At 44.7% G+C, this 67,645-nt stretch overlaps 3 protein-coding genes across 9 annotated transcripts in view; 2 read left to right on the top strand and 1 right to left on the bottom strand.

Annotated features, from left to right (window-relative positions):
* Positions 1-7,832: 7,832 nt before the first annotated feature.
* Positions 7,833-16,819, bottom strand: LOC121581970 (NACHT, LRR and PYD domains-containing protein 3). The gene is made up of 8 exons (XM_041897420.2): positions 16,458-16,819; positions 14,589-14,624; positions 11,931-13,668; positions 10,037-10,210; positions 9,773-9,952; positions 9,440-9,592; positions 9,323-9,360; positions 7,833-8,469 (listed from the first exon to the last, which is right to left on the bottom strand). The coding sequence occupies exons 1-8, from the start codon at positions 16,726-16,728 to the stop codon at positions 7,919-7,921; spliced, it is 3,141 nt and encodes a 1,046-aa protein (XP_041753354.1). The 5' UTR covers positions 16,729-16,819; the 3' UTR covers positions 7,833-7,918.
* Positions 16,820-23,199: 6,380 nt separating this feature from the next.
* Positions 23,200-32,811, top strand: hmgcs1 (3-hydroxy-3-methylglutaryl-CoA synthase 1 (soluble)). Of its 4 annotated transcripts, none has more exons than XM_041897417.2 (10): positions 23,200-23,329; positions 27,063-27,520; positions 27,820-27,945; positions 28,491-28,655; positions 29,627-29,795; positions 30,221-30,391; positions 30,781-30,887; positions 31,257-31,382; positions 31,808-31,965; positions 32,293-32,811. In XM_041897417.2, the coding sequence occupies exons 1-10, from the start codon at positions 23,292-23,294 to the stop codon at positions 32,380-32,382; spliced, it is 1,608 nt and encodes a 535-aa protein (XP_041753351.1). In that variant the 5' UTR covers positions 23,200-23,291; the 3' UTR covers positions 32,383-32,811. The 4 variants fall into 4 exon arrangements, with proteins under 4 accessions (XP_041753351.1, XP_041753350.1, XP_041753353.1 ...); XM_041897416.2 differs by having other exon boundaries at positions 23,202-23,329; positions 32,290-32,811; XM_041897419.2 differs by lacking the exon at positions 23,200-23,329 and adding an exon at positions 23,350-23,464 and having other exon boundaries at positions 32,290-32,811.
* Positions 32,812-54,256: 21,445 nt separating this feature from the next.
* The window catches only part of tln1 (talin 1), a 164,483-nt gene continuing 151,094 nt past the window's right edge, over positions 54,257-67,645 (top strand). For all 4 annotated transcript variants that reach the window (XM_041897415.2, XM_041897414.2, XM_041897413.2 and 1 more), the window contains exon 1: positions 54,257-54,415. The gene's annotated coding sequence lies outside the window, so the exon portion shown is untranslated. The remainder of the gene's footprint in view (positions 54,416-67,645) is intronic.

Here is a 67,645-nt window from a genome sequence, read left to right as displayed (position 1 = left end):
CGGGATTTCTTGTATGCATCCATATCCGTGTCCCGTTCCTTGTAAGCGGTAGCTCAAGCCTTTTGCCTAGCACGGATATTGCCTGTAATCCATGGTTTTTGGTTTGGATACGTTTGTATAGTCGACATCATCTATGCACTTGTTAATGAAGCCTGTGACTGTTGTGGTAAACTCCTCAATGCCATCTGATGAATCCCGGAACATATCCCAGTCTGTACTAGCAAAACAGTCTTGTAGCCTCGCGTCTGCTTCATCCGACCACTTCCGTATTGAGCGCATCACTGGTATTTCCTGTTGGTGCTTTTGTTTGTAAATAGGAAGCAGGAGAATGGAGTCGTGGTCAGATTTAGTGAAGGGAGGGCCTCGTATGCCTTTTTCTGTTGGTAGAAAAAAAGTGGCGCAGGAGACGTGATGGTAGAAGTGAAGTAGGACGGTTTTAAGTCTCCGCGTGATTCTGCGTGAGCAGTTTCTTGTTTGTTTATGGCCCTATCCAGTTTGTTGAGTACCAGATTGGTGTTGCCTTGTGTAGACATTTGTGATCATTACAGATGAGAACTCTTGGTAGATAAAAGGGTCTGCAGCTTACCATGAGGTATTCTATATAAGGTGAGCAAAAGCTAGAGAATTCCTTCACACTGGAAGCAGCTGTTATTTATGAAAAAATAAACCTCCTTTAGACTTGCCAGATGCCCCTGTCCGGTCGTGCTGCTGTGAACAGGGTGTTTTAAATCTTACAATATAATGACAGTGGTTTCCTATTAATCATTTGCTTACTTTAGCAATGTCATCGTAGTGTAGACAAAATCATCATTAGCCCCTGTTTAGAATGAATGGACACCACTTCTAAATTGGGGTGTCAGTCCCCAAGAGAATGTTCATGACATTGGAGTCAAGATTGCTCATCTTAAAAAATAAAACCCAAAACAGTGGCACAGACAGGTGCAAACCATGGCTGGAATAAAAAAAGCCCCCTCTGAAAATCTATATTCCTGGCTATGATCAAAACAACAAAGTTGGAATAGCAAATAAAATTAACAACCGGTTTTCTCAGCCAATCACTAACCCCCCTGGACACAACAACCCTCCCAGCCTTCCTACCTTGTGCACAGCCTCTCCCGGAAATCAAACGCTGGGAGGTGTATGACAAGCTGTGTGTGATCATAACCAACAAAGCCCCCGGCCCGACGGTGTGTCACAGCGGATCCTACGAGAATCTGCCTGTGAGTTGAGTCAACCCATCTGTGACGTCGTCAATACTTCATTCCAGCAAGGTGAATTCACCTCCCAGTGGATAGAAGCCACCCGACCGGCTACAGCCAATATCCCTGACACCACAACATAGACCCCAGACAGTTTGGAAGCAGACCAGAAAGATAATCTACCCATTGTTAGCCTCCTGGACTGTTTGTACAAGCAATCAGACATCCCATCCACCATAACCACCCTCATCACCACTGACTTCTCCAAGGTCTTAACAAAATCGAACACACCATCGCCATTGAACGCCTTATCCAACTGGGTGTCAGACCTGCCCTCACAGCATGGCTCTGCAGTTTTGTGAACGGCCGCAAACAACAGGTACGCTACCAAGACAGCCTCTCAGAATGGTGGGAGGTGTGGCTCAAGGAACTCTTCTCTGCCCTCTCATCTTCCTTGCAGTCATAGACAGTGCAGCCAGGGATGTCGACAATAGGTGGAAATATGTTGACAATCTAAATCTTGTCCACACGTGTACAACAGGAAACATCAGCACACCACACAAGTCCATTAACAACTTCGACACTTGGGTTCATGCAAGCGGAATGTCACTGAACCCTGCAAGGTCCTATTAGTGACCTTCACAAGAAATCCACCTGTCCCATGCCCTCTCTGGATCGAGGGCCAGGATCTCAAAGTGTGTGAAGATTTTAGGGGTAATGGTACAGAAGGACAAAGAGCAACAGAAAAACGTTTTCTCCTTCGCTGCCTTTAAAGGTTCCATGTTGCACAGGAAGACCTGGCGAGCATTTACACCGGCTACATACCCCCCACCCTGGAGTATGCCGCTCCTGCTTGGCACAGCTCACTAACCCAGGGCCAGTCTGATGACCTGGAGCGTATTCAGAAGAGAGCATGCCTCACCATCCTAGGAGGATACTCCAGTTATACTCAGGCCCTTCAGACCCTGTCCCTAGGGCACCCCAGTTATACTGAGGCCCTTTAAACCCTGTCCCTAGGGCACCCCAGTTATACTGAGGCCCTTTAAACCCTGTCCCTAGGGCACCCCAGTTATACTGAGGCCCTTCAGACCCTGTCCCTAGGGCACCCCAGTTATACTGAGGCCCTTTAAACCCTGTCCCTAGGGCACCCCAGTTATACTGAGGCCCTTCAGACCCTGTCCCTAGGGCACCCCAGTTATACTGAGGCCCTTTAAACCCTGTCCCTAGGGCACCCCAGTTATACTGAAGCCCTTTAAACCCTGTCCCTAGGGCACCCCAGTTATACTGAGGCCCTTTAAACCCTGTCCCTAGGGCACCCCAGTTATACTGAGGCCCTTTAAACCCTGTCCCTAGGGCACCCCAGTTATACTGAGGCCCTTTAAACCCTGTCCCTAGGGCACCCCAGTTATACTGAGGCCCTTTAAACCCTGTCCCTAGGGCACCCCAGTTATACTGAGGCCCTTTAGACCCTGTCCCTAGGGCACCCCAGTTATACTGAGGCCCTTTAAACCCTGTCCCTAGGGCACCCCAGTTATACTGAGGCCCTTTAAACCCTGTCCCTAGGGGCACCCCAGTTATACTGAGGCCCTTTAAACCCTGTCCCTAGGGCACCCCAGTTATACTGAGGCCCTTTAAACCCTGTCCCTAGGGCACCCCAGTTATACTGAGGCCCTTTAAACCCTGTCCCTAGGGCACCCCAGTTATACTGAGGCCCTTTAAACCCTGTCCCTAGGGCACCCCAGTTATACTGAGGCCCTTTAAACCCTGTCCCTAGGGCACCCCAGTTATACTGAAGCCCTTTAAACCCTGTCCCTAGGGCACCCCAGTTATACTGAGGCCCTTTAAACCCTGTCCCTAGGGCACCCCAGTTATACTGAGGCCCTTTAAACCCTGTCCCTAGGGCACCCCAGTTATACTGAGGCCCTTTAAACCCTGTCCCTAGGGCACCCCAGTTATACTGAGGCCCTTTAGACCCTGTCCCTAGGGCACCCCAGTTATACTGAGGCCCTTCAGACCCTGTCCCTAGGGCACCCCAGTTATACTGAGGCCCTTCAGACCCTGTCCCTAGGGCACCCCAGTTATACTGAGGCCCTTCAGACCCTGTCCCTAGGGCACCCCAGTTATACTGAGGCCCTTTAAACCCTGTCCCTAGGGCACCCCAGTTATACTGAGGCCCTTCAGACCCTGTCCCTAGGGCACCCCAGTTATACTGAGGCCCTTTAGACCCTGTCCCTAGGGCACCCCAGTTATACTGAGGCCCTTTAAACCCTGTCCCTAGGGCACCCCAGTTATACTGAGGCCCTTCAGACCCTGTCCCTAGGGCACCCCAGTTATACTGAGGCCCTTCAGACCCTGTCCCTAGGGCACCCCAGTTATACTGAGGCCCTTTAAACCCTGTCCCTACCCCGGCTTCATGGAAGACGGACACAACTCTGTACTGACTGTTGTCAGCCTCCTAAAATCTCAATTCAGAGACTGGCAACCCCTTGACCGAATCACAGTGACAGGCAAGAACTCACGCAGGACATTATTGATTACATTTTTTTTACTCTTTTTATTTTGTTTTTATCCATGAATATGTTGTATGCTCATGGATTTCAATGTGTATTGACTACTATATGATATGAGTGTAATAAATAAAACTAAAAAACTTGAAATATTATCTCAGGAGCACAGAATGAAAGAATGCCATGTCCCATGTGGCTCAGTTGGTACAGTATGGTGCTTGCAACGCCTGGATTGTGGGTTCGATTCCCACGGGGACCAGTACAAAAAAAGTATGAAAATGTATGCATTCACTACTGTAAGTCGCTCTGGATAAGAGCGTACGCTAAATTACATTCAAAATGTGGAATCCCCGGAACCTCCTAATTTGTTATGACATAAGTAATAATCTATCAAAATTAAATGATTTATTACATCAGTCATTTGATGTAATAAAGTAACTATCACATTTAATAAATGCCGTAAAGAGGTCAATGGAACTTGACAAAAACAATGGAAATGCCATGGAAATGTGTGGGGGAAAGATGTCGTACATTAATACATCAATCATGACATATTTGACAAATATCTACTTTGTTAGATCAGATTTGTTGAGTGTGCGCCAATCCGGCATCCGTCCTCTATCCCCCACAGTCTGCGTTCCATTGACCTCGTGACCGCAGCTATAGGCCTTCATTTTCTTTCAGTAGAAAAATCACTACTCGAGACTTGATTACATTGTTAATTATGTTTATTTCAGACAAACCTAACAATAGACATACAGCAGGTGCGTTTTTTTATAGATTGTTTTGTCCGCTGTGACATCACATCAAGTGTCATGTAATACAAAAAAAGTGTTCCCATTGCTAATCTATTTAAGTATCCCTGGATAGTTCAACGCTTCCATTTGGTCAGCCATTTTTATTCACAACAAACAGGTAATCAACTTGCACTCACCAGATAGCATCTGAGATGTATACATTTACATGGACACAGTCCTGTTACATTAATTCATCCCTAACCCAGAGTAAAAATCTTGCACAATTGTAGAGATGGAATGTCTGTTCACGAGAGATGAATTAATCCCCAGAAGAGAAATGGGATTTGTTACCAGCAAAGAAAACAACCAGAGTACTAGTGACTGATGAAACAAGTACAACTTCATGATGTTCATAGGATACTCTGTATTATACAGTCTATAAGAGCCAATAGATTCACTGGAATAGACTAAATCCAATAGAAGTCAATAGAAAAGCTATACATAAAAACAAAGTGATTGTACAACATCAGCTAATCATGGAGGACCCCTGTTCCAGCTTAAGTACCAAGTACAGGTGCAAAGTGCAAGTGCCATACATAACTTCAGAAGGACCAATTGAATAATATGCATATAAAGCAAGGGGACTATGATACAGCATACATATAATAAAGAGCAAGAAACTATATAAAACATTACACAATCATGGAGGTCCCCAGCCCACCTTAGGTAGGCCACACCTTAAATATGGTTGTTAAATAAAATAAAAAACGCAGTTTAAAATAGATAAATAAAAACAGGGTAAAGCGTCATCAACCCCTATCTTTTCCCTCGAGGCATATTGCAGAGGGGCCTGAAAAGCACAGACTTGCTCCAGAACAACCTTCTCAAAGCACTTCATGATCTGTGACTGTGAGGTCAGTGCTATGGGCCTGAATTGCTGCCCTGCATTTGCCTTTTTTACGGACAGACACTTTACATGACTATGCAAGCCGTTTTCCACCCATTGGGATATTTGCCATAAAGAGAGACATTGAAAACGCGTAATGAAGTACCTCACAAAGCAGCTGTGGTTTAAACCCATCAGGACCAGCTGCTGTATTTGGTTTAAAGCACCTAGCTTGGTGAGTTTCCTCAACACTGACAGCTCTCGGTGGGCTGGGATTAACATTATCATTCATCATATAGAGAGTAGTATGCACATGTTCATGTTCTGATGACAAGTCCTGCTCATCAAACCTAGCAAAAAAAAAATGTATTGGCCTCATTGGCACTGAGAACCCTATCAAGCAGACTTGTATTAGATCCCATAGCCTGTGATCAGCTCCATTCCATTCCACAAGCCCCTAGTTTTGATATCCTGCAGCTGACATTCCACATAGAGGAGAGGGAACCTCTTTAGGCCTAAATCCAACAGATAGTCCTCCTCCACCCAGCCGCCTCTCAAAATAGGACTTGAAAGGAGCCTCTGGCCCCCTCCGCCGGGCAAAGCGGAATAGGAACGTCCAATCTCCATGGTAATCTCCATGGTAATCTCCATGGTAATCAATGCAGATTCCTGCTTTTTGGAACATTTCTGGCACATGTGTCTGAATGCAGGATTTCTAAGTATGAAACTTAGAAATCGTTTTCACTTATAAAACTTTATACGCACAAACTCAGAATCAAATTGGGCTTACCAAAAATAATATGGTCGCTGTGATAGGACTTTTTCCAAAATAATGTTCTATCTAAACCGCTGTAGCAGGGTCTCTCGCTCTCCCACCTCGATATTAAGCAGCGCCCCTTTCAAGTCCCACTCTGTTGCATAGTGTTTCAAGCTCTGGCCTACAGTGGGGAAAAAAAGTATTTAGTCAACCACCAATTGTGCAAGTTCTCCCACTTAAAAAGATGAGAGAGGCCTGTAATTTTCATCATAGGTACACGTCAACTATGACAGACAAATTGAGAAAAAAAAAATCCAGAAAATCACATTGTAGGATTTTTTATGAATTTATTTGCAAATTATGGTGGAAAATAAGTATTTGGTCACCTACAAACAAGCAAGATTTCTGGCTCTCACAGACCTGTAACTTCTTTAAGAGGCTCCTCTGTCCTCCACTAGTTACCTGTATTAATGGCACCTGTTTGAACTTGTTATCAGTATAAAAAAGACACCTGTCCACAACCTCAAACAGTCACACTCCAAACTCCACTATGGCCAAGACCAAAGAGCTGTCAAAGGACACCAGAAACAAAATTGTAGACCTGCACCAGGCTGGGAAGACTGAATCTGCAATAGGTAAGCAGCTTGGTTTGAAGAAATCAACTGTGGGAGCAATTATTAGGAAATGGAAGACATACAAGACCACTGATAATCTCCCTCGATCTGAGGCTCCACGCAAGATCTCACCCCGTGGGGTCAAAATGATCACAAGAACGGTGAGCAAAAATCCCAGAACCACACGGGGGGCCTAGTGAATGACCTGCAGAGAGCTGGGACCAAAGTAACAAAGCCTACCATCAGTAACACACTACGCCGCCAGGGACTCAAATCCTGCAGTGCCAGACGTGTCCCCCTGCTTAAGCCAGTACATGTCCAGGCCCGTCTGAAGTTTGCTAGAGTGCATTTGGATGATCCAGAAGAGGATTGGGAGAATGTCATATGGTCAGATGAAACCAAAATAGAACTTTTTGGTAAAAACTCAACTCGTCGTGTTTGGAGGACAAAGAATGCTGAGTTGCATCCAAAGAACACCATACCTACTGTGAAGCATGGGGGTGGAAACATCATGCTTTGGGGCTGTTTTTCTGCAAAGGGACCAGGACGACTGATCCGTGTAAAGGAAATAATGAATGGGGCCATGTATCGTGAGATTTTGAGTGAAAACCTCCTTCCATCAGCAAGGGCATTGAAGATGAAACGTGGCTGGGTCTTTCAGCATGACAATGATCCCAAACACACCGCCCGGGCAACGAAGGAGTGGCTTCGTAAGAAGCATTTCAAGGTCCTGGAGTGGCCTAGCCAGTCTCCAGATCTCAACCCCATAGAAAATCTTTGGAGGGAGTTGAAAGTCTGTGTTGCCCAGCGACAGCCCCAAAACATCACTGCTCTAGAGGAGATCTGCATGGAGGAATGGGCTAAAATACCAGCAACAGTGTGTGAAAACCTTGTGAAGACTTACAGAAAACGTTTGACCTGTGTCATTGCCAACAAAGGGTATATAACAAAGTATTGAGAAACTTTTGTTATTGACCAAATACTTATTTTCCACCATAATTTGCTACAATGTGATTTTCTGGGAATTTTTTTTCTCATTTTGTCTGTCATAGTTGACGTGTACCTATGATGAAAATTACAGGCCTCTCATCTTTTTAAGTGGGAGAACTTGCACAATTGGTGGCTGACTAAATACTTTTTTCCCCCACTGTATATACGGTAGAAATTGAGCCTGGGGACGAGGTGACTCCTCATTCTAGTGGAAAATAATATATCATACTATTGGGATCTCTTTTGGTATCTATGACACAAGGTCACAGAAGAGTCGTATGTAATAAGAAACCCTGGGTAGAGGGGCTCAGTGAATTTGGTATGGAATGTGTGCAGGTGTGTCAGTGTGTTAGAAGAGGAGATGCTATAGAAGGACAGCCTGCCGTCCGACCAAATCAGAGACACTCCTACTCTGTTGGAGCGAGAGGAGACAGATATGGCAGTATCCTTATTATTGTGCCAGGCAGTGTACTGGTTACTAGTACAATCAAGACACCAGGATTTGTCATTGTGTCCAAAAACACAGTCATCTACCTGTCCTCTTCTGCCGATTCCTTTATATGTCATACCTATTTCAACCCTATTCCCACTCCACTCCACCTCCCAGAAGCAGCGGCCATTCAGACCCTCTCTACACAGCACCTGTGTAAAGTAGTCAAATCTCTCAAGGTGATCAGGGTATAGCTGCTTCCTGGTCGCCCATGTCACCTTCCTGTTCTCCTCAGACAGAGAGAGATCTCTGCATGTTGTGTTTTGGTCCAGTGTGAGGTCACAGGCATCTGATGAGGGAATGAAGAGAAAAAAAGGATCAATATTTACATAATTATGTAAAGTGTAAGCAAGTCATTTAAACTGTGTTCTATTAAATGCATACTGATACAGTACACATTCATTATTAGTCTTGAAGGGGCAATCCGGAATTGGTAAATTTTTGGACTTTTTAAATTAATCATAGCCATTGATTCTTAAAGAGTATATCTTATAAATGCCTCATGAGCTTACTTCAACTGTCTTATCCAATCTGAAGTCAAAATATACTGCCAAATTATCTAAAATGACGGAGGCGGCTTATTGTAAAGAAATGAACATTCAATTCTCTGGCAACAGTTCTGGTGGACATTCCTGCAGTCAGCATGCCAATTTTACTCTCCCTCAAAACTTGAGACATCTGTGGCATTGTGTTTTGTGACAAAATTGCACATTTTAGAGTGGCCTTTTATTGTCCCCAGCACAAGGTGCACCTGTGTAATGATCATGCTGTTTAATCAGCTTCTTGATATGCCACACCTGTCAGGTGGATGGATTATCTTGGCAAAGGAGAAATGCTCACTAACAGGGATGTAAACAAATTTGTGCACAGAATTTGAAAGTAAAGCTTTTTGTGCATATGGAATATGTCTGGGATCTTTTATTTCAGCTCAAGAAACATGGTACCGACACTTTACATGTTGCGTTTATTTTTGTTCACCGAATATACAAAACATTAAAGGACACCTGCTATTAGGTGTTCCTAATGTTTGTGTGGCTTTTTCGATGTAATCAAGCACGGAACTCTGAGTAATCTCTTTTTTTAGTATCAATTTAATCCAGCGCTAACATGCAGACTGAGCGCAAAGTAGCCAACACACTTACATCTGCTGCAGAACCAGTATTTTCCCCCAGGGAGAAGACTAGTAAGAGAAGAGCACAGAATTAGTATTTTGTAGCATTAGTGTTGATCACCCCACAGTATGTATCGTTATTACCCACCTGACTGTATGTGGTCCAGCAGAGAGCAGCTTCACTCCTGAATCTCCTGGGTGATTGTAGCTCAGGTCCAGCTCTTTCAGGTGGGAGGGGTTTGACCTCAGAGCTGAAGCCAGATAAGCACAGCCTTCCTCTGTGACGCCGCAGAAAGACAACCTGTGGGAACAGTGGCCATCTTCAGCCTCCTCTTCTTCAGTTCACAGGTATAAACCAAAGGCTAGATCAAGTTTTATTCAAGCTTACATTGAACACACTCATACTGATACATTATGATAGCTACAGACATTTTATACAAAGGTCCTAGAAAATTGCCCCATTTAACCCAAAGCAACTGACCCCAGTGTCTCCAGTTTACATTGTGGATTCTTCAGTCTATCAGAAAGCTTCTGGACCCCTGAGTCTTCTAGATTGTTGTCACTCAGGTCCAGCTTCCTTATGTGTGAGGGGTTTGACCTCAGAGTCAGAGCTGAGGCCAATGCTGCACAGCAGTTATTTGTGAGGTTACATCTATTCAGTCTGGTGGGGAAAAAAGTATATGAACAAAGAAAGTGTAATTGAACAAATAAACTGATAGACCAATTCAAGTCCAGAATTGTTCACCTTAGTGTCTCCAGTTTACAGAGTGGACTCCTCAGTCCAGCAGAGAGCAGCATCACTCCTGAATCCTGTAGGTCATTGTCACTCAGGTCCAGCTCGCTCATGTAAGAGTAGTTTGAGCCGATAGCTTTGGCCAACACTTCACAGCATCTTGCTGTAAGGTTACAGCCATCTAGTCTGGAGAATAATGTTTTTCACAGAATCACACACATGTTAAATTGCATAGCCTTTCCTCATAGTGTATTCATTAAAAAGGTCCAATGCAGCAGTTTTTATCTGAATATCAAATCATTTCTGGGTAACAATTGAGTACCTTACTGTGATTGTTTTCAAATCGAAATGGTCAAAAAGAAACCACAATAGCTTCTTAGCAAGAGCAATTTCTCAAGCAAGAATTTTTCTAGGTCTGAGTGTATCTATGAGTCTATGTGCCGGGGGGCTAGGGTCAGTCTGTTATATCTGGTGTTATTCTCCTGTCTTATCCGGTGTCCTGTGTGAATTTAATTATGCTCCCTCTAATTTCTCCCTCCCTCCCTCCCCTCCCGGAGGACCTGAGCCCTAGGACCATGCCTCAGGACTACCTGGCCTAATTACTCCTGGCTGTCCCCAGTCCACCTGGTCGTGCTGCTGCTCCAGTTTCCACTCTTCTGCCTGCAGCTATGGAACCCTGACCTGTTCACCGGACGTGCTACCTTGTCCCAGACCTGCTGTTTTCAACTCTCTCCCTCTACCGTACCTGCTATTTCAACCTGTTCACCGCATAAGCTGTTTTCTAGTGACATTTATTTGGATACATCAATAAGAATGAGCTAATGATGCGTGATTTCACCTTGCATAGAAAATGTGTGCTCTCATCAGGACACTGTTGTTCAGAGGAGCTGGTCAACAACACAGCGAACACAATCACTTCAAACTGGAAAGACATTTAGTTTCACCTGTTTTCTATTGACATTTCTTTGTATATGTCCATAAAAATGATGGCGATTCATGATTTCGACTGGCTGAGAAACGCTTCCCGCCTGTCTGTCTCGTCCCGACTCCCAACACATTAATTACTATGGGACAGCTGGAGATCAAATTTCAATATTGAAACAATGTTGCAAATATCAGAGAGACAGACCACAAGTTTTCTACAAATCTCTGCTACTGAAAACCAAGAAATGTGAGATAATGTCTAGATGTTTTTTATAGTGGAGATCAAGTTTATAAATTGCCTGGCTGGGCTGATGAGACAGTGGATTGCACAGTCAGATGGAACAGAGTAAATAGGCATTTTAATGTCATAAATTTAGCCGGTGGAAACTTGAGGAACAGACACCGGCTGGAATGTGGTTTTAACTAAATCAGTGTCCAGGATTAGACAAACCGTTGTATAAAGTAGTAGTATCCTTCTCTAATCTCTCTCTCGCTGATGGAGGTGTCTGCATTAGATTTTTAAATTTTGTATGGCACATCCATTTCATTACTCGTCTGGTGTCAAGCGCTTGTAATTAGCTAGGATGGTGCAATTAATTTAACTGTTCTCAATTCGACAATGACAATTATGTTTTCAATTCTACTTTGGAAAGAGCAGATCAAAAACGTAGAACATGTGGAAATGTTTGACAACACTTACGGTTTTGCCACTTGGCAACATTGTATAAATTCTATCTACAGACAGAAGCAGAACACTATATAGAGAATTAATACATGTCAGTATTGTGTATTGATAATAAGGTCAAACTTAATAAAATGTTCTGAATATTTGTTGTTGTAGTTCACTGTGATCGATAAGATAATGGACACTTTTAGGAGGTTATGTATAAAGGAGAGAAGGCATTTTAGGGAGACCGATAAATATATAACATCTGTCCCTGGGATATACAAAGACCAACTGTACATTTAGTAGCCTACTTACAGAGCATGCCTGCAGGAGGTGATGACTGCCAAGAGCTTCAGGAGGCCCTCCTCTGATCTGACGTATTTCTTCAGGTCAAACGTCTCTTGTGTTTCCTCAGATGTCATTAACACAAAGGTGAGTGCTGACCACTGTGCAGGTGACAGGGCCATCACTGACAGACTCCCTGATCTCAGATAGCTCTGGATCTCCAGAACCAGAGACTCATCCTTCAGCTCACTCAGGCAGTGAAACAGGTTGATGCTCTTCTCTGGAGAAAGGTCCTCCCTGATTTTCACCTTGATGTAGCTGACTGTTTTCTCAACGTCCTCTCTGTCCTTTGTCTCTGGTAGGATTCCACTCAGGAGTCTCTGATTGGTCTCAAGTGAAAGACCAAGCAGGAAGCGGAGGAAAAGGTCCAAGTGTCCATTCTGGCTCTCTAAGGCTTTGTCAATTGCCGTCTTATGCAAGTCAAACACAGATGTTGAAGACTGTGGAATACATGCAAAACAAAATATTGAATGTTTCCTTGTTGGCTTTGGGAGAAGAACATTGTTGTGGTCTATTGTGTGACAGTGGTAAGCATATACAGCTGCAAGGAACTCCTGAACACTCAGATGCACAAAGCTAAACACTTTCTCCTCCTCCACAAATATTTCAGTGCACACACCTGAGTACACTATAGCCACCTCAACGTCAATACCACTCTCTCGCAGGTCTTTCTCATAGAAGATCAATTGTCCTTTCTGCAGTTGACAGAATGCCAGTTTTGCTAGTTGAAGGACAACGTTTTTACTACCTGTGGGATACTTCTGTTCTGTCATTTTATCAGTCTGGCAGAGCAGGAAGTGTTCGTACATTTTAGTAAGAGTCTTTGGCATCTCTCCACTCTTTGTTTTACTCAGGATAGCATTCAGAACAGTGGCTGAAATCCAACAAAACACTGGTATGTGACACATAATGTGGAGGCTCCTTGAAGCCTTTATATGGTTGATGATTCTGTAGGCCTGGTCATCATCACTGAATCTCTTCTTGAAGTACTCCTCCTTCTGAGGGTCATTGAACCCTCGTATCTCTGTCCACTGGTGGATATAGTTTCGATCAATCTGATTGGCTGCAGCAGGTCGGGAGGTTATCCAGATGAGTGCAGAAGGGAGGAGCTGTCCTGTGATGAGGTTTGTTATCAGGACGTCCAGCGGAGCGGTCTTTGTGTCTTTAGCCACATCTTTATTATGATTAAGGGCCAGAGGGAGTCGACTCTCGTCCAGACCATCAAAGATGAACAGAACCTTAAAACCTTCCGCCAGAGTATCGATTGGTTCCATGAAGGGAAAGAACTGATGAAGCAGGTCAATCAAACTGCAGTCTTCTTCTCTTATTTTATTGATTTGGCGAAAAGGAAGTGGAATGATGAAATCAATGTCCTGGTTCTCCTTTCCTTCTGCCCAGTCTAGAATAAACTTCTGAACAGAGACAGTTTTCCCCACGCCAGCGATGCCCAGTGAAAGCACTGTTCTGATACGTTTCTTCTGATCAGGCTGGGGTTTGAATATTTCACTGAGCTTAATAACGGTCTCTCCTGTGGCTGGTGTTCTGGATTCCAGACATCTGACCTCGTGATCACCACTGACCCCTCCCATGGCCCCATCAATCACATAAAGCTCAGTGTAGATCTTGTTTAGATAGACGAAATCCCCTTTCTTTGACGTCCCCTCATATATTTGGTCATATTTCTTCTTTAGGTACGATTTCAGTTCATCTTCGATTGCAAGGAAAAACAAAGATGGATTCAGTTTATTCTTTACAACTTTAGCCTATAATAAAAACACATGCACCTTTGATCACATTTGCAGACCAACGCAAAATAAATTCCAGACAGTAGGCTAGATTTGGTATCCAAAACTGATAAGCCTGTAGTGTAGCCTATATGTTCTAGTCCAATATGGGAAAAGGCCCAGGTAAAAGGGAGACTCATCAACATAACCTGTGGTAACTCCCATGTGCCTTTCAAACGACGCCCAAAGATCCGATTTCACGACTTTACAGAGCTAACGCAACTCGGCACAAGAAAAGCGCTCTTTCGCTACTTCAGAACCAGCACACCAGCAGATTCTACACACCCGTGCGAACTTGCTGTGGTATGGGTAAAACATTTTTTTTTGTATTATGCTGAAGGGCCTTTATGATGTATGGGAGGCAGTAGCTTTTGCAATCAAATGGTTTTACTGTGCCAGGTCTCACACAGACTTTTGGTAACAAGGTGGCCACCTGAGGATTTCAAATGAGTAGCCTAACAATTCTTTACATGGCCACAGTTGCATTTGCAACAAAATCATTTTTCTATGAGAATTGAATAGCTCAACACATAGGGTGACAGTGAGAAATTGACAGTGATCATAAGCAAAATAATCATAACATTTCAAATAGACAGGAAGTTGACCATAGTTTATTAGTAGAGGGGTTATTGAGTTAAAGATTGTGGTAATTTCAGCCATATTTTTACAATATTTTTCTATGGTTACAGTCATCAGATTACATTGCATGGAATTGCATTAATCTTAGGATGTTTTGATTTTGTCATGGATTGTTTTGATTTTCTCAACCAGAAAACCAGATTACAAACAGAATATGACGTGCCCCGTATCAAATGTAGCGGTTGTGTTCATTTGTATTACTTACCTTTGACTTTTTGAACCACTGCTGGAGCACTCCGGGCTGAGAAAGAGAGGGAGGGGGGGGTATGATTCATGGTGGTTTTAGCATGGCTTTAAGCACGTGCTGAGGTCATATACAGTGGGGAGAACAAGTATGATACACTGCCGATTTTGCAGGTTTTCCTACTTACAAAGCATGTAGAGGTCTGTAATTTTTATCATAGGTACACGTCAACTGTGAGAGACGGAATCTAAAACAAAAATTCAGAAAATCACATTGTATGATTTTTAAGTAATTCATTTGCATTTTATTGCATGACATAAGTATTTGATCACCTACCAACCAGTAAGAATTCCGGCTCTCCCAGACCTGTTAGTTTTTCTTTAAGAAGCCCTCCTGTTCTCCACTCATTACCTGTATTAACTGCACCTGTTTGAACTCGTTACCTGTATAAAAAGACACCTGTCCACACACTCAATCAAACAGACTCCAACCTCTCCACAATGGCCAAGACCAGAGAGCTGTGTAAGGACATCAGGGATAAAATTGTAGACCTGCACAAGGCTGGGATGGGCTACAGGACAATAGGCAAGCAGCTTGGTGAGAAGGCAACAACTGTTGGCGCAATTATTAGAAAATGGAAGAAGTTCAAGATGACGGTCAATCACCCTCGGTCTGGGGCTCCATGCAAGATCTCACCTCGTGGGGCATCAATGATCATGAGGAAGGTGAGGGATCAGCCCAGAACTACACGGCAGGATGATCCAGAGGAGGAATGGGAGAAGGTCATGTGGTCTGATGAGACAAAAATAGAGCTTTTTGGTCTAAACTCCACTCGCCGTGTTTGGAGGAAGAAGAAGGATGAGTACAACCCCAAGAACACCATCCCAACCGTGAAGCATGGAGGTGGAAACATCATTCTTTGGGGATGCTTTTCTGCAAAGGGGACAGGACAACTGCACCGTATTGAGGGGAGGATGGATGGGGCCATGTATCGCGAGATCTGTGCCAACAACCTCCTTCCCTCAGTAAGAGCATTGAAGATGGGTCGTGGTTGGGTCTTCAAGCATGACAACGACCCGAAACACACAGCTAGGGCAACTAAGGAGTGGCTCCGTAAGAAGCATCTCAAGGTCCTGAAGTGGCCTAGCCAGTCTCCAGACCTGAACCCAATAGAAAATCTTTGGAGGGAGCTGAAAGTCCGTATTGCCCAGCGACAGCCCCGAAACCTGAAGGATCTGGAGAAGGGTCTGTATGGAGGAGTGGGCCAAAATCCCTGCTGCAGTGTGTGCAAACCTGGTCAAGACCTACAGGAAACGTATGATCTCTGTAATTGCAAACAAAGGTTTCTGTACCAAATATTAAGTTCTGCTTTTCTGATGTATCAAATACTTATGTCATGCAGTAAAATGCAAATTAATTACTTAAAAATCATACAATGTGATTTTCTGGATTTTTGTTTTAGATTCCGTCTCTCACTTGAAGTGTACCTATGATAGAAATTACAGACCTTTACATGCTTTGTAAGTAGGAAAACCTGCAAAATCGGCAGTGTATCAAATACTTGTTCTCCCCACTGTATAAGGAGCTATCCGAGTAGTACCATCGACCATCACAGCCGTGCTAAAACTACAATGGAGCACAAACCCAAACCTTTATTTACATTGATTACAGTTTTACATTGATACCATGAATTTTGGCAATACATTCTGAAACACATCAACTGTACATCATCACAGCATCATAATATTGTCATGAACATACCATACCCTAATGGGTATAACTTGTAGTCCTTGAACAGGCCAGAGCCAGACCATTGCCATTTCAATACGAACACAATATGACTATCATGATGATGAATATTATCCCTTTAATGTTTTAAAATCATCTCACCTGCTGGTTCTGTCCACTTATTAGTGCGATCAATCAGCTTCATCTTCCCCAGGATCTCCAGTGTGATCTTCTTTGCGCCCTCAAGGCCGTAAGTCGCCACCATCCTATCCACAGTGTCCTGGTGGTCGGCTTTGTCCAGCCAGGCCTTTGGGATGTGTTGAGGGAAGCCTTTTATGCCCTGGACCAGGTGCCATTTGAATTTCTTCAGTTTTATTTCACACAGGTTCTCCTCTAGAATGGCCAGCAGCTGCTCAGGGACAGGTGTCTCCATTGTTGATCAGTGATGAGTAAAAGACATGACCCACTGGGCAAAAACTGGTTGAATCAACATTGTCTGTGTGTTTGTTTCCACGTCATTTCAATCAAAGAAAAGCTATGTGATGACGTTGAATCAATGTGAAAAACGGATTGGATTTGCAAAAAGTAATCAACGTAAGTGCATTTAGTATTTTTTTCATCCAACTTTTAACCTAAATCCAATGACATGGTGTCATTTGTTGTTGATTTCACGTTGAATTCACGCTTCGTTGACAACTCAATCTAATGTTAATCCAAAGTAGACGTAGAACTGACCTCTGTGCCTAGTGGGGATGTAGTTCGGTAGGAAATGGTGAAAGATTCTTATCGTTAAGCCAAGATAGTTCAGATGTTGTTTTTTTTTTTTACAATGGGTATCGTTGTAACGCTCTGTTCAGAGCAAGCGAGATCCTATTATCATGTTTTAGCATGTAATTGGATATTTCACTTACGGAACATCCACTCTGAAGGTCGAGTGCGCAAGAACTTGAATTTTCCGGTTTGATCTTTACTGTGGTCTTTTCTGCTGACACGGTGAACTCGTCTGGAAAGTTATCTTCTGTCTCACGCGTAACTCAGGTCTGCTGCTCCTGTCTGGAGGTGATGTCCTTCTCATACTGGTTTACTAGAATAGAGTATGATATTGCAATAACTAGACGTTAGTTACTAATTAACATGGGCATTTATGCAAGTTCACTTGCTCACATGAGCATACATTATTTAACAGCGCGTCCTCTTACTTCCTTATCTTTATACAAGACACAGGCTCCTCCTAGCTCCTGCAACACCACTATAATACGACATCACAAGAGCCAATTACGTTTCCAATGAGAAAACTGCAACCGGAAATGTTGCTGGAGTCAGAACTCAATCCCTTATAGGCACTTGTAGAGATCAAAGAGGAACAAGAAACTTCTCCCCAATTTTAAAAGCCAAAATAAAAGCCAAAATGTTTTTATTTACCAAAATAAAAGCCATAAAAGTTATATGGTGGAAATGCCTCAAACGTAGTTTTAGCTGTTTTAGCCACTCATGGTTGATAAATATTTTAAATGTTTATAAAATGTAATTTCATGGTTTAATTGCGGACACCTATCCAATCGATAGGTGTCCGCAATTAAACCATGAAATTACATTTTATAAACATTTAAAATATTTATGGCTTTTAAAATTGGGGAGAAGTTTCTTGTTCCTCCTGTGATTTGGTCAATGTACTGACTGAACAGAATAAATTGTAACATTTTCATTCATCAGTATTATTCACTTTACTATGAACTACTGGAGCAACTTGCCTTCAGACTGATGTTCCTATTCAATCAAGCCTAGTCAACGGAGTTTCCATGAAAAGTAAAAAAAAAAAACGTGTTATTTGTGCAATACAAATATGGACATAACAATGTACGTAAACTCTGGCTTCTCAAAACCATTTGAAACCTGCGAGTCCGGACACTGCGGCGCGGTCGGAATGAGAAGACTGGGGTGAAAATATTTTTGTTGTCTCGCAGATTTTCTGATTTGTGTGCGTTAGCCTACCTAATGTATTAAAATATTTGTCGCATTATTCACACACTCAGAATTCGCTGCTTCAACTTCAGTAGCCTACTCTCCTGGCTGGCGCGCGAGATCAAGTGCGCCTAGTAGCCTATATGTGTGATCTCAAATAAATAGTCTGCCTATGCATGTGGGGAATAACTTGGCAGTTACCTTTCCAATTAAATTAATTTAAATATGATTAGATTATAGTTTACAACAGTGTCTGTAAATAAATATTGATAATGGAAAAAAGTGGATGGGGCTCAACCAACGTGAGTCGAGGTGCAATCAAAAAATGTGATAATCCTCCGTTTTTCTCCGTCTGAAAATCGTCCCACCCCTAAAGGGTAGGCTATAAAACGTAGTAGCAAAAGAGAACGTGCATTGCTTGCTGTTTGGGGTTTTAGGCTGGGTTTCTGCATAGCACTTTGTGACATCTGCTTATGTAAAAAGGGTTTTATAAATAAATGGTAACCTATTTCTTAGGTTATTTTTGTGCATTTTGATATTGCCTATAGGGCGCACAATTGCTGGGACCATGGCTGGCAAGTGAGCTGTGTCACATACATATGTCTAAAAACATTGCGGGACTGTGGTTGGGTTTGGGACCACTTACTTCTTCTTCTTCTTCTTCTTCTTCTGTGGGTTTTATGGCAGACTACATCCAAAAATTGTATTTCTGCCAACAACTGGAAGGTTTGAAACAAAAAAACAACACAAAAATCCATACTTAAGTGATTCTAACAATACTACCCTAATAAATCAACTTCCCACGAAATGCCAGATATAACCCCCTTAAGGGGTGCCCTGTTCCGAAGCGAAACACACAACACTTCAAACTTATCAAATCGTTTAAGTGCTGGGTAAAGTGAAGGATGTGAGAATCACGAGAGGCAGGCTTGTTTAGATTTTTTGTGATTCTGCAGTTAGATTTTTTGTGATTCTGATCCGCAGAATCACAAAAAATCTAAACAAGCCTGCCTCTCGTGATTCTCACATCCTTCACTTTACCCAGCACTCTCTCCACCAGTTTGGATAACTCAAATGGTTTCTTCAAGATTGGTACTCTGCTCAGCTGCTCCTTATTAACAAACCATACTCCTACTAGATACGAAGGGTCATTCCCATCACTGTACCCTACTTTGCTCAGTTTTCCATTCTTTTGAACAATACTCAAATTCTCCTTGATTCTACCGCCATTGAATTCAGATTCCACTTCATCATCCGCCATCTTCCGTGAAGCTGTTTCGTCTCTTGCGACGACCACCAACAGCACCGCCCAAATTGTATCCTTTCGTTTTGTGATTATAAGAAGGCTGGTGTTGTACTACACAGTTTCTATCTGGTTTTAGTCATTCAAGTATTATAATTTTTTACCAAGACAACATGGCATTTTTTCAGCATTGTGGACAACCAGCGATCGGATTGAATTCCTCCATAGTTCTATGCAGTAACTATAGTAGAATCAGGAAGTAGGTTATCGCTGCAGACTCACAGCACATCAGAACAGAATTTATACTTTCTTTGAATGGAGAAGTAGTCACAATTCAGATGTAAATAACAAAATATGGCCATATGGGAACACTAAACCAAACCCTATAAAGGTGTGTATCAATTTAACCTTTTAGTTGTTTTATGATTATTATTTCTCGCTGATATGAAAGCTTCCAAAACCTTACCGAAAGCGACGCGTGTTAATGTGTAGATTGAGCATCAGGGCTCTTTACACGTCCAATCACTCTTATGTGTAATGTAATGGAACTGAGAGTCATGATCAAGGGCTATGTACAGACCTGATTGTATAGCTGCATTACCAGTGTTAATATGCATGTTTATTTCCTTTCTTTTATAAAACCACGAAGAGTATGTTTTTTGTGGTGGTGACCAAGAGCCAATAAAATTCTGGATATGGACACACCTGACTTGTTCTTGCCAGATAGTCTGTAGTGAGTCAGAATCTTAACTATCAGCATTGAGTACAGTCTGTAGTGAGTCAGAATCTTAACTATCAGCATTGATTACAGTCTGTAGTGAGTCAGAATCTTAACTATCAGCATTGATTACAGTCTGTAGTGAGTCAGAATCTTAACTATCAGCATTGATTACAGTCTGTAGTGAGTCAGAATCTTAACTATCAGCATTGAGTAGCGGGTGAGGGCAATCATAGCCAACCACTCAGACGAGCTCCAGCTAGCCGTTTTTACAATGAGGGAGAGTGACTAACAAAATCAATGAGGCCCCCCCGGTCGTTAATTCGATCATTACTACAATTTTAGATAGCTGGCTAGACTAATTTACCTATCTAAAAACTGTTTGCTGACATGGGCTAATTGAGTGTCCTGTCGGTGACTGACATAACATGAGAAAAATTGCTGATGCACAACCAAATTTCGAAATGGAAAAACTGGGCCCTGGGACCAAAATCCAGATTTGCATGAAATTACAATCAAGATTTGGATAGGTCTCTATATAACTGGGAGAGTTATGTAAAAACATTTCGTTTTTCAAAACTTTGTATAATATACTATGCCATTTAGCAGACGCTTTTATCCAAAGCGATTTACAGTCATGTGTGCATACATTTTTACATATGGGTGGTCCCGGGGATCGAACCCACTACCCTGGCATTACAAGCGCCATGCTCTACCAATTGAGCTACAGAGGATTCTGTAATCCTCTTCTTTGCTATCCAGGATCAGATCAATCTGTCTGTGTTTGAGATGGTTTAAAGAAAATAATAGGTTAGGATTATTCTGATCCAGATACCACAAAATCAAGATCACAGAATCCGGATGTTCAGTGCTTTGAACAGGCCTACACCTCGCCTTCTACTGGACAGGCTGTGGTACTAATTCTACACTGTCATAGAGAAACAGAGTAAACTACTGTACATTAATAAAGATACCTTGATAAAAAAATAATAGAGCCTGCATATCACTTATAAGTAAGTAGATGCATTTATTTGACACTTCTCAATAACAATTTACCACATACCTATACTGCGGTCAATTTAATGTAATGAACCTTTGGTTTTCAGATGCTCACCTTAGTTACATAGATATTTCTTGGTTGTAGTGCCACCCTGAATCCACCCTTCCGGTGGGATCAAGATAATCCAGATTTTTGGGATCAAAACTATCCTAATAACTACCTTTTTGAGTAAAAAAAGAAAGAAGCAAAAACAAGATTTAATCCTGATTTAAAGGTGAGATTGGATGACCAAATCCTTATCCCAATCCGGAGAATCATAATCACATTTTTTAGTTTTGAAAACCCCAATTCTAACATTAAATCCTATCATATTGGGGAAATCCTAGCACAGGGTTCTTCAATTCCGGTCCTGGAGGGCCAAAACACCTCTGTTTTTCATCCTCTCCTTCTAATCAGGGGCTAATTCAGACCTGGGACACCAGGTGAGTGCAATGAACTACCAGGTAGAAATAAAAAACAGAAGTGTTTCGGCCCTCCAGGACCGGAATTGAAGAACCCTGTCCTAGCAGGTACCTTTTGAAAAACTGGGCCCTGGAGATTGCAAAGACCAGGATGTAACCACAGAACTGCAGTATCACATTATACCAATAGAGGTCACTCTTAACACATGAACAAGATGAAAAACAATTAATTTTGTGTGATTCACTCAACAGGGACATTTTCTAACCCTGTTACATATAGATACTTAAACAATATGAACATTAAAGGGAGTGTCGTTACTCGTTGGCTATTCTTTGATACATTTCTAAACATGTAAACATTAAATATGACAAAATGCGTCCTTGAAAAAGTACGAAAAGATCCAATCAGACATAAAAACGAAGATGTAACTACAATGTAACTCACTACCATCTAAAAGCCTAACACTTATTGTTATGTGCAACCAACATTTACTGAAATGCATCAAGCTTTATTGGTTTTAGTTTTAGCACGATTAATAGGCTACTAAACCATACAATCAGAGCTTTTCTTTATCCACAAAAACCTAGCTCTCTTATTGCAGTAAAGCATATGCGTGACACCACTTGGTAAAATGTCACCGGTTTGGTTTCAGAGAAAATGATGATCAAGTACACTGGGTTCACTTACAGTGTTACAGTATGTTACTATTTCCCATTGTGATAGCAATGGCAACCACACAGCAACCATACAGTAACCATACAACCATACAGCAAGCAAGCCATACTATAGAATCGTTTTCAAAGACATGCATCCTAAACTGTAATCTTAAAATGCACCATGCAGTCAGAACACTGTCCCAACATACAAGAAACACTTCAAGCTATTACATATTTTATGCACCGGTTGCTTGAGTACCTTACATGGGAAACAAAGTTGTTTGTCGGGTCAGGACATTTAACACTTACTGGGCGAGATAGGACCTACAAATATGACCTATAAATATATACTGCCCTTTGGCCTAGGCCTAAATAAGGACGCAGTTTTGACCGAATTCGGAAGCAATTTTTACCAACAAAATCTCCCAGATAGGCTGAAGTCCCCTTTAGGAAAAATAAAGTTGGACTATTCTTCCAACATATTGAATAGAATATAATTATTATATTATATTCTGACTGTTGTGTTTCTTGTAGGAAAAATCTCAGTAGCCTAGCCACCAAGCACATATATTTTTATTTCATTGTTTCAAAAGAATCGGTTATATAAGTATTCCTTTTCACCAAGAAAGAAAAAAGAGGAAAGTTCATGATCAATGGCAAGATGAAGAGATATACCCATACCATGCATGTGAATACCCAGCCCCTGGTCGTCAAGGAGACTCTTCAGCTTCCTCGCGGATTCGAGCTTGGAGGTCTCTGACTACCTCGCCAGCAGTCAGACGTGCTCCCTGATTGGTCCGTACTCTCTCACCATACACCGTCATTCACTCACCCCATTGAACCGCTTCGACTGCTGCGGCGCGTGGTCTGTCTTTACCTCTCGTGGATTGGTCAGAAACGTAAAGGGGTGGGCAAGCCGAAACTTCAGAACCTTGGATCTCAGTTATGATTGGACATGTATTCGGCACTTGGAAAACGGGGTGTCGTTCACAGGTACAGGACACTCGTCATATATAAATGGATTGATGTTTTGCATGTTAAAGTCAGTAGTTACTACCAAGAAAGTGTGAAGGGACTAAAGTTTGCCTGGTTATATAATTTAAGTGATAGACCACTTACTTTTTCAAGGTGAGTACACGGTTTTGAATACGGGATTGCCTTTCTCCAATCCTCACGAAGGTATACCAAGCTATAGCAGTATAGCCTACTATAAAAGTAATTATACCAATTGAATAGGCTACACCAATCTTTGGTTTTATGGAATATCTTATTTTAAACTAGGCAAAATGACGATAAAAGTTAGGCTTCTGTACACATGGGACAAGATTGTCAACTGAGAGTGTTCTGTCTGTGATGGATAAATCATCAGTATTCTGTTATTTACTTTGCTATCAAAGTTGATAAAGTAATCTAAATTGATACAGGCTAAGAAACTTTGCTCCAAATTAGTAGCCTAAACGACTATTAATTTAGGTGCGTATCAACTTTGCTCCAAGTTAGATAATGTACTAGTTAGATTGTTGTGGGTGCTGAATTAAATTGATTTGATGGAATTAGTAGAATAGATCCTAAATCTAATCTGGGATGCATATCGTGCTGCCAGGGTTTGCCCTGTTACAGAGTACCACTGTTATTACAAAGTAACAAACGTGGTACACAAGAGGAACTAGCGCGCTACATTGCAACATTCTACGCCGAACGGTTGTTCAAATAATTCGAAGCGGAAGCTGGTCCGTCGGCTCTTTCGTCCGACTGTGGTCACATCGAGTTCTGACCTTATGATCTGGTTAGCTAGCCTCTAAGGACAGCAAACTGTCATCTTGTCATTACCCTATGATTGTAAGGTAAGATGATACCTATCGTCGATAGTTTTGTGAATGTTCTCGGTGACTGATTATGTGAACGGACAGATTTTTTCCATAGCTAGTCATCGAATTTCCTAAGTAGCTAGCTAGCTGTCATCTACTAGAATTGGATGACATGGCTTGTAGAGACTGTAGCTGTAGTTAGCCTTGTTATGGCTATCATTTTCACTATATTGTCTTCTGACACAAGTTGCTAAGTTACACTCGATGGCAGACCAACCATGGGCTTGCAGATATGGTTACCTAGCTTCGAATCCAACTCTCTTTCTTGGATTTTTATTAGCCAGCTGACGTTAGCTAGCTAGTGTAGAAAAAATCATGAAAAAAGGCGACGATAGAGGAAATAGTAACGCGTAAAGCATGCTAGCGCAATTACTCACTACTGCAAGACATTTCTCTGTTGATCACATTGTTTGCTTCCCTGATGATCAACACTTCCCCATTCCCTTTTTTCCTGCGTTAAAGTTTCTCAGTTTTCACCCCACCCAGTAGGTGGCGTCAATACAACTTTTTGGATGTAGTCCACCAATAAAAATTATAGGAAGAAGAAGGCTGGTATGTTTTTCAGACTTCCCCTACAAACCAATGTAATCCTACAGTCAGTTTTAAAATGTCTACTCAGATCCCTACACAGGCTCTAGAGCCTGAGAGAGGGGAGTATCTTCCGCAGTGGTGGAAAAAGTACCCAATTGTCATACTTGAGTAAAAGTAAAGATACCTTAATAGAAAATGACTCAAGTAAAAGTGAAATTCACCCAGTAAAATACTACTTGAGCAAAATTCTAAAAGTATTTGGTTTTAAATATACTTAAGTATCAAAAGTAAATGTAATAGCTAAAATATACTTAAGTATCAAAAGTAAAAGTATAAATCCTTTTATATTCCTTATATTAAGCAAACCAGATGGCAAGATTATTATATATTTTTTTAAATTTACGGATAGCCACTCCAACACTCAGACATAATTTACAAATGAAGCGTTTGTGTTTAGTGAGTCCACCAGATCAGAGGAAGTGGGGATGACCAGGGATGTTCTCTTGATAAGTGAGTGAATGGGACCATTTTCATGTCCTGCTAAACATTCAAAATGTAACGAGTACTTTTGGGTGTCAGGGAAAATGTATGGAGTAAAAAGTACATTATTTTCTTTAGGAATGTAGTAGAGTAAAAGTAAAAGTTGTAAAAAATATAAGTAGTAAAGTACAGATACCGAAAAAAATGACTTAAGTAGTACTTTAAAGTATTTCTACTTAAGTACTTTACACCACTGATCTTCCGACAGTATTCCCTGCAATGTTTCTGCTGTGAAGTACTGAAGTTCCAATAATATGTTTGCCACTTTCACAATGATATCTAGTCTCTTTGATTTTGTTGGAAAATTAGTTTGTCCTGTACAATTAATCACCTGCGCAATGAACGCAACAAAATCCACCTTCACCATTCGTATTTCAGAATCTTTTATCTGATGAACGACATCAACAGGCTGCTGGTTATCCACTGCCATAGCTTCATAATCTCTACTCTCTCAACAATTTTCACAGCCTCCGCATAGGAGACCTGCTCGACAGCCTTGATCCTCGCTACTTTGACCTCCTTCACCCTAACAGGGCACTCAGTGAACTCTGGAACGTGATTCCCATCACAATTGCAGCATTCTGCATCCTCAGACTCTTCAACACTGATATTCCGTCTGCAAATACTTGACCGGTGGCCAAAGATTTTACATTTATAACATTGTAGTAGTTTTTGTACATATGCTCACAGTACGGGTTAATTGACATGCCCCAACTATTCTCGGCATGTTGTCCCTAAACCATGAAGCCTCGATATCCAGCGAGACGCCAGAGATGACACCTTTATTCGGCGCCTTACTCTGAAAATTATCATTCTCCACTTTGTACATTGAAAGTTTATAGAGCCACAGAGCTTTCTCCTTTCGCTCTTTCGAATCACATGTAATCACCGTGAAACCACTCCTGGTCACTCTGACCGACTCCACCTTTCCCAATTCGTCAGTCACCATCTTAGTAACCGCAAACGGGTCTCCCAAATGAACATCCTTATTCATGAAACGTACTCCAACCAGAAGCTGCTGTTCATTTCCAACTTGTGCTTTTTTTTTAGCTCCATTCTTGTTTATTACCGTCGTCCAGTCATTCTTACCGACTTCACTCACGCCAACAGAATCAAACATTGCATGGCGCTTCCGCCATTACACGACCTGCCACCACCGGGCCAGATTCAAGTTGGTCCATCCCCCTTCCCTATTCCTCCTAACCCTTTCTCCGTCTCTCCTTGTAGCTAGCTAGCATATCCATTCCGTCCAACATCGTTCCCGCTTATCAAAGTACTACCACTTACCAGCCTCCCATGCCCTTTACCCTGTCCCTACTTAACATTTCATCTAATTAGAGATGAGCAGGCCGTGCGTGTGTTGCCAGTGGGCTTGTGTTTTCATTTAGCAAGGAAGCCAATATTAGCTAGAAAGCTTCAACACACTGGGAGAACACTCAGAACAGGTGTTATGCAAGCTGTCATTTTACCAGTTGATTTACATTCACCAAAAGTATGTATGTTTGAAATATTATGCAACCAATAGCAAATACCTTTGGATACCAGCTTCAGAATGAAAATCTGATTGGTTTTGTTGGAGCAATTGGTTAGAATGCTAAATGTCTTTGTGCAGAAGGTCCCTTGTTCACACCCTGGTCTGGATAACGACGTGAACTACTCTGTTGCACTTAATTCTCAGCCCATATCAACCTATTGACCTCACATTCCACCTTGAATAAAAATCTCCCCATATTGACATCTCTCCAAAACCTCTCTCCAACCTTGTCCTCTCTCTCTCTCCCAACCAGCTCATACAGAATGCCTGGATCAGCCCCAGCCAACGGCGAGGCCACGTGGCCCAAAGATGTGGGTGTCATCGCCCTGGAGATCTACTTCCCCTCACAGTACGTGGACCAGGCCGAGCTGGAGCAGTTTGACGGCGTGTCCGCTGGTAAATACACGGTGGGCCTGGGCCAGGCGCGAATGGGCTTCTGCTCGGACCGCGAGGACATCAACTCCCTCTGCCTGACGGTGGTCCAGCGGCTGATGCAAAGGAATGGCCTCTCCTACGACCAGGTGGGCCGTCTGGAGGTGGGCACGGAGACCATCATCGACAAGTCCAAGTCGGTGAAGACGGTTGTGATGCAGCTTTTCGAGGAGTCGGGCAACGCGGACGTGGAGGGGATTGACACGACCAACGCTTGCTATGGGGGCACCGCCGCCCTCTTCAACGCCGTCAACTGGGTGGAGTCCAGCTCCTGGGACGGTGAGAGGCGTTGTTTTAACGTTGTGTTGACATCGTGTCAATGTTTTGTTGACCCTCCCAAGTGTGGTGTGTTTGACTGTGTGTGACTGTCTATTTTAGTCAAATTTTGGACTGAAGAACACACAAGGCGTAAGTCTGACACACTGCCTCTAAATGGACCTACCTTAGACTTAGTATGCTGACAATAGAATAACCTTAAATCAAATGTATCAGTCCATAATGAGAGAAGAAATCCTCTGTTATTCATAAATAATATTCTGTATTTGTGTTACTTACTGACATCTCTTTCTGTCCTGTAGGTCGTTATGCCCTGGTGGTGGCAGGAGACATTGCAGTTTATGCCACAGGAAGTGCCCGGCCAACAGGGGGCGCCGGTGCGATAGCCATGTTGGTAGGGCCCAACGCCCCACTGGCTTTTGACAGAGGTAGGTCAATATCCTACTGTGTGGAAATAGTTGATGTTGACACGCTGACTGAATCATGACTCCCCCAGCCTGTTTATTATAGACACAGTTCCTCTGTTGTTGTTTGTTAATGTCGTTCAGGTCAATGTCAGTTCAACAGTTGACACACAAGCGTGTACACACACACACACACACACACACACACACACACACAATATCACTCACTGCTCATCTTACTGACGAATACACAGCTTTGTTTACATTTCAACAAGCCATGCGTCAAAGACACCGCCAGTATGTTTCCGTCTCATGGATAGCCAGCCATTCATCCACTGTCTGTCTGCATATATTTGATGCTGTACAACAGGGTTGGGGTCAATTCCATTTCAATTCCAGTCAATTCAGGAAGTACACTGAAATTCCAATTCTCTTCAATGCATTTCAATGAGGAAAATGTGGAATTGGAATTTGGTGTACTTTCTGAATTTGACTGGAATTAAAATGGAATTGACCCCAACCCTGGTGTACTATGGGTGTAAAATGGTGCATCATGGTTGACCTTACAGGTGTGAGGGGTACACACATGCAGCACGCCTACGACTTCTACAAGCCAGATATGGCGTCAGAGTATCCTGTGGTGGACGGAAAGCTCTCTATCGAGTGCTACCTCAGCGCGTTAGATCGCTGTTACTCTGTCTATCGCAACAAGATCCACGCACAGTGGCAAAGAGGTGAGAGAAATTATATCATTTGTACATTTTATAAGATGCACTTTGCTTGTTTGATCATTGATTAAAAAAAAAATTTGTTCACTTCAATGCATCCACCATACCCATTCAACAGGCCTGGGTCAATTCAAACACTCAGGTTAATTCAAAACACTTTAGGCTAAATCCTAAGTAGGTCAAGTGGGCTTAAGCCAGGCCCATAGATCCCTTTATAGTCTAAGAAGTTAACTAAGGTTTACTAAGGTTCATTTCCACCGGGGCCTGAAATTGGTTTAGTGAAAGTAGCCTGGTGCCAATGTCATCGCAGAGAGTAGTTAGGTTAGGTACCAGATTGGACAGTGATCCTGAATACTTTGTCCTTGTGTCACCCACCTCTCTGTAGTATCAGAGACCATTTTAACAAAAGCCTGTATTTTCCCAGTATCTATATCAATGTGGAACTTACCCAACCATGATCTTGATTGAATTCTTGTACGGCCCTTCTAGCAGACCTGGGTCAAATACATTTAGCCAAATACTTTCAAATACTTCAAATATGTGTATTTCAGGTGTGCTTGAGTTCGCTTATGTTGTTCCTGGCAACTGAAATTGAGGCAGCTCAGGTATTTGAAAGTATTTGGTACTGTAGTGTTTGACCCTGGTTTTATCATTGACCATCTGAGTAAAACGGTGTATTTTGTTTTTATATTAGATGAGTTTTATTAGTTACATGCACAGGGTCGCGGGGGTCAGGAGGGGGACAGGGGGAGCAGGTAGCTGCCTAGTGGTGGCGATTCAGCAGCCTGATGGTCTGGGGGTAGAAGCTATTGGCCAGTCTGACAGTTTTTGCCATGATACTCAAATACTGCCCGCGTCTGAGTGATTGAAGTGGGGAGAACAGGCCGTGGCTCGGGTGGCTGAGGTCCTTGATGATTGTCTTGGCCTTCCTGCGACACCTGTCAGTGTGGCTGAAACATGTCCTATGTTCTTCCCAGAGGGTGTGGACAAGCGTTTCAGCCTGGAGGACTTTGGCTACATGGTGTTCCACTCTCCCTACTGCAAGCTGGTGCAGAAGTCCTTAGCCCGTCTGGTGCTCAACGACTTCCTCAGCCACCCCAGCCCCAACACAGAGACTGGACCATTCAGTGGCCTGGAGGCTTTCAGGTTAGAACCTTCAGACAACGTATTATCAATGTAGTGCGCTACTTTTGATTGGTCAGAAATTACGATAGATATATTCTCACACACATCTACAATGGCACATTTATTCAAGTAACTTTGATCCTCCAATCATAATCCAACCAAGATTACCCTAACTCCTGGTTGGAATACTTATATACAAAATTATTGAACCTTTATTTCCATAGGGAAGTCCCAGGGAGCCCTGCTTCACAAAAATGCAGCAAAAATACCAATTACATAATAAGGAAGTTACAATTACAACAACAAAGATGAGAGCATGAGAAATTAGAAAAAGCTCAAATGCGATATTGTTCCAGTTTGTCCCCAGAATAGCATTGAAAACGGCTCTATATATACTGTATATATGACTCTAAATGGCTCCATCCTTCTCTCTGTGTGCTGAGCAGGGAGGTGAAGCCGGAGGAGACCTACTTCAACAGGGATGTGGAGAAGGCCTTCATGAAGGCCAGCACGGAGATGTTTGACCAGAAGACCAAGGCCTCCCTCCTCGTCTCCAACCAGAACGGCAACATGTACACCCCCTCCGTCTACGGCTGCCTTGCTTCTGTTATCGCACAGTAAGTCTCCTATGAATCAGAGTAAACTAATTGTACATAAAGGTACTACTTGAAAGACTACTTGAATTACTACTTGAATTAGTCATTAGAAAGAAGAAATGCACATAACATTAGTGTCATTATTACTGTGTAATTATGCCTGAAAGGACAGTGTAACAACGTTTGTAATTACTCTTTGTTACATTGTCCTTACTGACCTATGCCTAAGCACAGTGTAAATACAGTATAACTGTGTTATTACAGTAGTTGTTATACAATACTTGCAGAAATAATGACTCAGTACTGTAACAATAAGGACACTGTAATTAAGTGTTGCTGAAATTATAATTATGGAGAGGCACACGTAGGGAGTGTTTGCGTGTGTGTGTAACACGTTTTTTCCTGGACAGACACACACCTCAGCACCTGGCAGGCCAGAGAATCGGCCTGTTCTCCTACGGCTCAGGGTTTGCCGCCACACTCTACTCCCTCCGAGTCTCCCAGGACGCCACGCCTGGTAGGTTCACCTCACACTGGGGTCCGTCACCTGTATGGGACGGGGGAAACGCCTTGTCAACAGAGAAAGGGTTCCACTGACATTTACCCTCCAGGGGACTAGAAATGAACCTGTTGCCCCCTCCCTCTAGTCTTGACACTTCTTGTAGATCACTAAGGATTAGATGGGTGGGCAAATGAGGCAATAGAGCCACCTACCTTCTGGGAAAGAGAATTGTCTAGTACTAGGGGTAATGGATTGAGCTGGTTGTTTTTGGACTGAGCATTGGTTATTTAGTTGAAATATGAATGAGTAGGTATTGGGAAAGTCATGTGGTCTTTCCTTGGGTCTGTATTTATCGTCTGTTGGTTGGCCGTCTCCCTCCCTCAGGCTCTGGATTGGATAAGCTCTGTGCCAGCCTGTGTGACCTCAAGGCCAGACTGGACTCTAGGAGGAAGGTGTCACCTGCCATGTTCGCAGACAACATGCAGCTGAGGGAAGATACTCACCACCTAGGTATGTCTGCACACACACACACACACACACATACTCACACACACACACACACACATACTCACACACACACACACACACACACACACACACACACACACACATACTCACACACACACACACATACTCACACACACACACACACACACACACACATACTCACACACACACACACACACACACATACTCACACACACACACACATACACACACACACACACACACATACTCACACACACACACACACACACACACACATACTCACACACACACACACACACACACACATACTCACACACACACACACACACACACACACATACTCACACACACACACACACACACACACACACACACACACACACACACACACACACACACACACACACCCTTTCATTTGAAACCATGTCCGTCCCTTTCCCATCCAGCACCTTACGTGCCCCAGGGTTCTGTGGAGGAGCTGTTCCCTGGGACGTGGTACCTGACCCGGGTGGACGAGAAGCACCGCCGGGAGTACGCCAGACGCTCCCTGAATGACGACCTGCCCCTGGAGGCTGGCCTGGTCAACTCCACCACAGCCACTGAGGTACAATACAATTGTATTGTTCAACGTAAATCGGAAATTAAATAATTGATAAATTAAATAATATTCCCAACCCCTGCAGTCACTACTCATACATATTAGAGGCTGGAAGCAGCACATTGTATGGAGGCTAGGTCACTGAGAGACATTTAGTTTGCATGCAGGCACCACACGTAAAAAGAACTAAATGCACACAGAGACAGGGAAAAAAAACTAGCTTCAATGTAACATTCACCATTGTTCCATATTCAATCATTATATTAGCTACATAAAAAGTGACATTAAAAAGCATGGACTGATTTTTCCATGTTGCTTCCTTGTTCCCAGCAGCACATCCCAAGCCCAGTGAAGAAGATGCCCCGCCTTCCCGCCTCCACAGCTGGTCCCGAGGCGGTCACCGTTAGCAACGGGGATCATTAAGCTAAGCTTACCTCTGTGAGGTACAGGTAGACATGGAGGACGACCAACAAAGGACATCGGAAACACAATTGTAATGCTAGCAGAGAGGACCCCCGTGCACCATCTTCTCAGATATGTTTTCTAACTTATTGCCGAATGCTGCGTAACACTAAGCTATTTAACTATCACATCATGCATTTATCTTCAACCATCATTGCTCTCAAATATGTAACGGGGAGTAATATTATATGAAATGTGCATGTTCCATTGGAGGCATGGAAAGGAAAGGTGTTTATCAAGGTAGCAGACATTCCTGGAACTAAAGTCCTCAAGATTCCACATAATTCAGGGTGAAAATGTTGATCCGATTTCGGCTATTAAGATTATTTTACATAAGTTTGCATTTCCCTTTTTCAAAAAGAATAAAAGAAAGTATTTATAGCCCAACAACTTCAACAAGCTCTTTTGATTTAATTTGGACCCATTCTTTTATTTAAATTATTTTTTATCTGGGGGGGACCCCGAGTGGCGCAGCAGTCTAAGGCACTGCATCGCAGTGCTAGAGGCGTCACTACAGACCAGGGTTTGATCCGAGGCTGTGTTGCAGCCGGCTTCGACCAGGAGACCCATGAGACTGTAACTAATTGGATATCACGAAATTGGGGAGAAAAGGGGGGGATAAAAAGTATCTTACTTATCATGGTGCAAACTTAACAGTGGAACAAAAAACATAGTACATTTATTTGATCCAGTTGTTGACATTCTGAGAAGAAAAGTAGAAGGGATGAAAAGTAGAAGCTCCATCTTAAATAAACTGTTATCTTCACTCTTGGCACCAAGAGGAAATGGAAATGGAAGCTTGAGATACATGACTGCCTGCAGGCCTTTGGGGATAAAAAGGGAAGTGGAGCCTCTTAACTCTGTTTATCAAATGCTGCTACTACCATTGCAACTTGCTGTAATGACTTGAGCTACACCCCTACTATACGTTAAGCTTGACCGCTTTCAGAATACCTCCATTTGCTGTATAGAGGAAATATAATCATTAGGTGGGTGCTTATATTTGTCATATTTCACACGTGTGAATTGGAAATGAGTTTTTTGCATATCTTAACACCCCCTGAAAAACGCTCGGGAGAGTGGGGTCACGGCCAGGGATCAGCCATTATTGACGGCGACCCTGGAGCAATTAGGGTTAAGTACCTTGCTCAAGGGCACATCAACAGATGTTTCACCTACTCGGCTGGGGGATTCGAACCAGTGACCTTTCAGTTACTCGCCCAATGCTCTTAACCGCTAGACTACTAAGAGTCTGATTACTTTCTCTTAGGACTCTTTGTTATACCACCATGAACAAATATCAGGGAAGAGGGACTGAACGGTCTGAGTTACATTTACAGTCATTTAGCAGGCGCTCTTATCCAGAGCCACTTATAGTAGTGAGTGCGTACATTTTCATATTTTTTTGTACTGGTCCCCCGTTGGAATCAAAACCCACAACCCTGGTGTTGCAAGCTCTATGCTCTACCAACTGAGCCACAATTCAACAACACGTTTAAATAATGTGATCAATGTTTTCTGCGGCGGTGAATGCACTATAGACTAAAACGGTGAAATGCCTCAATTGAGCATGACGTTTTATCAGAGCTTTTATTCTCGCCAGGCTCTGAAAATCTATACAATATGTAAAATAACATTTTGTTTGAGTTCGTGTTTGTCCTTAAATATCTTTTTAGAAAACATTTCAGCAGATACATCTATTTCATGGAATTACGTAAATTGACATGGTCAATTTAGTCTCAGTGCTGAAACTTTGAAATCAGTTTTAAATGACATATGTCCTACAAATGGTTGGAATATTTCTAACTCTATACATTTTTGAATAAGTACCTTAGAAAAGGCTTTGAATGGGGAAAATGTTGGCTGCTCATCGCTCCTATGTGAGACCCATTCAGGTTTCCCGGTACCATCATACGCATACAATAGTGATGAACCGATATGTAATTTTTGTGCTTGATTTCTTTGCAAAGTTGCAAACTTAAGATGAGTTAACTCAGCTTGTCTTTAGGAGTTATTATCTGTTCTGTCATCACCCTTTTCACATTATCGTGCCGACCCAAACGGTGCTGGCATCCGAATTGTTATTTTCACATTGTTCTTTCTAGTGCAGTTCTATCAACTGTGGTGGATTTGTCACCAGGCCACATCGGTACTGCTTGGTTCAGCTTGGCTCGGCTCAGTAGTGCGAAAAGGGTATTAGTGTTGCACTCCCCTTCGGTTGTGTCAAACTACTAATTCTGGAAGCAGCACATTTCTAGGGATTGGTCACAACTGCAAATTACCTTGGGGAGGTTAAGACACGCTGAGTGTGCCTCAGTCACAATGTTAACTGCAGAATTCCAAAATACACAGTGGGTTGCCTTTCTACGTCAGCTTGAGTGGACGACACGTGAGGGCGAAAGGGCAACTATCATATTTGAGGTCTGGCATATTTAAATACTTAGTTAGGGCCTTCGTGTCAGAAGGGCAACAACAACTAACAGTGTGTGTATGAGAAGTTCTCGTGAAATGTAAGTTATCTTTCTATGTAGTGTGCAGAAGAAAGTCATGTTCTGTGTCTCTACGATGTGTCTTTCCTTACTAGACTTAAGGGAACAGATGCTGTCCTGAAAGGGTCGTGTTTCCTCTAAGGTCTCAAATGTTTTTTTTTTACACTGACAGGGATGGGACTAGTTATAGACTGTAAAGAAACCCAAATCTTGACACAGGCAGAAAATGCTCAGGCAGAAATACCTGCAAACATCAGCCTTCAAGGGAACAGTGTTGGAGGCATACTTATTTTTCTTTCACATAAATGTTTTGCATTTCCTCTGCAACGTTGGGCGACAGAGATGCACACGGGGCTCACTTATTGTCAATATCCAATCTCTCAAGTTTGAGAAGCCTTACAATAAGCATGTACTAAATGTAGAAAATAGCTGTTCTCATAATAATGTACAGATATTTTAACTTTTAACAGCCAAGATAAGTTGCCTCTATGGTTATATTTGTGTACGGCTGATGTTTACAAGTTTCTCTGAGATCAGATAATTAAAAATAATAATTGGTGAGTAATGTATAGTACTAACTGTAAGATTATTTATATTTGTAGATATAAATAAATTGGTGTCTGATCAAGTGTCTCTTTTATAGAAACGATCTGTATAGAGATTATGTAATAACAATGTATGTAGAGATGTATTAAGAGATGAACTGAATAATAAATATCTGTTCATTTAAAGTGACTGGTTCCTGCTCATTATATGGAAATAGGTTGGGGGGGTATCCAGATTTCCATACATTTATAGATGAGGTAAAGAGGTCAATGGAACTCGACCAAAACAATGGAAATGCCATGGAAATGTGTTGGGGAAAGATGCCTTAGGGGAAAGATCCCGAATCTCCTTATTGTCCCCCAGCAAACTTATCCTACATTTAGGGTATTATTTATATGTGTATTTCCCACTATGTTGAGGTAAAAATAGGAGTATAATGCTTGTATGGATGTTAACCCCAATACATGTTCATGTCATCGTCACCAATCAAGTGCATTACAGTTAAAAACAACTTTGACTACCACCACCGATTTCTCTATGCTAGCTATGCTACCAGTTTATACTGTACGAACACGAGTTAGCATTTAGCAGTCACTTCTTCTAAACCTGAAAAGGGACAACTTCTCATTGTTATGCAGCGAAAACAGCCAAATATATCAAAATCGGACTTTAGAAACCACATTGTAGGCCTGTTACAATACATCAATAATGACGGATTGAATATCCATCCACTTTGCTAGTTCAGATTTGTTGATTTTGCGCTAATCCAGCATCCTTCTATCCCCCATGGTCTGCGTTCCATTCCGCATCTATACCTTCCTGATGTGCTACCACAGTATTCAGTATTTTATACAATGGGTGGGTCTAATCTTGAATGCTAATTGGTTAAAACCACATTCCAGCCGGTGTCTATTCCACAAGTTACCACCAGCTAAATGTATGACATTAAAATGCCTATTTTCTCTGTTCCATCTGCGCAATCCACTGTCTCATCAGCCCAGCCAGGTACTTTATGAACTTCATCTCCACTATAAAAAGCCTCTACACATTATCTCACATTTCTTTTAGACTAACATTTAGTAGTCCGGGTAGCCATGATTAGCTGTTCAGGAGTCTTATGGCTTGGGGATTGAAACTGTTAAGAAGCCTTTTGGACCTAGACTTGGCGCTCCGGTACCGATTGCCGTGCGGTAGCAGAGAGAACAGTCTATGACTAGGGTGGCTGGAGTCTTTGACAATATTTAGGGCCTTCCTCTGACACCGCCTGGTATAGAGGTCCTGGATGGCAGGAAGCTTGGGCCATACGTACTACCCTTTGTAGTGCCTTGCGGTCGGAGGCCGAGCAGTTGCCAGACCAGGCGGTGATGCAACCAGTCAGGATGCTCTCGATGGTGCAGCTGTAGAACTTTTTGAGGATCTGAGGACCCATGCCAAATCTTTTCAGTCTCCTGAGGGGGAATAGGCTTTGTTGTGCCCTCTTCACGACTGTCTTGGTGTGTTTGGACCATGATAGTTTGTTAGGTGATGTGGACACCAAAGAACTTGAAGCTCTCAACCTGTTCCACTACAGCCCCGTCAATGAAAATGGGGCGTGCTCAGTCCTCCTTTTTTTCCTGTAGTCCACAATCATCTCCTTTGTCTTGATCACGTTGAGGGAGAGGTTGTTATCCTGGCACCACATGGCCAGGTCTCTTACCTTCTCCCTATAGGCTGTCTCATCGTTGTCGGTGATCAGGCCTACCACTGTTGTGTTGTCGGAAAACTTAATGATGGTGTTGGAGTCGTGCCTGGCCATGCAGTCATGGGTGAACAGGGAGTACAGGAGGGGACTGAGCATGCACCCCTGAGGGGCCCCCGTGTTGAGGATCAGCGTGGCAGATGTGTTGTTACCTACCCTTACCACCTGGGGGCGGCCCGTCAGGAAGTCCAGGATCCAGTTGCAGAGGGAGGTGTTTAGTCCCAGGGTCCTTAGCTTAGTGATGAGCTTTGAGGGCACTATGGTGTTGAACGCTGAGCTGTAGTCAATGAATAGCATTCTCACATAGGTGTTCCTCTTATCCAGGTGGGAAAGGGCAGTGTGGAGTGCAATAGAGATTGCATCATCTGTGGATCTGTTGGGCGGTATGCAAATTGGAGTGGTCTAGGGTTTCTGGGATAATGGTGTTGATGTGAGCCATGACCAGCCTTTCAAAGCACTTCATGGCTACAGACATGAGTGCTACGGGTCGGTAGTCATTTAGGCAGGTTATGTTAGTGTTCTTGGTCACAGGGACTATGGTGGTCTGCTTGAAACATGTTGGTATTACAGACTCAGTCAGGGACATGTTGAAAATGTCAGTGAAGACACTTGCCAGTTGGTCAGCGCATGCTCGGAGTACACGTCCTGGTAATCCGTCTGGCCCTGCAGCCTTGTGAATGTTGACCTGCTTAAAAGTCTTACTCACATTGGCTACGGAGAGCGTGATCACATAGTTGTCCGGAACAGCTGATGCTCTCATGCATGCTTCAGTGTTGTTTGCCTCGAAGCGAGCATAGAAGTGATTCAGCTCGTCTGGTAGGCTTGTGTCACTGGGCAGCTCGCGGCTGTGCTTCCCTTTGTAGTCTGTAATAGTTTTCAAGCCCTGCCACATCCAATGAGCGTCGGAGCCTGTGTAGTACGATTCAATCTTAGTCCTGTATTGACTCTTTGCCTGTTTGATGGTTCGTCGGAGGGCATAGCGGGATTTCTTATAAGCGTCCGTGTTAAAGTCCCGCTCCTTGAAAGCGGTAGCTCTACCCTTTAGCTCAGTGCGGATGTTGCCTGTAATCCATAGCTTCTGGTTGGGGTATGTACGTACGGTCACTGTGGGGACGACGTCATCGATGCACTTATTGATGAAGCCATTGACTGATGTGGTGTACTCCTCAATGTTATCGGAAGAATCCCGGAACATATTCCAGTCTGTGCTAGCAAAACAGTCCTGTAGCTTAGCATCTGCGTAATCTGACCACTTCCTTATTAACCGAGTCACTGGTGCTTCCTGCTTTAGTTTTTGCTTATAAGCAGGAATCAGGAGGATAGAGTTATGGTCAGATTTGCCAAATGGACGGCGAGGGAGAACTTTGTACGCATATCTGTGTGTGGAGTAAAGGTGGTCTAGAGTTTATTTTCCTCTGGTTGCACATTTAACATGCTGGTTGAAGTTAGGTAGAACAGATTTAAGTTTCCCTGCATTAAAGTCCCCGGCCACTAGGAGCTCTGCCTCTGGATGAGCGTTTTCCTGTTTGCTTATGGCCTTATACAGCTCATTGAGTGCGGTCTTAGTGCCAGCATTGGTTAGTGGTGGTAAATAGACAGCTGTGATAAATATAGAAGAAAACTCTCTTGGTAAATAGTGTGGTCTACAGCTTATCATGAGATACTCTACCTCAGGTAAGCAAAACCTAGAGGCTTCCTTAGTATTAGATTTTATGCACCAGCTGTTGTTTACAAATATACACAGACCGCCACCCCTTGTCTTACCGGAGTCAGCCGTTCTATCCTGCCGATGTAGCGTATATCCCGCCAGCTGTATGTTATCCATGTTGTCGTTCAGCCACGACAGTGAAACATAAGATATTACCGTTTTTAATGTCCCGTTGGTAGGATAACATTGATCTTAGGTCGTTCAATTCATTTTCAAATGATTTAACATTGGCTAATAGGATTGATGGAAGAGACAGTTTACTCGCTCGCCGTCGGATCCTTACAAGGCACCCCGACCTACGTCCACGATATCTCTGTCTCTTTCTCATGCGAATGACAGGGATTTGGGCCTTGTCGGGTGTCTGTAGAATATCCTTCGCATCCGACTCGTTGAAGAAAAAATCTTCATCCAATACGAGGTGAGTATTCGCTGTCCTGATATCCAGAAGCAATTTTTGGTCATAAGAGACGGTGGCAGAAACATTATGTACAGAATAAATTACAAATAACGCGAAAAACCACACATAATTGTACAATTGGTTAGAGGGCTGTAAAACGGCAGCCATCTTCTCCTGTGCCATCTCATCAGAGACCTGTCTATATAAGGTCCCACAGTTGACAGTGCATGTCAGAGCAAAAACCAAGCCATGAGGTCGAAGGAATTGTCAGTCGAGCTCCGAGACAGGATTGTGTCGAGGCACAGATCTGGGGAAGGGTACCAAACAATTTCTGCAGCATTGAAGGTCCCCAAGAACACAGTGGCCTCCATCATTCTTAAATGGAAACGTTTGGAACCACCAAGACTCTTCGTAGAGCTGGCCGCCCAGCCAAACTTAGCAATCGGGGGAGAAGAGCCTTGGTCAGGGAGGTGACCAAGAACCCGATGGTCACTCTGACAGAGCTCCAGAGTTCCTCTGTGGAGATGGGAGAACCTTCCAGAAGGACAACCATCTCTGCAGCACTCCACCAATCAGGCCTTTATGGTAGAGTGGCCAGACGGAAGCCACTCCTCAGTAAAAGGCACATGACAGCCCACTTGGAGTTTGCCAAAAGGCACCTAAAGACTCTCAGACCATGAGAACAAGATTCTCTGGTCTGATGAAACCAAGATTGAACTCTTTGGCCTGAATGCTAAGCTTCACGTCTGGAGGAAACCTGGCACCATTCCTACGGTGAAGCATGGTGGTGGCAGCATCATGCTGTGTGGATGTTTTTCAGCGGCAGGGACTGGGAGACTAGTCAGGATCAAGGCAAAGATGAACTGGAGCAAAGTACAGAGATATCCTTGATGAAAACCTGCTCCAGAGCACTCAGGACCTCAGACTGGGGCAAAGGTTCACCTTCCAACAGGACAGCGACCCTAACCACACAGGCAAGACAACACAGGAGTGGCTTCGGGACAAGTCTCTGAATGTCCTTGAGTGGCCCAGCCAGAGCCCGGACTTGAACCTGACCGAACATCTCTGGAGAGACCTGAAAACAGCTGTGCAGCGACGCTCCCCATCCAACCTGACAGAGCTTGAGAGGATCTGCAGAGAAGAATGTGAGAAACTCCCCAAAAACAGATGTGCCAAGCTTGTAGCGTCATACCCAAGAAGATTTGAGGCTGTAATCTCTGCCAAAGGTGCTTCAACAAAGTACTGAGTAAAGGGTCTGAATACTTATGTAAATGTGATTATTCCGTTTTTTTTTGTTGTTGTTGAAAAACCTGTTTTTGCTTAGTCATTATGGGGTATTGTGTGTAGAGCATGGCGCTTGCAACGCCAGGGTTGTGGGTTCGTTACCCACGGGGGGCCAGTATGAAAATGTATGCACTCACTAACTGTACGTCGCTCTGGATAAGAGCGTCTGCTAAAATGACTAAAATGTAAAAAATCTAAAATGTAGATTGATGAGGGGAAAAAAACAATTTAATCCATTTTAGAATAAGGCTGTAATGTAACAAAATGTGGACAAAGTCAAGGGGTCTGAATACTCTCCGAATGCACTGTATATGGTTAAATTGTAATTGAACACTTATTTTCTAAATAAGACCATTACATTTTGTATTATGTTAAGATGATTGAGTGACTTTGATGTCTATTTATGTGACTTACTATGGTTATTACCAACATTAATTATTTATTTTTATTTATTTCTATAAGATGACCCCTAAATTAACCAAGGAGAGGACAAGGACATACTGTATATAAACTAAATCAAACAAGATCCTATAAGATACCAGGAGTATCTTATGAAACTAAAAGAAAGATATCTCAAGAGAAAAGAAAGTGGTGAACTGAAATCCATCTCAAGGAGACCAAAGAAACAGAAGATCAACTATCCAGAAAAGAGTGGTTATGGAGTCATACCTGTCAAGGAACACACCACCACACTCACCTGAAGTCTTACAGCTACAGAATGATGACCTACCTGCCCCTCGAATGACTCCACATCTATGTGATTGTTTTGGCCCACAGACTGTGATAATTCAACAAACAGAGGCAGACAAAGCACAACCTTCCACTTCCACCTACACAGCACCACAGCCATCTGTCAGGGCGTGCTGTAGGTGTAGTGGTGGAATCAAACGCAGGACTCAGAACGATAATTCAAAGACTTGTATTAAAGCCAAAACCAAGGCAAAAGGACAACTGGCCCGAAGGCGAAAATACGCACGAAGGCGAAATAGTAACAGCGCACAAACAGGTGCGAAAATACTCCAGCACAGTGGAGAGAAGCTCAACCGAGCGAAACACACGACTGACGAAAATCAATTACACACAACACTAGACAAACACAACGAGAAACTTATAGGACACTAATTACGCCCAAACTAGAAACAGGTGTGAAAACAAACAGACAAAAGCAAACGAACATGAAACATACAACGGTGGCAGCTAGAATTCCGGAGACGACTGAACGCCGAAGCCTGCCCGAACAAGGGAGAGAGGCAGCCTCGGCCGAAACCGTGACAGTACCCCCCCCTTGACGCGCGGCTCCAGACGTGCGCCGACTCCGGCCTCGGGGACGACCAGGAGGACGCGGAGCAGGGCGCGTCGGATGCCCCCGATGGAATTCCGTCAGGAGCGACGGGTCCAAAATGTCTCTCCTCGGCACCCAGCACCGCTCCTCCGGACCGTACCCCTCCCACTCCACTAGATACTGGAGACCCCCCATCCGACGTCTCGAATCCAAGATGGACCTCACGGAGTACGCCGGTGCCCCCTCGATGTCCAACGGGGGCGGAGGAGTCTCCAAGATCTCATTTTCTTGGAGTGGGCCCGCTACCACCGGCCTGAGAAGGGACACATGGAACGAGGGGTTAATACACTGTCACGGTTTCGGCCGAGGCTGCCTCTCTCCCTTGTTCGGGCAGGCTTCGGCGTTCGTCGTCTCCGGAATTCTAGCTGCCACCGATTGATGTTTCATGTTCGTTTGCTTTTGTCTGTTTGTTTCTACACCTGTTTCTGTTTTGTAGTAATTAGTGTCCTATAAGTTTCTCGTTGTGTTTGTCTTGTGTTGTGTGTGATTGTTACCGTCAGTCTGTGTATTGCTCGGTTGAGCGTTATTTTCTCCACTGTTTGCTGGAGCGTTTGTTGCACTTGTGTGTGCACTTATTTCATCCTGACGCACCTGTTTGTGCGCATTGTCTTTTCGCCTTCGTGCGTATTTTGCTGTCAGGCTTGTTTCGTCCTGTTGCCTGTGTTTAGGCAGGAATACAGCTTTTTGGAATTCAGTCTGCTTCCTGCGTTTGATTCCTACACCACACCTACAACACGACCTGACAGAATCACACACCATACAGTATGGAATCAGCAGGAGCCGAAGCAGCACATTCAAGACTGGAAACCCAGGTTCGGGAACAGCAAGAGCAGCTCCTGCAGATGGGGGCCGCCCTGCAGGAGGTGATGACCACCCTCCGAGGCTGGGGTCCGCCTCCACCGCCAGCCGCCCTGCCAGCACCATCGGCCAGCCCACCCAGTCCAGCGCCGGAACCTCGCGGAGTCCGACTATCTCTCCCGAGGTCCTACGACGGGACCGCAGCTGGGTGTCAGGGATTCCTGCTCCAGGTAGAGCTGTACCTGGCCACAGTACATCCGGCACCTTCAGGGCATGAGAGCGTGTCCGCCCTGATCTCCTGCCTGGCCGGTAAAGCGTTGGAGTGGGCCAACGCGGAGTGGAGGAAGATCGACGCCACGACTATTACATACACCGAGTTCTCCCGCCGCTTTAGGGCGGTGTTCGACTCATCCCCCGGGAGGGGAAAGCGGCGGGGGAGCGTCTGGTCTTCCTCAGGCAGGGGAGGAGGAGTGCCCAGGAATTCGCACTCGAATTCCGTACTCTAGCGGCAGATGCAGGGTGGAATGAGCGGGCCCTCATCGATCTATACCGATGTAGCCTCAGAGAGGACGTCCGTCGGGAGCTGGCCTGTAGGGACACCAGTCTCACTTTCGACCAGCTGGTCGACATGTCAATCAGGTTAGATAACCTATTGGCTACCCGCGGACGTCCTGAGGGGGGTCCGTCCATTCCATCCTCCAGCGCATCCGAGCCGTGTCCTATGGAGCTCGGGGCGCTGGCGCTAGAGATAGGAGGAGTCGGCAGACTAGGGGGTCCATCCACTGCACCAACTGTGGTCGGGGAGGACACACCGCGGCTAGGTGCTGGGGATGGCCTCCTAGGGGGAGATGACGACAGGTCCCGCACTGGGGATTCCTTCCAGGTGAGTAGGCGCCCCACTCACCCAGAGCTCTCTGTTGCCCATTTCTGTATGCCTGTATGTTTTCCACAGGTAGCACCTCATGCCCAGCATAAGGCGCTGGTAGATTCAGGCGCAGCTGGGAATTTTATTGATAAAAAGTTTTGTTTAGCGTTAGGGATTCCCCTCATTCCTGTTGATGTTCCTTTTCCCGTTCACGCCCTAGATAGTCGTCCGTTGGGTACGGGCTTGATCAGGAGGTCACGGCGCCACTTAGGATGTGTGCGCAGGGGGATCATCAGGAGATGATTCAGCTGTTCCTGATTGACTCTCCTGCGTATCCGGTGGTGCTGGGCATGCCCTGGTTGAGTACCCATAACCCAGTGATTTCGTGGCAGGAGAGGGCTCTGATGGAGTGGTCTGCTCAGTGTGTGGGTAGATGTTTGGGCGTTTCCGTAGGGGCTACCTCGGTGGAGAGTCCAAACCAGGTGCCCGCTTTGCACATTCCACCTGAGTATGGGGATTTGGCTATCGCGTTTAGTAAGGCGAGGGCGACGCGGTTGCCATCCCATAGGCAGGGGGATTGTGCGATAAACCTTCAGGCAGGAGCTGCGCTCCCACGGAGTCATGTGTATCCTCTGTCTCAGGAGGAGAAGAAAGCTATGGAGATTTACATAGACGAATCGCTGAGACAAGGATACATACGGCCGTCCACTTCCCCGCGTCCTCGAGTTTCTTTTTCGTGAAGAAGAAGGATGGTGGTTTGCGTCCGTGCATCGATTACCGTGGTCTCAATCAGATTACGGTGAAGTATAGTTATCCACTCCCGCTGATTGCGACCATGACTGAGTCGTTGCATGGGGCGCGTTTCTTCACGAAATTAGATCTCAGGAGCGCGTACAACTTGGTGCGCATCAAGAAGGATGATGAATGGAAAACAGCCTTTAGTACCACCTCGGGCCATTACGAGTATCTAGTCATGCCATACGGGTTGATGAATGCTCCGTCGGTTTTCCAATCATTTGTGGATGAGATCTTCAGGGACATGCAGGGACAGGGAGTCGTTGTGTACATAGATGACATTCTCGTGTACTCACCTACCCGTGTCGAGCATGTGGCCCTGGTGCGCAGAGTGTTGCGGAGGCTGGTGGAGCACGACCTGTATGTGAAGGCAGAGAAGTGTCTGTTTTTCCAGGAGTCTATCTCCTTTTTGGGGTATCAGTTGTCCGCGTCAGGGGTGAAGATGGAGGTAGACCGAAGCGTCGGCCGTGCGTAATTGGCAAACACCAACCACTGTGAAAGAGGTGCAGCAGTTTTTGGGGTTTGCGAATTACTACCGGAGGTTTATCCGGGGGTTTTGGGCAAGTGGCAGCTCCCATCACGTCTCTCTTGAAGGGGGGTCCGGTGCGTCTGCAGTGGTCAGTCGAGGCGGACAGGGCGTTTGGGAGGCTGAAGGACCTGTTTACCTCGGCTCCGGTGCTGGCGCATCCGGATCCCTCTTTACCATTTCAGGTAGAGGTGGACGCGTCTGAGGCCGGTATTGGCGCCGTGCTTTCACAACGGTCAGGCGCGCCACCTAAACTCCGCCCCTGTGCCTTCTATTCCAAGAAGCTCAGCCCGGCGGAGCGAAATTATGACATAGGGGACAGGGAGCTGTTAGCTGTGGTACAGGCCCTTAAGGTGTGGAGGCACTGGCTTGAGGGGGCTCAACACCCTTTCCTCATTTTGACGGACCACCGTAACCTGGAGTACATCCGGGCAGCGAGGAGGCTGAACCCTCGGCAGGCTAGATGGAGTATGTTTTTGACCCGTTTCTCTTTTAAGATCACCTACATCCCTGGGTCACAAAACGGGAAGGCAGATGCGCTGTCTCGGCTGTATGACGGGGAGGAGAGGTTCGTGGAGCCCACTCCCATACTGCCGGAGTCGTGTCTAGTGGCACCGGTGGTGTGGGAGCTCGATTCTGAGCTTGAGCGGGCATTACGCACCGACCCTAGTCCACCACAATGCCCGGAGGGTCGGAAGTATGTTCCGCTCAAGTGTCGGGATCGATTGATCTATTGGGCTCACACGTCACCCTCCTCTGGACACCCGGGTATCGGCCGGACAGTGCACTGTCTTAGTGCCAAATATTGGTGGCCCACGTTGGCCAGGGATGTGAGGGTTTATGTTTCCTCCTGCTCGGTGTGCGCCCAGTGTAAGGCGCCTAGACATCTGCCTAGGGGTAAGTTACTGCCCCTGCCCGTTCCACAACGACCATGGTCCCACCTCTCGGTGGATTTTATAACTGACCTTCCCCTCTCTCAAGGGAATACTACCATCCTGGTCGTTGTGGACCGGTTCTCTAAGGCCTGTCGTTTGCTCCCCATGCCGGGGTCTTCCTACTGCCCTGCAGACCGCCGAAGCTATATTCACCCATGTGTTCCGGCACTACGGGGTGCCCGAGGACATTGTGGCTGACCGAGGTCCCCAATTCACCTCCAGAGTCTGGAGAGCTTTTATGGAGCGGTTGGGGGTCTCGGTGAGCCTCACCTCGGGTTACCACCCGGAGAGTAATGGGCAGGTGGAACGCGTTAACCAGGATGTGGGTAGGTTTCTCAGAACGTACTGCCGGGATCGGCCGGAGGAGTGGGCGAGATATGTGCCCTGGGCCGAGATGGCACAGAACTCTCTCCGCCACTCCTCCACCCAACTAACCCCTTTTCAGTGTGTTTTGGGGTACCAGCCGGTTCTGGCACCATGGCATGAGAGCCAGATCGAGGCCCCCGCTGTGGATGAGTGGGTGCGGCGCTCGGAGGAGACGTGGGGACGCTGCACACGTCCATCTGCAGCGTGCCATACGTCGACAGAAGACGAGCGCCGACCTACACCGCAGTGAGGGGCCAGTGTACGCACCTGGAGATCGAGTCTGGCTCTCTGCCAGAAACCTGCCCCTCCGCCTGCCCTGTCGGAAGCTGGGTCGGCGGTTTGTAGGGCCATTTAAAGTCCTGAGAAGGTTGAACGAGGTATGTTATAGATTACAGTTACCAGTTGAGTATAAGTGTATTAACCCCTCGTTCCATGTGTCCCTTCTCAGGCCGGTGGTAGCAGGCCCACTCCAAGAACATGAGATCTTGGAGACCCCCGGCCCCGTTGGACATCGAGGGGGTACCGGCGTACACCGTGAGATCCATCTTGGATTCTAGACGTCGGAGAGGGGGTCTTCAGTATCTAGTGGAGTGGGAGGGGTACGGTCCGGAGGAGCGGTGCTGGGTGCCGAGGAGAGACATCTTGGACCCGTCGCTCCTGACGGAATTCCATCGGGGGTATCCGACGCGCCCTGCGCCGCGGCCTCCGGGTCGTCCCCAAGGCCGGGAGTCGGCGCGCGTCTGGAGCCGCGCGTCAAGGGGGGGTACTGTCACGGTTTCGGCCGAGGCTGCCTCTCTCCCTTGTTCGGGCAGGCTTCGGCGTTCGTCGTCTCCGAATTCTAGCTGCCACCGATTGATGTTTCATGTTCGTTTGCTTTTGTCTGTTTGTTTCTACACCTGTTTCTGTTTTGTAGTAATTAGTGTCCTATAAGTTTCTCGTTGTGTTTGTCTTGTGTTGTGTGTGATTGTTACCGTCAGTCTGTGTATTGCTCGGTTGAGCGTTATTTTCTCCACTGTTTGCTGGAGCGTTCGTTGCACTTGTGTGTGCACTTATTTCATCCTGACGCACCTGTTTGTGCGCATTGTCTTTTCGCCTTCGTGCGTATTTTGCTGTCAGGCTTGTTTCGTCCTGTTGCCTGTGTTTAGGCAGGAATACAGCTTTTTGGAATTCAGTCTGCTTCCTGCGTTTGATTCCTACACCACACCTACAACACGACCTGACATACACTTATACTCCACAGGTAGCTGTAATCTATAACATACCTCGTTCAACCTTCTCAGGACTTTAAATGGCCCTACAAACCGCCGACCCAGTTTCCGACAGGGCAGGCGGAGGGGCAGGTTTCTGGTAGAGAGCCAGACTCGATCACCAGGTGCGTACACCGGGCCCTCACTGCGGTGGAGATCAGCGCTCGCCTTCTGACATCGGAGGGCCCGCTGCAGGTGGACGTGTGCAGCGTTCCACGTCTCCTCCGAGCGCCGCGCCCACTCATCCACCGCAGGAGCCTCGATCTGGCTCTGCTGCCAGGGTGCCAGAACCGGCTGGTAACCCAACACACATTGAAATGGAGTTAGGTTAGTGGAGGAATGGCGTAGGGAATTCTGGGCCATCTCGGCCCAGGGAACGTACCTTGACCACTCCTCCGGCCGGTCCTGGCAGTATGTTCTGAGAAACCTACCCACATCCTGGTTTACGCGTTCCACCTGCCCATTACTCTCCGGGTGGTACCCGAGGTGAGGCTCACCGAGACCCCCAACCGCTCCATAAACGCTCTCCAGACTCTGGAGGTGAATTGGGGACCCCGATCAGCCACAATGTCCTCGGGTACCCCGTAGTGCCGGAACACATGGGTGAACAGTGCCTCGGCAGTTTGTAGGGCAGTAGGAAGACCCGGCATGGGGAGCAAACGACAGGCCTTAGAGAACCGGTCCACAACGACCAGGATAGTAGTATTCCCTTGGGAGAGGGGAAGGTCTGTTATAAAGTCCACAGAGAGGTGGGACCATGGTCGTTGTGGAACGGGCAGGGGCAGCAACTTACCCCCTAGGCAGATGTCTAGGCGCCTTACACTGGGCGCACACCGAGCAGGAGGAAACATAAACCCTCACATCCCTTGCCAACGTGGGCCACCAGTACTTGGCACTAAGACAGTGCACTGTCCGGCCGATACCCGGATGTCCAGAGGAGGGTGACGTGTGAGCCCAATAGATCAATCGATCCCGAACCTCGAGCGGAACGTACTTCCGACCCTCCGGGCACTGTGGTGGACTAGGGTCGGTGCGTAACGCCCGCTCGAGTTCAGTATCGACCTCCCACACTACCGGTGCCACCAGACACGACTCAGGCAGTATGGGAGTGGGCTCCACGGACCTCTCCTCCGTGTCATACCGCCGAGACAGCGCATCTGCCTTGCCATTCTGTGACCCAGGGATGTACGTGATTTTAAAAGTAAACCTGGTCAAGAACATACTCCATCTTGCCTGGCGAGGGTTCAGCCTCCTCGCCGCCCGGATGTACTCCAGGTTACGGTGGTCCGTCAAAATGAGGAAAGGGTGTTGAGCCCCCTCAAGCCAGTGCCTCCACACCTTTAGAGCCTGTACCACGGCTAACAGCTCCCTGTCCCCTACGTCATAGTTCCGCTCCGCCGGACTGAGCTTCTTAGAATAAAAAGCACAGGGGCGGAGTTTAGGTGGCGCGCCAGACCGTTGTGAAAGCACGGCTCCTAAACCGGCCTCTGACGCGTCCACCTCTACCTGGAACGGCAAAGAGGGATCCGGATGTGCCAGCACCGGGGCCGAGGTAAACAGGTCCTTCAGCCTCCCAAACGCCCTGTCCGCCTCGGCCGACCACTGCAGACGCACCGGACCCCCCTTCAACAGAGACGTGATGGGAGCTGCCACCTGTCCAAAACCCCGGATAAACCTCCTGTAGTAATTTGCAAACCCCCAAAAACTGCTGCACCTCTTTCACAGTGGTTGGTGTTTGCCAATTACGCACGGCCCGACACCCGGTCTACCTCCATCTTCACCCCTGACGCAGACAACTGATAACCCAAAAGGAGACCGACTCCTGGAAAAACAGACACTTCTCTGCCTTCACATACAGGTCGTGCTCCACCAGCCTCCGCAACACTCTACGCACCAGGGCCACATGCTCGACACGGGTAGGCGAGTACACGAGAATGTCATCAATGTACACAACCACCCCCTGCCCCTGCATGTCCCTGAAGATCTCATCCACGAATGATTGGAAAACTGACGGAGCGTTCATCAACCCGTATGGCATGACCAGATACTCGTAATGGCCCGAGGTGGTACTAAAGGCTGTCTTCCATTCATCACCCTCCCTGATGCGCACCAAGTTGTACGCGCTCCTGAGATCTAATTTCGTGAAGAAACGCGCCCCATGCAACGACTCAGTCATGGTCGCAATCAGCGGGAGTGGATAACTGTACTTCACCGTAATCTGATTGAGACCACGGTAATCGATGCACGGGCGCAACCCACCATCCTTTTTCTTCACAAAAAAGAAACTCGAGGACGCAGGGGAAGTGGAAGGCCGTATGTATCCTTGTCTCAGAGACTCGTCTATGTAAATCTCCATAGCTTTCTTCTCCTCCTGAGACAGAGGATACACATGGCTCCGTGGGAGCGCAGCTCCTGCCTGGAGGTCTATCGCACAATCTCCCTGCCTATGGGGTGGCAACTGCGTCGCCCTCGCCTTGCTAAACGCAATAGCCAAATCCCCATACTCAGGAGGAACGTGCAATGCGGGCACCTGGTTTGGACTCTCCACCGAGGTAGCCCCTACGGAAACGCCCAAACATCTACCCACACACTGAGCAGACCACTCCATCAGAGCCCTCTCCTGCCACGAAATAGCTGGGTTATGGGTACTCAACCAGGGCATGCCCAGCACCACCGGATACGCAGGAGAGTCAATCAGGAACAGCTGAATCATCTCCTGATGACCCCCCTGCGCACACATCCTAAGTGGCGCCGTGACCTCCCTGATTAAGCCCGTACCCAACGGACAGCTATCTAGGGCATGAACGGGGAAAGGAACATCAACAGGAATAAGGGGAATCCCTAACGCTAAACAAAACTTCTTATCAATAAAATTCCCAGCCGCGCCTGAATCTACCAGCGCCTTATGCTGGGAATGAGGTGCTACCTGTGGGAAACGCACAGGCATACAAAAATGGGCAACAGTGAGCTCTGGGTGAGTGGGGCGCCTACTCACCTGGAGGGAATCCCCAGTGCGGAACCTGTCGTCATCTCCCCTAGGAGGCCATCCCCAGCACCTAGCCGCGGTGTGTCCTCCCCGACCACAGTTGGTGCAGTGGATGGACCCCCTAGCCTGCCGACTCCTCCTCTCTCTAGCGCCAGCGCCCCCGAGCTCCATGGGACACGGCTCGGAGGCGCTGGAGGGTGAAATGGACGGACCCTCCGCAGGACGTCCCGCGGGTAGCCAGTAGGTTATCCAGCCTGATGGACATGTCGACCAGCTGGTCGAAAGAGAGGCTGGTGTCCCTACAAGCCAGCTCCCGACGGACGTCCTCTCGTAGGCTACATCTGTATAGATCGACGAGGGCCCGATCATTCCACCCTGCATCTGCCGCTAGAGTACGGAATTCGAGCGCGAATTCCTGGGCACTCCTCCTCCCCTGCCGGAGGAAGACCAGACGCTCCCCCGCCGCTTTCCCCTCCGGGGGATGGTCAAACACCGCCCTGAAGCGGCGGGAGAACTTCGTCGTAGGTAATAGTCGTGGCGTCGATCTTCCTCCACTCCGCGTTGGCCCACTCCAACGCCTTCCCGGCCAGGCAGGAGATCAGGGCGGACACGCTCTCATGCCCCGAAGGTGCCGGGTGCACGGTGGCCAGGTATAGCTCCACCTGGAGGAGGAATCCCTGACACCCAGCCGCGGTTCCGTCGTAGGCCCTCGGGAGAGAGAGTCGGACTCCTCGAGGTTCCGGCGCTGGAATGGGCGGACTGGCCGATGGTGCTGGCAGGGAGGGAGGCGGTGGAGGCGTACCCCAGCCTCGGAGGGTGGTGATCACCTCCTGCAGGGCGGCCCCCATCTGCAGGATTTGGTCCTGTTGTTCCCGAACCTGGGCCTCCAGTCTCGTCTGTCCTGCTTCGGCTCCTGCTGATTCCATGGTAGGTGTGTAATTCTGTCAGGGCGTGCTGTAGGTGTAGTGGTGGAATCAAACGCAGGACTCAGAACGATAATTCAAAGACTTGTATTAAAGCCAAAACCAAGGCAAAAGGACAACTGGCCCGAAGGCGAAAATACGCACGAAGGCGAAATAGTAACAGCGCACAAACAGGTGCGAAAATACTCCAGCACAGTGAAGAGAAGCTCAACCGAGCGAAACACACGACTGACGAAAATCAATTACACACAACACTAGACAAACACAACGAGAAACTTATAGGACACTAATTACGCCCAAACTAGAAACAGGTGTGAAAACAAACAGATAAAAGCAAACGAACATGAAACATACAACGGTGGCAGCTAGAATTCCGGAGACGACGAACGCCGAAGCCTGCCCGAACAAGGGAGAGAGGCAGCCTCGGCCGAAACCGTGACACCATCTCCTAGCTCAATACAGCCCATTGCAGGCATACTGTACATGAGAGACTGATTGGAAAGTGATGTATGATGAAGACACTTACCCTGGTATTATACAAGATGTTTGTATTTGTATTTGTATTTATTATGGATTCCCATTAGCTACTCTTCCTGAGGTCCAGCTAAATTAAGGCAGTTATACATTTTTAACATTTCAATACATTTCCAACAGATTTCACAACATATTAAGTGTGTTGATGCAGAGAGCTCTAGTCAAGACTATGAGTGGTGTGGGAGCCAACCGATTTTTTTTGGCCAATGAGAGAGGACATTGTATGCTACCAACCAGAGAATATGCTTGAGCTTGTCCCTGAGCCTCATCCAGTGACAAAACGGCATATGATGCTTGATGGTGCAGTCTGAGAGGATATTTGCTCTCTCATTAAGCAATAGAGTGCATTAAGGGCAAAACCTAATATTGAGTGAGCACACACCTGTCTCATGAGTCTGAATCAATAGACTGCAACCAGTGAACAATAATTTGTTTAATGTTAACCAGTGTTTCCAACCTTGTACATGTATTTCTGCCTAATGCACTGAATCCCAGAATTGTTCTAAAATATGTTTTAAGTTCTTGAGGCATGTAACCTTTGTTTTTTGAGGTTTTGAATGGTGTGTTCTATGTCTTCAATAAAATTAAACATGTACAACTGTGACATTAAAGTGTTGAATGGTATTTTTCATCAGTTGTTTTATATGAAATGTCCTTTCCACCACACTCTGTCATTATCACAACGCTAAGTCATTACCACAACTCTAAGTCATTACCGCAGCGCTCTGTCATTACCACAACGCTAAGTCATTACCACAACGCTAAGTCATTATTTATAGAAAATATTCTGATAGATAAAAAGCAGTTTCAAGAGGTTTTATTTTATTTAACATCCAAAAGTGCCCGTATTTGCAAAATCAACCACATATGCCCACCCACCCAAACACACACACACACACACACACACCACATACGCTGCTGCTACCGTCTATTATCTATCCTGTTGCCTAGTCAGTTTACCCCTACCTATATGTACATAGCTACCTCAATTACCTCGTACCCCTGCACATCGACACCGTACTGGTACTCCCTGTATATAGCCATGTTACTACCTGGTACTCCCTGTATATAGCCATGTTATTACCTGGTACTCCCTGTATATAGCCATGTTATTACCTGGTACTCCCTGTATATAGCCATGCTATTACCTGGTACTCCCTGTATATAGCCATGTTATTACCTGGTACTCCCTGTATATAGCCATGTTATTACCTGGTACTCCCTGTATATAGCCATGTTATTACCTGGTACTCCCTGTATATAGCCATGTTATTACCTGGTACTCCCTGTATATAGCCATGTTATTACCTGGTACTTCCTGTATATAGCCATGTTATTACCTGGTACTCCCTGTATATAGCCATGTTATTACCTGGTACTCCCTGCATATAGCCATGCTATTACCTGGTACTCCCTGTATATAGCCATGTTATTACCTGGTACTCCCTGTATATAGCCATGTTATTACCTGGCACTCCCTGTATATAGCCATGTTATTACCTGGTACTCCCTGTATATAGCCATGTTATTACCTGGTACTCCCTGTATATAGCCATGTTATTACCTGGTACTCCCTGTATATAGCCATGTTATTACCTGGTACTCCCTGTATATAGCCATGTTATTACCTGTTTTTTGCTCGTTATTATTATTCACTGTTTATTTATTCCTCATGTCAATATATATATAAAAAAAATTGCATCTTTTTATGAACTCTGCATTCCTGGAAATGACCCGTAAAGTAAGCATTTTACTGTTAGTTTCTGCACTTGTTGTTTACGAAGCATGTCACAAATACAATTTGAGTTGATTTGTTGCACAACTTTTCCACCATTTTAGACAGACCTGTACACCTGTAGACGCAGTTCTACCAGATGGTGGCAGCATTTCTGCGGTTTTCTAGAGCAGACGCAAAATGACATTCCTTGCTGACCAATTGTGTTTCAGACCTGATGGAGAGGACCCATAAAAACAAGTTTGGGAACACAAAAATAGTGTGCTAGGGGAACCTTTTATCAGTGGCCGATTTTCAATTTGCCTATTGTTATGATTTCCTTTCAAATTATGTCAAATAGGTTATATTAATTGCTGGCTATACTACCATAAAACAGTAGGCTACTTTGAAGTTGATCTATTTGCGGGTGAGGTGACGGATGTAACCTAATCTCTACATTTGGTAAGTAGTCGACTTTTTAATATAGGGTTTGTTAGGCTAGATGTGTCATTCACGAATAATTCAGTGACGTTGCGCTGTAATAGGAAAGTTGACGTTGATTTACACAAAATCCACAAGTTCTGAGTCCCCCTGATACACCGCCCATGCCTGCATCATAGTGTCGCTGAAGGGTGGAGTTTGTACCACAGCCTCTAAAGAACGGGAATAGGGAGGGAGTTGAAAAATCTCTATCTGACATTTACCAGCATTTAGAACATAATTTCTGCTGGAGAAAGGGATTTAATTTTGATATTTCACCTTTTGAAAGCGGTGAATCTTCGTGGGAATTGGAACTAAGAGGTGAGTCGAGTTACAACTTATGTGTTTAGTTCAGAACTATGCCCTGACTGCGCGTGATGTGAAGTCCGATTTTGAAGTTTTCAACTCCTCCATTCTCTAAACTTCACCGAGTTATGCCTTCCGAATAGTTTGAGGGCCGAATGCTCTTCCTCTTGACAACTATTTGCGGGGAGTAGCCTAGCCCTAGCTTATCTCTAAAAATGACATTGAAACGACAATGTAACAATACGTAAACTAAACATTGTACTTCGATTTCCGGAGCTTTGTAACTAGAGAAGTGTTTTAATACGGAAGCGAAACTGTGCATAGTGCCTCAAGGCATGAATACATGCATTACAGATCAGTTCTTGGCCTTGGCCAATGGCTCTTAAAAAAAATTCAAAAATAAAATGAATTTGTATTCATTAAACACATGGCACGCTGTACATTTTGGTATGCAGTGAATTTGCCCTACAACCATACAACTGGGTTAGCCTACAATCATAGCAAAATGTAGCCGTGTCACGTCCTAAGTCTCTAGACTACATTAAGGTGTGTTAATTCGTATCATTCTCACTGTTGGTTGGCTCAGCCACTGTCATCACCACCACCACTATATTCATATTCTGGCCAGCCAGACCGAGTTGGGTTGCTGTCTGAAAATAGTTTACCTAATTTGACTGGTGGTTCTTAAAACGTTACATGAAGCCAGAATATGGGAGCCAACCTGTATGAACGTTTGTCTATTTGGCTTCAAATAATAAGCAAATGTACATGTAGTTCACTGCAGTCATTGCATAACCCAATGCCTTTTGCACCCTTGCTTTGTCTATAGAGAAGCCTACCTCACACAGATTCACATTTCAAATACGTTTTCAGTGTTCTAGTTTTGGTTGATTAATCTTTTTCCATTGTTGTAGTTCGGATTGCCATAACTTCTTCAATAATCTTCAAGGCCTTGTGTGTGTGTGTGTGTGTGTGTGTGTGTTCTGCAGTTGTCAAACAAGCTAGAGAAAACATGCAGCCTCTGGGTGTGAATTCCAACACCAAGATGGGGTGTGGTGTCACCATTTCCGTGTGACAGAACAAACTATGGAGCTGGGGGGGACACATGCTGCACATGCGCCTCAGGAGAAATGGGGCCAATGAATAGCTTGCAATGGGATTGATATATGCTTGCAGGTGAGGGATTTGATAGGGCCTAGCTAGACTCAGGGCCTAGCTAGACTCAGGGCCTAGCTAGACTCAGGGCCTAGCTAGACTCGGCAGTTTTCAGGTAATGCTGCAGGGCATGTTTCGCGTTGCTACATGTAAATGTTCCCTGGGTAGGCAGTAAGACACACATTGAACTCCAAAACAGAACAGTGCTTCTACATGCTTGCTACATGGAGATCAACATGTGCCTTCTAGATTTCTCTGGCATTAGTTTTAGGTTCGTACAGTCTACTCTTTTTATTTATTTATTTATATATAAACAGCTTTCTGTGTTTTTATGCAATGCTTATCGACACTATAACGTGATTTTAATACAATGTATCTTATTGTGGGACTTGTGCTATGCCGAGTTCTACAAATTGTCAACTAGTACATTAAATTAGATGAAACATTTCACAGTTATTGTTTCAACGAGAAAAGAATGAAGGGAAGTCCACACATTATAAAATGATAAAAGCCAACAACCACTGTCCTTGAGCAGCGCACAGTCCCTCGTCACAGTGGCGTGACAGTTCGGCGGGCAGCGGGACGGGTGCCATTTGAGAAATTGCTCATGACACAGCAATCATTATAATTTATTTGAGGCTGGTCTAGGCCTGTTGTCGGTCTCGTGTGACTCTGATAGTGTCAGAAGCTTGGTTTTGCCTGAGGCTCTCGACTGTTTCGCTCTCTGTTACTCTTTTAATCGGTGGTTGAGAAAGCATTCAGTTCAATCATGTCTCTGTGCTTGTATTGGGAATTTCAATTCTGTTTTTTGAATGTGTGCCTCGTTTTTAGGCTATTGAAATAAACAGTCATTGTTGAGCAACAGGGAGGGTAAGAAGTTCTCACAAAATGTCATCTGTCATGTTTGTACTTATCTGGTTATTTCATAACGTTCACAAGAAAGTGTTTATAACTGAGAAAACAAGTGGATGTTGTAGTCTAACCCTCATAGCTGGAAATGGTCCATCCATAATACTAATGTTAGGCTATTTTATATTGTTTGATTTCTCAGATGGAAAATCCAACCAAGCCAACAAAGCCACTAGTCATTTCAGCATCAGATGAGATATTTTGTTTTTCTGTGACCTAGAAGCCAACCAAAGCCTTTATTAAAGACAGGATGCCAAACAGGACTCATGTATCTATTGAACACTTTGAGGGGATAAACCGACCCGCCAAGTGAGCGTCAATGAGGAGTTGAGTGATTCAGCCCAACAGCATGTTTGCTTTATTTCCAGGTCTATTTTACCCATGTAAAGCAAGCTGTTGTCAGTATCAGAAGTTAGTCTGGGTGCATTTTAAACTAGAAGTGCACTTTCTAGTCATTCTATTTCTATGGCGTGCACTGTGCGTGTTCATCATGAATTATGTCACTGGTGTCTGCTGATCCATTCCTGGTTTGAATCTTGACATGGCTTAGTTTGTCTAAAGCTATTCATAAGAGATCACACGTGAGAACAATGAAGCAATGTATTGCACATGCACATACATTTTGGTATTATAGAGCCACTGTTGCAAGTGTCTCAGTCAGTGCATTTAGGTCCAGGTGTTACAGAAGCCGGAAATGGGCTATGTCCAAAATGTGTGCTCTACTTTCTGCCCCAGAAATTGTAAACCAGCTACACTGTTTCCTTTCAACATCATGTAGGCTTTGAAAGGGAAAGCCACTCAATGGCCTCCATTGCCACTCCATTAAAGTGTGAATGGCAATGTGTGATGCTGCCGACGGCTGTAGCCAGCTCTGCATCAGACAAAGGCAAGGCTAGGAGCAGCATGTGCCGCAGACTCTCCCCTGGGTAACAAGGTTGCTATTGAGGGCCACAACTGTGTGGTATTGTAGTGGGCTCTGGGGGAATGAAGGCCTCCTTTGTCCTCGGGGTGCGTGGGTGCTGCAGGAGAATCCTGCTGATTCCTCAGCAGGAGAGAGGTGGGTACGGGGTGAAGTTTCCCCTAGGTACAGATCTAGGATCAGCTTCCCCTTCCCCAATCCTGACCTTAAGCATTAGTGGGGAAAATGCTAAACTGGCCCAAGATCAGCGTCTAGGGGCACCTTCACACTACATCAGAGAGGTGCGCTGTGGGAGGTGCCCCTGCTCCGCCTCTGGATCTAGCCTGGTCCCAGATCGGTTTATAAACAAGTGACCATAGATGTTGGCTATAAAGCACTAACATCTGAGCCCAGCTACTCTGGTCTGTCAACATATCTGAGCCCAGCTACTCTGGTCTCTCAACATATCTGGGACCAGGCTACTCTGGTCTCTCAACATATCTGGGACCAGGCTACTCTGGTCTGTCAACATATCTGGGACCAGGCTACTCTGGTCTCTCAACATATCTGGGACCAGGCTACTCTGGTCTCTCAACATATCTGGGACCAGGCTACTCTGGTCTCTCAACATATCTGGGACCAGGCTACTCTGGTCTCTCAACATATCTGGGACCAGGCTACTCTGGTCTGTCAACATATCTGGGACCAGGCTACTCTGGTCTCTCAACATATCTGGGACCAGGCTACTCTGGTCTGTCAACATATCTGGGACCAGGCTACTCTGGTCTCTCAACATATCTGGGACCAGGCTTCTCTGGTCTGTCAACATATCTGGGACCAGGCTTCTCTGGTCTCTCAACATATCTGGGACCAGGCTACTCTGGTCTGTCAACATATCTGGGACCAGGCTACTCTGGTCTCTCAACATATCTGGGACCAGGCTACTCTGGTCTGTCAACATATCTGGGACCAGGCTACTCTGGTCTGTCAACATATCTGGGACCAGGCTTCTCTGGTCTCTCAACATATCTGGGGACCAGGCTTCTCTGGTCTGTCAACATATCTGGGACCAGGCTACTCTGGTCTGTCAACATATCTGGGACCAGGCTACTCTGGTCTGTCAACATATCTGGGACCAGGCTACTCTGGTCTGTCAACATATCTGGGACCAGGCTACTCCTCTACAGAGACCTACTCATACAAACAACAAATGTCTCTGAGCACCTACAAGGACCTATATAAGGGCCTAACAACACATTCTTAAGCAGTTAAGTCATTTATGATTCTCGCGTCAAACCCAATGCCCTGCAGTTATTCACTCAAACATATACTACATGTTTTATGTTAAACTTATGGATGTGTAATGTAGTTATTTTTAGGGCCATTATATAGCAATGGGCTCCTACTGCAGAAATATCTTTAACCCTATGGACAGGAAACATAACTAACTTCCCAAGGGAGAGACATGGCTCTGGACTAGGCCTAGCTGTTGGAATCACTCAAGGGTTCCACTGCGGTAAGATAATGCGTAAGGGTACTTGCCAGCTAAAATATTGTGGTATTTATTTTGCTGTAGAAATGGCAGTTAAAATGGTAGAACAGCCCTGGTGGTGGCGCAACATACTTCTATTTCTGTTGGTACAACATTTATAACTGTTTTGTCTTAAGTTAAAACTGCTAAGGTCACAAACACGTTTTCCCTCCAAGATGTGCTCGAAGCACCCATTTGACACGGCAGCATGTGACTGAATGGTTCTTTTGTTGAGTCGTTTGTACAGGTGAGTAATCCCATTGACCCTTGCGAGTATGCATTTTCTCAACAATGTGTTTTTCTGTCTAAATGTTTTGACACTGCCCAAACAAACTGAAGGGCTGCATTCTCTCGTATGGCAACTCCAAGAAGAAATGTTGCAATGGACACTTTTCCTAGACGGCAACATTTTGTACTGGTTTTCAGCCTTACAGATGTCTAATTTAAGTCTAGATCATCTGTCCTTTGTTCCATTTCGACCACTTGTTTTTAACATCTGATAGACCGTCAGTCTAAAATGGTGTTAACCAGCCACGCTATCAACTACGTTCTTACAGTTTTTTTCCCTCTGCCGTCGGTTCCTTTTTGTGGGACGTTGTCTGTACACACAGCTATTGAACTGTATTTCGGGTGTCAAAGTCGGTGTAGGAGGAGGTGTCATTCACCACATTTTTTTGGAAGGGTCACTGATAACCATATTCAATATTTTGGAATGACTAGAATTTTAAATGTAAAATAATTGGTCTGGGAATTGCCAGGGACCTCACAATATGATATTATCACGATACTTAGGTGCCGATACGATATGTATTGCAATTGTCACAATTCTATATGTATATGATTCAATCCTGGGATTTTATTGCGATTTGATGTTCCAAACTTATTGCTCACTACATGTCTGCTGCAGAGAGACTAGAGACAGCATGAGAACTAGCTTTGGTCAGTCAGGGAAATTAGTGCTGAAAACTATTTTAAAAGAAGATTGAGAACAAGCTATAGGCTGAAAAATATTGGAGTTTTGTCCCAGGTACAGCCAACTAGCGCTTGCCAACGCTACCTCAGTAGCAAAACATTTTATTTAAAAAAATCGATACTTGGAGTCAAATATCAATATGATATTGTCCAAAAATAATATTGCGATATGTAACTGTATCGATGTTTTCCCTCATCACTATAAAATAAACCATTTAATTTTTTTACGCCGCGTACAAATGGACAGGCTCCCTTGGTTTAAATAGGCATGTTACCACTGAGCGTATATATAACGGTAGATGTCTAGACTCCTAAGCAGCATGGGGCTTGCAGTTAAACGTTATATTTAGGCCAGTAATCTTTTGAAGTTGCCATGTTGGCCCACACCTTAAGGAAGTGTTCTTGGTCATCTCAGAGACCAAATAAGAAAAGCGGAGAGATGAAGAAGGCAATACAGGAACAGAAAGAGAAGCGGTATGGGAACGAGAGCAAAGAGATGATCTGGTATGTTTTGGTTTTGCAATTAATTTCCCCTTTTTATCATTTAAAGGCTCACCTGCCGTTTTGGCAAAAGACTCCACTGAGACAATGTTACTCCCAATCATCTTTTGCAGAAAACACAAACCTGTCCTTTGGAAAGTTTGCAGACTGTTAAAGAAAATGTATGAAATCTATCCAGCCATATCTCAACATTAAAAGGCACAGTCAAAGCTGGCCCTGGCTGTTACTCTGCAAGTTCAGATAGTGTATAACTTTGAAAAAAAAGATTGACTCAAGGCAAAAATAATGATCTCACTCACAACGGCCATTTGAATCAACTGTGGAATATACCAGAACAGGAAATGTGTGTTTCAAACGCTGGCTGCTCAAAGCGAGGGGAAGCGAACATGCCCTTTTTGAGAACCTGAATATCTACTCAACTTCAACAGTGAAGATCTATTGATGAAAGTAGCAATGTGGAAGTACAGGACTATTGCATTGTGGGCCAAAATTGCACTTTGTACGTTTCATAGCTGATCTTAATTTGAATAGTCTAAAACAGTAATGTTTGTGCAGAGTGAAGATCTATTTTTTTTCTCAGGGTTTAGCCTACTTCAGGAGCTTTGATCAACAATGGACTGTACGTCGGTGGTTGAACTGTGATGAGTGTGAGCTGTACTGCTACTCGTATCCAGTGATTTTTGTATTTGCATTGCACCTATCGTGATCACTTCTGGCTATTCAAAGCAGGTGAAAGATAACGTCTTGGTCATTTCCTAAAGCACGTTTTTGGCTGGTGAATATCTTCCTGGAAAGCACAATTAAACGTATCCTCCCGGGCAATTACTGTAAATGTGACGTCAACCAACTGAGCACATGAGTCAGAGAAAAGGGAGGTTTTGCAAGACAATGCCAACTCTGTATCAAATGTATCAAAGTCACTTGGAATGTAGCAATGTTTCTCCGACGCTACATCCTCAGAAACTAGAATATCACATTACAACCAATTTGATATCGATTTGAAGCCAAATATTTTGTAAGATGTAGGAGCAAGACAGATAGCTAGCTCAGTAGCTCATTTCAATAATGGAAGGGGAACATTGCGAAGTGAAGGGATGTTCATGCTGTTGCATTGTCCCAGCTGGTCTCTGCCATTAGGCAGTGACCCCTGGCACAGTGACCACATGGCCTCAGGATGTTCTCCCTGGACAGCCATTCAGAGCTTCCCCTGAGGAAGACCCATGGGCGGGTGACCGGCAACGTCAACAGGAAAAACATGGAGAACCTTTTTATAGACAATAAGAGAGCATCAGGACGGATCCCCTCTATCTCTGATGTCCATTCTGTACCACTACATTTACAGGTCACTTTGTTAAAAGGTGGACTAAGCATTATGACATCATTGTACACAGTGAGGCAACTTCCTGTTTACAGACCTCAACAACAGAATTAAAATCTGCCAAAACTGCCACTATTGGCTCCTCTGAATTTGGCTCCGCCTTAGAGGCATGCCCACATTGGGAAGACCACATTGTGGCAGTTTTGGCAGAACCATGGTCTTGTGTAAACCAGAGCCTTGGTAAATAGCCTTGAAGCTGCAGTATGTAACTTTTTGGGCGACCCGACCAAAATAACATAAATGTAATTTATAGATCCGTCATTTTCATTGAAGGCAAGTCTTAGAAGCTGTAGATATGTTATATTTGCGCAATTTCTATGCTTCCTGTTCTTAAGTTTTGTTTTTGCGTCTTCTACTTTCGGTTTTGTACACCAGCTGAAAATGCAATATTGTTGGTTGTTAAAAATATATTTCACAGTGGTTTAGATGGTACAATGCTTCTCTACATTATATATTGCTTGTTTTGTCACAAACTGAAATTAGGCAAACTATTAGAATTTTAGCAACCAGGAAATGGCGGAGTGATTTCTGCATATTGCACCTTTTTAAATTAATAAATAGCCTTAAAATGTTTTATCCCTGGTCGTACTGTATAGTAACAGATTGGCAAGCTATACTGAACAAAAATATAAACGCAACATGTAAAGTGTTTGTTTCATGAGCTGAAATAAAAGATCCCAGACATTTTCCATATGCACAAAAAGCTTATTTCTCTAAAATGTTGTGCACAAATTTCTTTACATCCCTGTTAGTGAGCATTTCTCCTTCGCCAAGATAATCCATCCACTTGACAGGCATGGCATATCAAGATTAAACAGTATGATCATTACACAGGTGCATCTTATGCTGGGGACAATAAAAGGCCACTCTAAAATGTGCTGTCTCAAGTTTTGAGGGAGCATGCAATTGGCATGCTGACTGCAGGAATGTCCAACAGAGCTGTTGCCAGAGATTTTAAAGGATATTTTTCTACCATAAGCCGCCTCCAACATTGTTTTAGAGAATTTGTCAGTACATCCAACCGGCCTCACAACCGCTGGCCACGTGTAACCACGCCAGCCCAGGACCTCCACATCCGGCTTCTTCACCTGCGGGATCGTCTGATGAGGGGGAGGCGGGGTACTGAGGAGTATTTCTGTCTGTAATAAAGCCTCCTTGGTGGGGAAAAACGCATTCTGATTGGCTGGACCTGGCTCCCCAGTCATGTGAAATCCATAGATAAGGGCCTAATGATTTTTTTTCAATTGACTGATTTCCTTCTATGAACTGTAACTCAATAAAATCGTTGAAGTTGTTGCATGTAGTTTTTTATATTTTTTGTACAGTATAAGTAAAGAAACAACCTAGATTTAATTTATGTCAGTACAGTATGTGTCCTTGCTCACTCTCACTCATGTTTAGGAGATGAGTGTCTGTTTCGCAGGTCAGTGTTTTCAGCCAGCCATATTTGGTCAAGGCAACATGCACTGTTATTCCTCCAGCTAAAGAAGTCATTTGTTTTGGATTCCCGACTGCTAATGGGCTCACTGTGTGTTCAAAAACCAGCGAGTTCAGTCAGTCCAAGATCATCTTTTATGATGCTAATCATAGATTTGAGTGTGCTATTCACCTTTTGCAAGCTCCAATGCACTTTTACACACTGCTTTTAATTTTGAGTTGCTTCATGCATCAACAATTAGCTTTGTGGGGGCTTATGCACTTTTTTTTCTACATCATTTGCTTGTTTAGCTACACTAACATGTAGATAGTTATAAAGGCCATAATTGTACAGTTTTTGTAATATTTCTGACAAAAGTTGAGTAGAATGCAGTGGATGAAGTGGTGTCAGAATTGCCCCTGGACTGACTACTGTATGCCACAGTTTTTGTTCATCATATTATTTTTCATTTCCTCCCCTGGCTTCGAAGAATGATGTTTTGCCGTACCAACAAAAAAGCCTACGTGACAAGATGTCCTGCCGCTATTGGATGAACGACATGCTGTTACTCATGTGATGGTTGACCCTTGACCCTCCTCATGGTCTACATAGGAGCCACTGGAGAGGAACACCTATGAGCTCTCTCTTTTACACCAAGTCACTCAGCCTAGGTGTACAGTCGGATTACATTCCCTTGTCTGGCATGGGGGCATACAGTACACACTAGAAGATATTTGGCATAGCTCGCTAGCTGTGTCATTGTTTACATTAGGAGATCTGCCTGCCACTGGCCTCTAATCCGTTCAACTTGATCCGTCAAGTGACTGTGTTGTCTTCTGTCTAGACCTGACACGTGGAAAATGGTCATTCTCACCAGTAAAATGTTAGCTTGTGTTTGACAGAGTATGTTGTTAGCACACAGATGCTGATCCAATCTAACTCCCGAGTGGACGTGTGTAAAGGAATCTCTCTGTTTACTACTGTTTAGTTGACTGGGAATGTAAGAGTGGCCCCCTCCATACCACTGATAGCCCTACCCCATCTTTCCCTTAAAAGGTATTGCCTTGACTAACCGGAGTATGATTTAATAACAGGATCGGAAAAACGGAAGATATTGGCATCTCACTATGTTCTCCTGTGCTTTATAAATCATCTTTCATGGTTAAGATATTTATTTCATTAAAATTTTTTAGGATTCAGCTGAGAATCAGATGCCGGGTCATATAAACACACACTCCGCTTTTACTGTAGTTCTCAGAGTATCCACATGAATAGCCTACATTTGTTGACTTGAATAAGTCGTATGTAATTGAATACACAAACCCACTTTTATTTCCAGTCTGGAATGAAGCGCATTTTTCCATGACAGAAATAGCATTTATGTTCTTGCCTGTCAATATCATGGCCGTACTTTCTTTACCCTCCGAAAGTATCTAACAGACTACTTTGTTATTTCATGTTTTTTATATTTTGTATATAGAAAATAGTTGTCTCGAGGCTGCAGCTGCGTCATTGCAGACGCGCCAGTCGACGTGAAGGAGGACATGCAAATCAACTTCCTGTTTCACTGTGGGAATGGAAGTGCAAGAATGTGGAACTCCCGTCACTGCTCATATCATGGTCCCATGGCTGCGTGTAGGAGGTTCGCTGGTTCCTTAAGCAGCCCTGTGTCATTTTCTCCTCCCTTAAATGCCATAACCGGACAGCTTATTAACATCTCTAATCGTCCACTTCAGTTACATTATACTTGGTTTGAATTGGTTTACATTGGTTTACATTGAGGAAGGAGAGCTACATAGAACCAAGTTATAAGGTATTTTCTTAAACTGTTGATCAACCAAGTGTGCTTGTTCTGTAGCCATCTCTTGCACATACATAATACTTAATCTAAAGATGGTAAAGTGTCATCTTCCCACCAGATTCTCTGCTGACTGTGGCAGATGCCATTAGCCTTTAGCCTGTCCCTGATCTTACCAGCTGCAGTGTTGGTGTAGTGCTCTGGCAGACAAGGCTGCAAAGAAGAAAACGAACTCGTAGGGTTGTCTAACGTTTTTCCTGCTGACAGTACTTGGCACATCTAAACAGAGTGTCGGCAGTCAATCTCTTTTGTGTTCACGCAGCAAAGACCTTAAAGTTGTCAGCCGCTCAACCTTGTCAAAACACTCCAAACCAGAAGGTGGCAGTAGCATTGTTTGGCAACGCATGTCCCTGTGTTGCTTTATGGTCTATAGCCAATTTTGGCTAGCTAGCTAGCCGCGCTAATGCTGCTATTGTTGTAGAAAGCCCTTGTTGATATTAGCCAGATGGCCACAGCTAGTCAATTAGCTAGCAAGATGACAAAGAAACAATTTAAATCACTCTCCATAATCACATACAGCCCATAGATAGATAGATATATTTTTTAGCTAGCTGGCTAACGTTAGCTAAACAGCTAGCATGATTCGCTAGCTAGCTAGATGTTGTGCTAGCTAGTTAACTCACAACAGCCAGCTACATGCAGCTGCTTCATGGAAACAAATCTATTGTTATTTAATTATAATGTTACTAGCTACGGTGGCCAGATAGCTAGGCTTGGAGGAATTTAGTGTTTTTTGTGACAGACAAAACACCTGGCCCCAACACCTATGTGTTTACAACAGTGGCGGTCGGTGCCGTTTTAAGATGCGGGAGGACAATATTTTTTTTCATGAGCATGGCCTTATTTCTATAACAGCATATTGGATGACTGTCATTCATATTCCATTCACCCAGTTCAATGTAACAGTGATGGGTTTAGGCTACTACATGATACTCAAATGTTCCCTATACCCATCATGAGGTTGCTACAACCTAGCCTATGAAGGAAAGTTTACAACGTAGGTGCACACAGGGCGAGAGAAAAATTTGAGGTGTGTAATCATTAGTCCATCAGTTGCAAATAAGTTTCTATTGGACAAATTCAGGTATGTTTATCCCTGTCTCTTTCCTTTTGCTTCCGTTTAAAAAAATGTTTTTCAACAGAATCGTCAGAATGAATACACCCCTGATCACAATTCACTTTCATAGCAGCCACGTTGTATTCCTTCTCGCATCTATGCGCTCTCCTCCTCTCACCTTTTCCCTTCGCTTGTGGACTTCAATGCCCAACACATCAGCGGTATGTGACCAGGCGAAAAACCTTTCCAAGCCAAACCATATCATAAACGCTACACACAGTTTTGAACAAATTAATTTGTTCAAAACTATATAACTATTGTCTTTCTCTCTCTTTGAGTCAACTACTCACCACATTTTATGCACTGCAGTGCTAGCAAGCTGTAGCTTATGCTTTCAGTCCTAGATTAATTCTCTGATCCTTTGATTGGGTGGACAACATGTCAGTTCATGCTGCAAGAGCTCTGATAGGTTGGAGGACGTCCTCTGGAAGTTGTCATAATTACTGTGTAAGTCTATGGAAGGGGGTGAGAACCATGAGCCTCCTAGGTTTTGTATTGAAGTCAATGTACCCAGAGGAGGAGGGAAAATAGCTGTCCTCCAGCTACACATTGGTGCTACACCAGAGAGTGCTGTTGAGGCTTCTGTAGACCTTCATTGCAAAACAGTGTGTTTTAATACATTATTTGGTGATGTGAATATATTTAATATAGTATTATCTAAAAAAAGATACTTTTTTTTAAAATAAGGTTTTTAAAATGTATATTTTTATGAAATTCACTGAGGAGGTCTTCCCCTTCCGTTGAGGAGCCTCCACTGGTTTACAAGCTACCACCCGGTCTACACACACATCTGGGAACAAGCACTCCAGCATTATGCTAGCCATTGGAGTTTTCCCCTCTTCCTCTTTACAACCCAGCAACCGCACTTTGACTTCCTGATACGCTTTGACACGGACTTGTCATGTTCACAGATGCAATTCAGGCCTGCGTTTTCTTTAGTGCTTTCTAGATCAGTTGAACTCACGAATTTGACTGAACGTGATCATTTGAAAATGAATCCAGAATTGACGATATCTTTGCTGTAGTTATTTGCTACTTGGGGGTGTCTCCTGGTTAACTCTTCTTTGATGAGTGGGGGTTCCCCAGACTTCAGCTCCACCAGGCTGCCTGCCTGGCCCGGCGGCCTTGTCGTGTGCAGGTCACAAATGTCACCGCAATTAGTTTGACACAGACGTTTTCTGAGAGAACAAAACTTCCAAGAATGCTGTGGTTTCACAGTCTAATTGGATTAACAACTAAGTGGCTACCTCTATTCACTCCACAAAGGAGGTATTCCACTGCTCACTGGCTTTTCTCAGCAAGCATGCAGGGAGGATATTGTATCGCCTGAGCTAACCATGGCTTTGTTAAGATGGTGTGAACCAACCCAGTTACCTTTTGATCTCGTAAACATCATTTCCCTGTGATGTTTGAAATGAATACTATCTTAGCCAAGGTCATTTAGTTGTAACGTAACACCGGTTTCGCACGACTTTTAGAATCAACAGTGAAATATCTATATCTGGATGT

This window comes from Coregonus clupeaformis, chromosome 15, assembly GCF_020615455.1.
Source record: "Coregonus clupeaformis isolate EN_2021a chromosome 15, ASM2061545v1, whole genome shotgun sequence".
NCBI lineage: Eukaryota > Metazoa > Chordata > Actinopteri > Salmoniformes > Salmonidae > Coregonus > Coregonus clupeaformis.
Note: the sequence above shows the minus strand (reverse complement) of the source record. Positions and strands in the feature narration are given on the sequence as shown.

Coding starts and splice junctions, on each gene's coding strand:
- LOC121581970 (XM_041897420.2), bottom strand. CDS start 16,728: ATGGAGACACCTGTCCCTGAGCAGCTGCTGGCCATTCTAGAGGAGAAC. Junction 9,593..9,772: donor TGTAAACTGGAGACACTGGG/GTCAGTTGCTTT, acceptor CTGTTCCCACAG/GTTGTCTTTCTGCGGCGTCA. Junction 9,361..9,439: donor GCTGGACCACATACAGTCAG/GTGGGTAATAAC, acceptor TTCTCTTACTAG/TCTTCTCCCTGGGGGAAAAT.
- hmgcs1 (XM_041897416.2), top strand. CDS start 23,292: ATGTATTCGGCACTTGGAAAACGGGGTGTCGTTCACAG. Junction 27,521..27,819: donor GGAGTCCAGCTCCTGGGACG/GTGAGAGGCGTT, acceptor TCTGTCCTGTAG/GTCGTTATGCCCTGGTGGTG. Junction 29,796..30,220: donor AGTGGCCTGGAGGCTTTCAG/GTTAGAACCTTC, acceptor TGTGCTGAGCAG/GGAGGTGAAGCCGGAGGAGA.